Source organism: Nicotiana sylvestris, chromosome 1, assembly GCF_000393655.2.
Source record: "Nicotiana sylvestris chromosome 1, ASM39365v2, whole genome shotgun sequence".
Taxonomy (NCBI): domain Eukaryota; kingdom Viridiplantae; phylum Streptophyta; class Magnoliopsida; order Solanales; family Solanaceae; genus Nicotiana; species Nicotiana sylvestris.
Window position 1 is genome coordinate 107,004,254 of NC_091057.1, and position 72,089 is coordinate 107,076,342.

Consider the following 72,089-nt stretch of genomic DNA (forward strand, 5'->3'; position numbering starts at 1 on the left):
TCCTTTGTTTTTCTTGTGACTTTTCTTTTGTCTTTATTATCATTATTTTTCTCTTCTCTTTTTCTTTCATTTTCATTACTGATTCCAAAAGAGGGGTATGAAAGAATAAATAAGGCTCAAAAGGGGAAGCAAAGGTTGAAGTGTTTGGATGGAAGAACAAATTGCCTCCGTCATTTCATTCTCCGATACCATGCCAAATGCAAACAAACAACAATTACAATTAAAAGAAATCATACATAATATCTCTTAACTGCGTCAGAATTGATAGCCATGTCGACGCATTTCCCTTCGATATCTGTTAAACATAAAGCGCCATTGGACAACACTCTGGTTACAATGAATGGCCCTTGCCAATTCGGGGCGAACTTGCCCTTTGCCTCAGCCTGATGTGGGAGGATGCGTTTCAGCACTTGCTGGCCCACTTCAAACTTCCGGGGACGCACCTTTTTGTTGTATGCTCTTGCCATTCTCTTTTGATATAACTGGCCATGACACACAGCTGTCAATCTCTTTTCATCAATCAAGTTCAACTACTCCAAACGGGTTTTGACCCACTCGTCATCATCAATCTCAGCCTTAGCGACAATCCGAAGGGATGGAATTTCAACTTCTGCCGGTATCACTACTTCAGTTCCATATACCAACAAATAAGGAGTGTCACCTACTAAAGTACAAACAGTAGTGAGATAACCCAACAATGCCAATGGTAACTTCTCATGCCATTGTCTGGACCCTTCTACCATCTTCCTCAGTATCTTCTTTATGTTCTTATTGGCCGCCTAGACCGCTCCATTCGCCTTGGGATGATATGTTGTGGAATTATGGTGTGTAATCTTGAACGGTTGACATACTTCTTTCATCAAACCGTTGTTAAGATTAGCACCATTGTCCGTGATAATCACTTTTGGGATCCCAAATCTACAGATGATATGGGAATGAACAAAATCTACCACTGCCTTCTTGGTTACCGACTTGAAAGTTTTAGCTTCAACCCACTTAGTGAAATAATCGATGGTCACCAGAATGAACCTATGACCGTTGGTAGCTGCCGGCTCAATAGGTCCAATGACATCCATGCCCCAGGCAACAAATGGCCATGGCGTTGACATTGTATGCAATTCTGTCGGTGGAGAATGAATCAGATCTCTGTGTATCTGACACTGATGGCATTTACGCACGAAACTGATACAATCACGCTCCATAATGAGCCAATAGTACCCTGCTTGAATAATCTTCTTCGCCAATACATATACGCTCATATGTGGCCCACAAACACCAACATGTACCTCTGTCATAACTGTCGTGGCTTGACTAGCATCTATACATCTCAGCAATCCCAAATTTGGTGTTCTTTTGTACAACACTCCTCCACTGAGGAAATATCCATTTGCTAGTCGCCGAATGGCTCTCTTTTGATCTCTGGTGGCCTGCTCCGGGTATATCCTCATCCTGAGGTATTCCTTGACATCATAGAACCATGGTTCTCCATCCAGTTCTTCCTCTAACATGTTGCAATAAGCATGCTGATCACGAACCTGAATATGCAACGGGTCAACATGAATTTTGTCTGGGTGGTGCAACATTGATGCTAAGGTAGCCAAAGCAACGACAATCTCATTATGAACTCTTGGGATGTGTCTGAACTCCACTGATCGAAATTGCTTGCTCAGATCGTGCAAACATTGTCGATATGGTATGAGCTTCAAATCCCTTGTTTCCCATTCACCCTGAATCTGATGCACCAGGAGGTCCGAGTCTCCCAAGACCAAGACGTCCTGGACATCCATGTCTGCAGCTAGCCGTAGACCCAAAATTCATGCCTCATACTCAGCCATGTTGTTGGTACAATAGAAACGTAGCTGAGCCGTAACAGGATAATGATATCCTGTTTCATAAATAAGTATCGTTCCTATTCCAACTCCCTTCGCATTTGCGGCTCCATCGAAAAAAAAGCTTCCATCCTGGTTCCTTGGTCATTTCCAACTCATCTATATGCATCACTTCTTCCTCAGGAAAATACGTCCTCAAGGGCTCGTATTCTTCATCAACAGGATTCTCAGCCAAGTGATCACCCAATGTTTGGGCCTTTACGGTCGTCCTCGTCACATAGACGATGTCAAATTCTGTAAGTAATATCTGCCATTTCGCTAATCTCCCTGTGGGCATAGGCTTCTGGAAAATATACTTCAGTGGATCCAAGCGTGAAATGAGATAAGTAGTATATGATGACAGATAATGCTTCAATTTCTGGGCCACCCAAGTTAGGGCGCAACATGTCTTCTCGAGTTTAGTGTACTTAACCTCATAGCCTGTAAACTTCTTGCTGAGATAATAGATGGCTTGCTCCTTCCTTCCTGTAATGTCGTGTTGCCCCAGTACGCAGCCAAACGAATTCTCCAGGACCGTTAGATAAAGAATTAACGGTCTTCCCGGCTTAGGTGGAACCAACACAGGTGGATTTGATAAATATCCTTTGATTTGGTCAAATGCTTCCTGACATTCTGCCGTCCATTTTACCGCAGCATCTTTCTTCAATAGCCGAAAAATGGGTTCACAAGTTGCTGTGAGTTGAGCAATAAACCTGCTGATATAATTCAACCTTCCCAACAGACTCATTACTTCTGTCTTGTTCTTCGGCGGTGGCAAATCTTGGTTGGATTTGATCTTTGACGGGTCCAACTCAATGCCTCACCGACTGACGATGAATCCTAACAGCTTTCCAGATGGAACACCAAATGTATATTTGTCCGGGTTGAGCTTAATATCGTACCTTCGAAGTCTTTGGAAAAACTTCATTAGGTCTGCTACGTGGTCTTCCTGATGCTTGGATTTTATGATCACATCGTCCATGTATACCTCAATCTCTTTGTGTATCATGTCATGAAACACAATAGTCATTGCTCTCATGTACGTTGCCCCAACATTCTTCAAACCAAATGGTATTACCCGGTAGCAGTAAGTCCCCCACGGCGTAATGAAAGCCGTCTTTTCCGCATCTTCTTCATCCATCAGAATCTGGTGATACCCAACATAGCAATCCACAAAAGACCCGATCTCACGTCCGGCACAATTATCGATCAAGATATGGATGTTGGGTAATGTAAAGTTATCCTTTGGGCTTGCCCTGTTCAGATTGCGGTAATCGACACACACCCTGATCTTCCCATCTTTCTTCGGCACTGGCACCACTATTGCCAACCAATCAGGATATCGAGTGACCCGAATAACCTTTGCTTGAAGCTGCTTGGTTACTTCCTCTTTAATCTTCACACTCATGTCTATTTTGAACTTCCTCAATTTCTGCTTGACGGGAGGGCATACCGAGTTAATGGGCAATTTGTGAACTACTAAATCCGTGCTTAACCCCGGCATGTCATCATACGACCATGCAAAAACGTCTTTGAACTCAATAAGTGCTTTGATTAGTTCTTCCCTGATATTCGGTGCAATGTGGATGCTTATTTTAGTTTCCCTGATATCATTTGCATCCCCTAAATTGATGGCTTCTGTGTCATTTAAGTTGGGCTTGGATTTCTCTTCAAACTGGCTTAACTCTCTGTTTATCTCTTCGAAGGCTTCATCCTCATCGTATTCCAATTCATCATCATAATTGACCTCTTGTACAATTAGTTCGGAATCAGATTGATTTTTTAGACTAGGTTGAAGATCCGTTGTGCATGCCATGTCATTAGAACCAATATAAAGAGAACTGTTCCGAAAGAGAAAAGAAGAAAACAAAATTAAAACAAAATAAGAAGAGAAAAGCTTTCACTTTATTAAAATACGGGATAACAGAGTTTCACACTTTGCCAAATACAAAACAAAACTGGATTACAACCCTTGAATAATCCAAAAAGAACAAGAAAGAAAAATCAGAGCTCACTACCAAGACTCCCTCCGGGTAGGAAGGGGAGTAGCCATCCAATTGTTGATATTTGCCCTAGGCCCCACAAACTGTACATCAAACCTACTGGACCCTTCTCCAGCTTCTATCATGTTGACATCGGCGAACAGCCTTTCAAAGCCCTCTTTCAAATCTCCATCTGGCCCAATCAGTGGTCCGAGAACTTTCGGGATCGACAACTTTCTGATACCTGCTCTAACAAATGATCTAGATAGGCGCGGGATTGGCTTGGGAAGGATCCATACTCTTTTCTTCAACTTGCGGGCCCGTCTCACATCCGCCGCTGTAGGCTTGAACCCCAACCCAAAGGTATCCAGATTTTTGGGCAAAGAAACCGGCTGAACAATACCCTGAAGATCAGCCCCTAAACCTTTGCCTGGCACAAACCCGTTCTTCAACATCTCCGAGGCTACCATGACAGTTGCAGCTGCTATTTTGGGAAGTGGGATGCTTTCACCTTCGGGAACTTTGTCCACTAAAACCGTATCGAAAACCTGGTAAACCCACGGTCCCTTATCATCATCAGTCTCTATGAAGGGTACGATGGCATCACTTACGGCGCTTGTATTGTCTTCCCCATGTACTACGATCTCTTGCCTATCCCACTCGAATTTGGCCATCTGATGTAATGTAGAAGGCACTGCTTTGGCAGCGTGGATCCAGGGTCGCCCCAACAGAAGATTATATGACACTGCCACGTCTAACACTTGAAACTCCATGGTGAACTCGACTGGACCAATTGTTAATTCAAGTATGATGTCACCCACTGTGTCTGTACCACCACCATCAAACCCTCGAACATAGATGTTGTTCTTGTGAATCCTGTCACCATCGACCTTCAGTTTGTTCAATGTGGTCAAAGGACAGATATTGGCACTGGACCCATTATCAATCAGTACTCGAGTGACTACTGAGTCTTCGCACTTCACGGTCAAATAAAGGGCTCTATTATGTTCTGTACCCTCCACGGGCAACTCGTCGTCTGAAAAAATGACCTTGTTGACCTCAAAAATCTTGTTTGCTATTTTCTCCAGATGGTTCACAGACATCTTATCCGGAACATGGGCTTCGTTCAGAATTTTCATCAATACCCGGTGGTGCTCGTCTGAATGGATCAACAACGATAACAATGAGATCTGTGTTGGGGTCTTCCTCAACTGCTCCACAATGGAGTAATCTTGCACCTTCATTTTCTTTAAAAATTCTTCCGCCTCTTCCTCTATAACTGGATTCTTTGTCGCTACTGGATTGGCCCTTCTTAACACTGCGGGAGCAAAACACCTTCCCGAACGAGTTAACCCCTATGCCTCACATATTTCCTCCACAACTTCCTTCCCTTATGCATTACCATTACTTGATTGTAGCTCCATGGCACAACTTTCTCGCTGATTATCGGCAACTGCATTACTGGCCTGATAACAACTAATCCTATGCATGCCTCCTTCACGGCTACTGGCTTGCTTGATATCCCTTACACCGTTACTTTGATCGGCTCTGGATTCTTGGCAACATCAGACGAACTCTTTCCCATCACCACCACTGGCTTGCCTTCTACCCTTTCCAACTGTACTACCATTTTTCCACTGATCGACTTTTCTTTCGGACTGACACAGATCATCATTACCATTTGTGAGGGCTTCTTGAGCTTCCCTTCTTCGTGCACTAGTTCGATCATGTGGGCTTCATGGTGTGCCAACAATGGGTTCTAATTGATGTTGGTGCCTTTGGCTCCTGGACCTCGATCCTATTTGTGTCAATAAGAACTTGTACGGCAGTCTTCAACTTTCAACACTTCTCAGTATCATGCCCGGGAGCCCCCGAACAATATTCACAGCTTACCGAGTGGTCCAGATTTTTGGGAAGGGGATTTGGCAATTTGGGCTCCGCAGGACTCAATAGGCCTAACTGCCTTAATTTGTGGAACAGAGTAGTATAGGTTTCTCCCAGGGGAGTGAATGATCTCTGCCTCTGCACCCTTTCATTACTGAAAGTCTGATTCCCACGGAAACCTGGTCCCGAAGGATTCCTGTAGGCCCTTGGTGGTAGATATATGTTTTGTTGAGGTGGATATGTGTTTTGTGGAGGTGGATATGTGTTTTGTGGAGGTGGATATGTATTCTAGGGAGCCAACGCACGCCCTTGCGGGCGAGCCGGAGGCTGGGTGTAAGTTTGGGCGTGATGGACAGAGAAATGTGGCTCTTGTGGTGGGTAGTAGAGTTGTGGAGGGCCATATAGAATGTGTGGGTAATTTGAGTGATGGGGTCTAGGTTGGTAGTGAGGGTGGGACCTCTGGATCTGAACCAAGTACCTGCCTCGACTGTTGCGACATCTTCCCTTTTCTTCTTTCCGAGCGCACCTCATGTGCCGCTCTAGATGGCCTGAGTAGTTGCTTTAATCGCAGAATAGCTCAGGATTTTGTTGGACTTAAGTCCCTCTTCAATCATACCGCCCATTTTTACTACTTCGTTGAAAGATTTGCCAACTGACGTCACCAGGTGACCGAAGTAAGTTGGCTCCAGAGTCTGCAGAAAGTAGTCCACCATTTCCCCCTCTCTCATTAGAGGATCAACTCTTGCCGCCTGCTCTCTCCAGCGAAACCCAAATTCTCGGAAGCTTTCCCCGGGCTTCTTCTCAAGTTTCAACAATGTGAGACGGTCAGGGACGATCTCAAGGTTGTACTGGAAGTGGTCTGCAAAGGCTTGTGCCAGATCGTCCCAGGTGTACCACCTGCTAGGATCCTGTCTTGTGTACCATTCCAGTGCAGACCCGCTTAGACTTTGACCAAAATGAGCTATCAACAACTCGTCTTTTCCCCCGACCCCTCTCATCTTACTGCAAAAACCTCGCAGATGTGCCATTGGATCACCGTGCCCCTCGTATAGATCAAACTTTGGCATCTTGAACCCTGCCAGCAATTGAATGTCGGGGAATGGGAACAGATCTTTGTAGGCCACACTGACTTGGTTGCCTAACCCATGGATATTCCTGAAGGACTTCTCCAGGCTTTTAAACATTCGAAGCACTTTGTCTTGCTCTGGGCTCTTATCCGGCTTTTCAATCTCTACCAGGATCTCTAAGTGAGTATTATAAATATGAGGCTCGGGTGCTTTGAAGGTTGGTTTAGGGGGTAATATTGGTTATTGCGAGCTTGAAATAACGACTCGCTGGATAATCTTTGCAGCGTGGCTGGTGGGGGTGCCACGAAAACAAGAACATTTGGTGGATGAGGGTTCTGATTGGGTTGTGAAGCTTGGGGATCATAGGTATTTCTTCCCTGATAGTATTGGTGACTGGGGAAGCTTGTCGAAGGGCCAGGGGGAGGGTATTCTGGCGTGTGTCCTGGTGGGAGAGTGGGAGTAACGGGAGGGTCAGGCACTTTTGTACCCTAGCTAAGGCCAACTGCATTTCTTTCATCTCCTGTCTCATCTTATCCATTTCCTCTTTCAGCATTTGATTCTCCATCCTTTCATCCTCGACACTTTGGTCTGAACTAGTCATGTTTTTTAGTATGGGCCCTTTGGATCTTGTTTGGTAATGGTAATCTGCCAGAACGTTCTAACAAACTAACTGGTTCGAAATCTCTGGATTAACAACAAACTTGTTAGCGTTAGAGTTTAACACATATTGCAATTTTACGTTGGGGGATGCAATGTTCCTAGGAAGTTTAACCATTTCTAACATGTCTTTGCTTCGACCGCGTGCGTCATTCCGGCTTACTTTGTTTGTGCCTCGTTTAAGTGTTTCTGAAACTTTCTTTATCTCTCTTTTGATTTCTTTCTTTTCCTTCTTTTTATTCACTTGCCTTTTCTCTTTTTCTTTTTAGTGGTGGTCTAATCTTATGTGGGTTGCCTACATATCATGTCCCCGCAAGAATCAGACCGCGCGTAGTTCTGCCACAAGTGCAGAAAAATAAAGACACCATTTTTGGATTTTTCAACCTTTACTAGCAAAACGTTTTATTACAAGGCAAAACATTTTTGAAAGGAAATTGACAGACTTGATACAGACTACAGACTTTATGCCAAAAAAGGGAAATACAAACTCCGACGGACAACAGACTCTGAAGACAAGGAAACTACAGACTCAAACTATGAATGTTTCAGAGTTTTGAATTTTGGCGCCCGCGGGGCGTCGTTCGGCCTCGCCGCGGGCTTTGGTGCAAGGCCCCTTTGCAGTTCTTTCAAATCTTTCATGATCTGGTGGACATAAATCATTATTGAAGCAAAGAAGGTGGTACGAGACATATCCTCACAAGCTAGGCACTTTATGGTGATGTAGTGCCTGATATCGTCGATTCTTCCCTTGATTTTGTCCCTTTCCATAAGCAATCGCTCTGTTTGTTGATTCCGCGTCCCCAGCATTTGAGCGTTGTAAAGGAGTTGATCCTGAAACTCATTCATCTATTTCTCCATTTGGGCCATTAGATCATAGTAGCGCTTCCTATCTGTTCTGGCATCTCGGGCTTGTCTGAAGGTCTGCTCTTTGAGAGTGGATATTGTTTCTCTCAATATAGCGATGTTCTCTTCGTAGTCCCTCTCCATTTGTTGCATAAACCATACCTGCTCTTCTGCCTTCTTTATCCATTTTACCTGGATTCTTGCTAGACTAGCTTTAGATTTTTCCAGGTCTTCTTGATACTCGAGGACTTTCTTCTTTATACCATTTATGAGCCTTTCATCAGCCCGACTTCTCTTTGGGTTTCTGGTAGCTATTTTCATTTCCTGGATTTGAGCTTTGAGGACCCCGTTTTCCTGAGGTAGTTTTCTCTTTTCTCCCTCATCTGCAGCGATATGCAAATCTTTCTCAAATTTCAAATCTATAACTTGCTTCTCCAACTTGCCTATTGTAACCCTCTACTCGTGCTTTTTAGCCAACCAATCCCACTGTTCTTGCGAAGCCTTGACGAATTCCTGGAGATGGGGTCTTTTAGCCGGCCTTTTGTGCTCAAGTTCTCTCATGTACCAAGCACGGTATCCTAGCGCCACTTCACCTTTGGCTTAGTCCTGCACGCAAGTATCTGCTTTTAAATATTGGCATTCACTCCAGATCTGACGGACTCTTGCTTCAGGGAACTGTCCGTCAGGGCTAATCTCAATTACTTGAGCACTAAGATCTTTCTCCTGTGGTACTGTTTGGCATCTCCCGAGTTGTCTCAAAACCCGATATGGTGCGTAAGGCTGAATGCTCTTGAGCCCTATCAATAGAAAGTGGGTCCTAGCTGCCGACATATGGATGACCTCGTCAACGGGCAACCATACTAGTGTCCACTGTATTTGGCTGGCGGTGAGGGTCCGGAAGAATGATGTCCACGCCGTAACTCCCTCGGGTAGACTGACCCCCTTGATTCTTGTGTAGAACTCTTCTATGCAAGTTTTCTTCGAGGAATCATAACTCAAGAGCTGGGAACGGTGGAAGAGATGCTCAGTCATCCATATTTGTAGTAACAAGTTACACCCCTCGAAAAAGTTCCCTCTGGCTTTGCAGGCTGTGAGAACTCGGAAGATATCAGATACTATCATAGGCGCAAGAGTGCTTTCATCTTGAGTGAGCAAGGTACTGACGACCCCGGCTATTTTCAGATCAATGTTTCTGTCATTCCTTGGAAATACCAAAAGGCATAAAAAAGGTTATCATAAAAGCCACTCGTCTATGCTCGTCCCATTTCTGACGGTTACTTTTGCTGTATAACTTGTTACCCGGGTTGTTGAATCCTCCGACATAATCTTATATGTCGTATATAAAGCGCGGATTACAAAAACTTGCGGCCAAATCTGGGTTATGGACCATCCTGGGTATCTTTAGAGAATCTAAAAACCGATGCACAGTGACAACTCTTGGAGCAACCAGGTATTTTTGCCTCAACGGAACTTCAGCATTTCCGATGTACCCGGCTATTTCCTCCAAAGTTGGGGTGAGTTCAAAATCGGAGAAGTGGAAGACATTGTGTGTCGGGTCCCAACAGGTGACCAAAGCTCTTATGATATCCCCCCAAGGCTGGATTTCCAATAAACCCGTAAGACCTTTTAGATATTTCTTGACCTCATCTTGCCCTTCACCACCTAAATCATCCCAGCATAGCCGCAACTTGAAAGGGATTTTAGTCATTATTGAAAAAGATTCATTTTGCATCGTGCTCATCCTGCACATTTATTAAGGTGATTAAGCAAAAAATAAAATTTATTTGACTCAACCAATTGGCTATTTTTAATTTTTCACAGATTAAAAGAAAGATCTGGTTCCGAACACGGCTTTTCAGCACTTCGAGAACGAAGATTTTGAGGCTAGGTGAGTCAACCGGTCAAAAATCCAAAAAATGACTACAAGTGGTCGTTTATGCAAAGTCAGCCTTTCGGCGTCCCTTTTGGGAACATTCGGTTATTTTGACAAAAACGGCGTTACCCGACTTATTTATGACGAAAATTAAAATTTTGACATTTTTGTAACGGGGAGGTTGGACCCGATGAGGGTTGCCTACGTATCCCACACCCTGTGAGAATCAAACCAGCGTAATTCGGGTAGATAAAACAAACTTTTTTGGAAAACAAAACTCTTTCCAATCGCAAATAAAACCATTTTTCATAAACAAAACCCTTTTTTTTCATTTTCTCAAAAATTCGACAGAGTTTAGACGCTATTTGGACATTGATTTTTTCAAAACAGGCGATTAACTACCTTTACCTCTCTTTCCTCAAAGTATTCAAAAGCCGGTCAGCAAGCAAGTCCGAAGCAAACAAATGCACAGGTAGCAAGTTGGATGCATCAGGATGGTCTTTTGTCGTTTTGGTACACCTGTCCTAGACAGACCCAACCCCTGTGTTGAGCCTCCAAAGTCAAATGCACATGATGCAAACAAACGTTCCTACTAGGGATCCGGCATGAAGCTGAGTTATTCTAGGTTCGTAACCTGGGTATTTGTTCTAGACTGTGTACCCGAGCGGATAACTCGAGTCGAGGAGGGGGCTACGTACCGGGGACCCGCGAGATCGTCCAGCTTTGTAACTTGTCCGGCCTCTTTCTTATTTCAGGGTATGACACTAACAGAATAGGGAGTCTCAACCAGTAAGCACATCCCCGGAGGTGAGAAGAGAAGGGTTTCGTAGCAGTTTATATACAGTTAAGATAATATCAAAGCGATAAAAGCAACATTTTGCACATTTAGGCCAAAACATGTAATAAGATCAAATAATAAATGAAGCCAAATAATTACAATTATTCCAGGCTCGAATTCTTGGACCCTGAACCAGAGATTCTGGGTTTCCAATCCCCAGTAGAGTCGCTAGAGTTGTCACACCTCCTTTTTACCTACACCCGCAAAGGGGCGTAAATGGAGTTTTTCCAATTAAAGGACAATCGAAACGGAATTTATTATTTAATTCAGAGTCGTCACTTGGGAGATTTATGGTGTCCCAAGTCACCGGTTGAATCCCGAATTGAGAAAAAGATTAACTCTGTATTACAGTCCGCGAACTAGAAATCCGGACAAGGAATTCTATTAATCCGGGAGAAGGTATTAGGCATTCCCGAGTTCCGTGATTCTAGCATGGTCGCTCAACTGTCACATTCGACTTATTTATCTGACTTTACCAATTATGAGCTTATATGCAAGTTTTAACTCTTTGCCACTTTTATTATTATCATTATTATTTTAACAGAGAATTGCAACGTTGTGAAGACGTATCTCGAACCACGTCACATCAATGTACCCGTGTTTGTCGACATATTTCGACTCCGTTGGGATTTGGATTTGGGTCACATAAATGTGAACCCGAATTTGAGAAGGTAATGTTATTTAAAGTACGCACCTAAAGAGATTAACGCATGGTTATTTTGGGAAAAAGGCCGTGAAGTTTGCTAAGCGGCCGATCCCGAGTTCTAAGTAATTAATACATACATTTGTGAGGGCCCCACAATCTATGCATTTTACTAGGCGAGGCTCATCTCGTTTATTTTAAAAGGACAATCCTAAAGTGACTACATTTTTCTATTAAGTTCGTTTCTGAAATAAAAGAGAAGAAGTCCTAATTAGTGACATGTTTATAAGCTCGTGCCTCTTATTAGTTATTAGATTAAGACAAATGCAAATGGAAAATTGCAACCGAGCTTGCTCAGAGGGATGTTGTATCGTTCCTTGTTCTATTAGTTAATAATACTAAGTTGAGATTATGAATTAAATACGAGATTGACACACAGTAATATCAAAACAAACTAACTATTCTTTGATTAATTTAAACTAACATTATTAGATGAATGAGTTATTAGAAGAACCAAATGTAATACCAAGCCATTTTTGAACTCTTTTTACAACTGTCGAAAATACCTCAGTATTTGAAAATTGATCTTAGGCTAACATTATTCAAGTAACCATTTCGTTAGCTTTGAACCTATATGATGATACCTTCAATTCATTTGAATCCAAAAAAACTTGGAAAAATGGTAGCTCACATGGTCTAGATACAGTCCAGTTAGGTACATTTTACACGAACCAGTCTTATTACAGAAAACTAAACATTATACATATGCAACCCTATGACTCATTAATCAGTCAACTACATATTTAGACAGAGAAAGGAAAACTATTCGAGCACAAATCTAAACAGGATGAATTCAACAGGAACAAAGCCTGGTCAACACTTCATTTCGCTTCAAGCCAAGAGTGTACAAATGTGTACCTGGAAGTAACACAATGGGGAAGAAGAAGAGAGGAAGGTCAGCAGCAGCAGTAACAAACAGCAGTTGCAATAGCAGTGCAACAACAAATAACCAGCAGCTACAACAGCAATCGGCAACAGCCCAGTAATAGATAAAAAAACAGTAAAATAAATTCCAGCAGCAACCAATGAAACAATAACACCAGCGACTGAGGCAGCTTTGGAAAGACTAAACCAACCAATACAATAGTAACAACAACAAATGACCAGAAATCCCAATCAGCAGTAGTATTCAATAACTGATTGAACCCCAAACTCTTCAAGATCAAAATAGGACCAAACTGAACCCCAATGAAATAGTAAAAACACTCAAATACTGACCCTTGAAGTTTATCGTTTTAAAACTGAACCTCACCTCTTTCTCAATACTCACTGAAAGACTCTTTTCTTTTCTTTTTAGTTCTTCTAATTCTTTCTTTAAACTGATTTTAAGACCTCCCAAAAAAACCCCATAATCTGTCCTCAATGTTTTTATTTATACCACCAAAACAGACCCCCTTCACGGCCCTCTTGAAACACTTAAACTAATACCACCACCATCTTTGCCCATGATATTCTCTTACAGCACATTATCAAGTGTCTTGTGTCCAAAGGCATGGGCAGCTTATAATATTCAATTAATCCTCCATGCTTTTATGTTTCCCAAGCCACAACTATTAGACAAAGTATTAGTTTAATGGTCAATTAAGTACCCTTACGGTCAGACCACTAACACTAAACATTTCAAGCCTTTTAAAATCCCAAAATACCCCGGAAAACTCCTGTGATTTAATGTCCTACCTTAAACCCTTTAATCTATACTACATCTTTCAGCTATAACCAATTCAATTCGAATTCAAATGACCGTTCAAACTAGAATTTAAATCAGATCAAATGGCATCAACATAAGAATAATTATTCAGGACAAACTCCTATTGAACTGTCAAGGTTACGGATACATAGAAATGAACTAACACAATCCTAAATTGAATCCAAACAAGAACAAATGAATCATTGTAACTACACTGAATTCATATGCGACAAAAATGATAGACAACACAGATGAAACAACTTGAACCAAATAATAACACCAAACCATTACAAGAGTAATCATGGCTTTATACCAGGCCTTATTGAAACTAACTTTTACAATCAAACTAACGGACAAACACACTCAATCGATTCAGCATATGCCAACCAACCATACGAATTGGAACAATGGTGAAATACAAAACAGATAAACAACAACGAAAGATAAAAGAGGAGAAGAAAAGAAAATACCTCGAAATTAAGGCTAAACTTCGAACAGTTCTAGTTGAAACTTCGACTTGAGTTTTGAAGCCAAAATGGACCTTAATCGAGTGTTCTCGACTGAGAACACTTGACTAAGGTCGATTACAACCTCGAATTCTTTTGGCTCTCTAGGGCCTGTTCAGTCGAATTAAGATTCGACAAGTTCCGGTTAGATTTGAGGGAAACTAGGGGTGGTTTAGGGACGAGGGAGATCGGGTGGGCATCGGGTGTTAGTTTGGGATCGAGTGGAGGTGGCTAGGGTTTAGGACCGATCTTCGATTGAAGATTCGAAGACACCGGTGATGATTCGAAGAAAAGGGGTGTGGATTCGTGGAGGGGGTGGTTTGGCGGTTCAGGGGTGTTGTTTTGGCAGTCATCGGAGCCGGAGCCGCCGGGTTTACGGCGAAGGAGTGGAGGGGCGGCTAGGGTTTCGGAGGGGATTTGGTCTCTGAACTTGGAGACGATACAGAGAGGGGGTTTGGTACTAGAGATGGGTTTAGGGGCATTGGGGGGTTTGATATATTAAAAAGGGGTCAATCAATGTGAATCGTTGGATTAAGGGTGATGGAGGGTTCAGATCAACTTGGGGAAGGGAAATGGGGTCGTTTGGTTTAGTGCTGGGGTTGGATCGGTTAATGGGATGGACGGGTCGGGTTGTGAGGGGGATTTGTGACCGTGTGATTAACGAAGATCAATGGCTTTGGTGGAGATGATTTAAACGGCGTCGTTTGGTTGGTGCTGGAGACGGACTGAACCGTTCGATCTAATGAGATCGACGGTTCAGATTGTCACGACCAACACGTCGTCGTTTGGGGCGAGGTTGGGGTGGACTGGGTTTCAGGCGAGCATTGGGCTGGTAAGGGGTTATTTTGGGCCTGATTTCCCTTTTAATTGAAGTGGCCCAATCCGATTTTCTCTATATTTTTAATTTGTTTTTTTTTCTTTTCTTTTTATTTCCTAATTTTTTTTTTAAAAAAAAATCCTAGATTAAATTACAAAACTAAATAAACTTAAATATTAATTAACTCTTAATAATAATTATCACACAAAATTAAAGACCCATTAAAGTAAAATCACACAATTGGGACATCAAATGATAAAAAATGTGAAGTACATTATTTTTGTGATTTGATTTTGTAAAACAAACTTAATTACTCCTAATTATAGAATCGAATCCTAAATGCAAGTGCGAACATTTTTTGTATTTTTTGTTAATTTAACACATAAACATGCACGAACGAAATGCAAACAATATAAGAAAATAACCCAAAATTCACAACAATTGCAAACAAACAAAAATTATTTTATTTTGAATTTTTGGGAGTAGTTCTCGTATAGGGCAAAAATCACATGCTCACATATGCCACTTTGGTTTGGCTTAATGCCAAGTGGCAACCCTTAAAAGGATCATTATTCACTTAATACCATAATTATCCCCACAATTAATGAATTATCCATATAATTAGAAATTATCTCAAGTTACTTAAAATACTACTCACTTTTTAACACACATTATACACTTTACTATCATGGCCATGTGGTACCTTGTATGGTAATAGTCCATAAATACCGGGTATTTTAGCTCGGGCCGTATATTATCCCAAAATGTCAAACTTCGACGAAGTTCATTTTCTTTAATTTGCTTACCTTCTCACCTTCACGAATTTACTCATTACTTGTTTGAAATAGCATAAAATGCTTATAATCTTAAAATAATCTCATTCCCGAACTTCCATTAATTTATTTATGGCGTACTTTCAAGTACGAAATATGTGGTGTAACAAGAGTAGCATAAAAAATATTTTCCCAAAAAAATATTTTCTACTCTCTATCCAAACACTAGAAAATATTTTTCAAAAAACTTTTCCGCTCACAAACCAAGTAAGGGAAAATAATTAATAAAATCACTCATTTTCCATGAAAATATTTCTTCATACCAAACACACTCTTAATGATTAAGATCTGAATTATTAAGATTCAAACTTTAAAAACCAACACACTTAATGTCTGATATCTGAATGATTAAGATTCAGACCTCCATTAAGTGCAAATAAATGAGGCCTTAGAGAGCTTTAGCCCTTATAAGGTCGATAAATCAGTTGTACTAAAACTTCAAAATATATGCACATGAAAATCAAAATCATCCCTATGTTATTTACTCTCTCTATATGGTGTCGATTGGATATGAAGTTGACGCTTAATGACAATGGGGGTGTGCGATTCATCAAGTGCAATCAACAATGCCCATATTCCGTACCCATTTTGATTAGTCGTGCCATCAAAGTCAAATTTTCATTTCTTCCTCTTCTGTGATAGTTATTTTCTCGTTTGGGAAGCAATTCTTAAACTCATGTTCCTCCTTGATAGGGTGCAAGGTGTTCTGCTATCACCCTTCTTTTTGGTTACGTACGTGATGTCGAATTCAGACAGAAGAAAGCAAATAAAATAGTAATATTGAAGGCTTTTACACATAGATAAATATACGTAGTCTATCAAAATTGCTCTTATTATCAACTAGATTAAATAAGAGATGGAGGGAGTTCTACATATCCTTCATAGTTCTACTGCTCCTAGTAAAAAGGTAAACTTTTATACCAAGTGGCCCAAATAAGTCATGTCAGTAAAAGTAAAACAAAAGGCAATAAGATTAAATAGTTTAGAAAACAGAAGAGTAACATTTTAGAAATTCTATATATTTAAAATACTTAAACAAAAAAAGGGGTTTAAATCTTATATGCAGACTTTTAAATTACCCCATCCACACAGGGACAAACAATGGTTGAAATGTCAATCCTAAACATAATATCAGAAATGCAAATACTGACCTTATGTTTTTTACCAACTTGTTGGAATTTTCTGTTTCTCCTTTTACTAATTGAAAAAACATTTAAACTGCCATATGAAAACGACAAGAGATGCAAGTTGCCCGTACACAGAATTCTATGCAATTTCTGATCAAATAGTAACATGGATATTAATAGTAAAACATTAAAGAAACCGTACAAATATTTCATTCATGACCATTTGACCAATAATTGACATGTTCTAAAGTTGGCCATTTGGTAACATGATTTAGTAATTTCATTTAAGTAACCTTTTGACTGAATAGGGGATGAAACTTGAAAGGGTATTATCACTTTTAATCCGCGCCAAAAATTATTTATATTTGGTAGCCGAAAAAATATATAAAATTTGTATAATTTTATATATAACATACAGAATATATTTGTATTATTTATATATATATATATATTAATATAATTTTATATCATTTTTCAAATATTATTTTTACAACGGTTATATAGTAGTATAATTTTTCAAACTTTTTGAAAGGTCATTATAGTTGGAACTTTGGGTTAGGCCCAAACTAAATTAATTATAGTATAGGCCATACACAGCCTGTATGGGCAAAAATCATGGGGTAATGGAGTGGGCCCAAAGCCCTTAAAATTTCAACGTGTTGGTACTCATGATATTGTACAAAATCGTACTTTTCAATCTTTTTGATTTGATAAGAAAATCTTATTCTATATTTTTTTGTGCTCATGTTCAATCAAGTGGATCTCCTTTGGTTTCTACTTTTCATGTCACACTTAATATCATGGCATCACTTTTATTTAATGCGGTAAATGAGTTTAGAAAACACATTAGTATATATTGAAAGATCTAACTAATGTCTATGCCCACTACTAAATGTTATTGAAAGATCGAACAAAAAAAGAAAAATCCTTTTACAACAACTGTAAATGATTAATATATGTACCTCAGCAATTTCAATGTGCAGGTTTGATTAAGGAGAGAAAAAATTACAGATAGAGGTTGATCTATCAGTTCATGCTTTCTATACGTGTTCATTAGCAGCATTTTGTAGCTAACACTAAAATAGATGAGTGTAAAAAAATGAAAGACATGCATAAAATATTTTGTATTCACACATGAATTAAGTAACAAAAACTGATGAAGAAGGTCCTTCGTGAAATTTGAACCTTGCACATTTGGGTGCAAAGAAAATTTACAATAAAAAATTTGCAACTTTAATAGATTAACAAGGATCTATTTTTGGTATATGTTGAACTTTAGACAATATTTTACCTTTGCAATTCATAAGCGTCCTATGTTATATTCATTAGGATTTTGAAGGCCAGCCTGATGCAAGAAATCTTGTGTCACGCAGGATTCGAGGAAAGGCTGTGACCTAAAGGATGTGATGTAAACAACATATTCTAATGCAAGCATTAGAAGCTGCTTTCATGGTACGAATCTATAACATATAGATCACACAGATACAACTTTTCGTTGCTCCAAAATTCCCCTTCTTTCACTAGGATTTTGAATCTTGGATATATGCTAACAATAAGAATAGAGACATTTTGTCACTATGTATAATCACTGGCGTATTTAGAATAGAAGTTATGAGTTCATTTGAACTCATAATTTATGCATCCTATATAGCTACCAGAAAACTCATTAAATATATATAAATAATTGATTTTAAACTTGTTAAATTAGATGAATCTGAACTCATAATATTCAAATTCTAAATTTGCGTCTTTTAATATAATACAGCCCGGTGATGAAGAATTAAGAAGCTCACACGAAAGCTTCCAACAAATCTTTTGTACGTATTGTTTTAAGTAGTAGCAAGTTGCAAAACCAAAAAGATTATATGAAGTTAATGTCTGAAGCTACTGCACGTGTGACTTGTACCAGTCTTAGTCACAAACCCTGAGAATAGTATGTATTTTTTATTTGATTGGTATAGCTGGGGACACAATTCTCAAAGAAACAAAGACCCCTTCTTTAAATGTGGGCTTCAGCAGTGGACCTTTAAAAGACCTAACACATTTGATTACTTCCCTTCCCCTACTGTCGGTGACTCTCCTTCATCTTCACCCTCTTTTGGATTTATTCATATGGTAAATCTACTCTGGCTACATTTATTTTTATGCTAATATGTTTTCCTTACTATAGTAGTTTTTGAATTTAATAGACCCTGGGAGCAATGGTAAATACCTATAAGCCACGGGTTCGAGTTGTGGAAGTAGTGACAGAGTCACATGCACTAAAGGGATGTTAAATGATACCCCTTCGTTGGAAAATTACACTGTATAACTCGATAATTTTTTTAAAATATGTATATCTACAATATAGTGACACCCTTCACTTTTTGGTGAATTTCTTTCTTTATATTTAGATTGTCTTCATCACATTTTTTGGTGCAATCATTTCTCGAACCCTGTGTGAACGCATGATACCTTGTGCACCGAACTGTCTTTAATAGTATTTGAACTAACATACGAACACCTAAACTTATATTACTATCGGTACGGGATGGCGATATTCGTCAATCGTTAGGCAAATAAGAAAAAATCACCAAACTTTCTTTGTCCACGGTTAGGATTTACAACCTGATCTCACATGGTTTTCACCTACTTTGTAATTAATCTTTGGACAATAAGTATTATTTGAAAGATTATAAATTGGATAAATCATGCGAGGTAAGGTAAATACATTAGAGTTGTATTGTGATTATATGAATATATTCATGAATATTTACCGTTTATCATAAGTTCAATTCGTCATTGATCCTAAATATGGATTGACAACTCACAAGGTCAATAACCTTATTCAGTCACAGTAAAGGTACACATTAGGGTGTAGACTAACAGTTGACTAGTAGCATTGTGAGATTCAAGAACAGCTTGCAGTGATAGTTCTAGACGGCAAAATAAAAGGGAGCATATAATATAAAAAATAATATGCATATGATAATATAATATGTGATCTAACAATAATTTAAAGCAGAAAACTAGCTGGTGTGTCTGGACTTTGCCTTTACAATAAGAAGGCAAATATCTTGTAATTTGATATTCTCACTCCTTTCCTTCCCACCTTCCAAGTGCCCCAAAAGTTTCACTTTATAAAATTCTCTTTATTATATATGCCATCTATAACGTCAATTCACTATAGCAATCAAAAAATTTCGGAACAAACAAACTATTATAGAGAGGTTTGATGGTATAACACATCCAAATTCCCCCTTACTAAGCACCAAACTTTCTAATTTCCCTCCCTTATATAAATAAACTCATTTCCCTTCCCAAAACCATTCATTCATTTCCCAAGAAAAAAGAGTAGAAAACCAAAACCCTCCCTTTCAAATTCCTCAGCTCTAGCTCTTTTTTTTCCTTTGAATAAACTCATAATCAAGAAATGGCCTTGGCTGTAACAAACTCAAATATATCTCCAAGAAAACTAAGGGATGATCTATACTTTTACTCATATCAACAAGACTCAAATATCCCATTAGTGATCTCAGTTCTTGCTTCTTTAATTGAGAGAAATTTGGCTAGGAATCAAAGGATAGCAAAAAACTGTACATGGGCATTATCCAAGAATGTAAGAACAAGAGTATTTGACTGCCATGAAACACCAGATATGACAATACAATCATATTTGGAGAGAATTTTTAGATATACAAGAGCTGGACCTTCAGTTTATGTGGTTGCTTATGTATATATTGATAGATTCTGTCAACTCTATCCTGAGTTCAGAATTAGTCCAAGAAATGTACATAGGCTACTCATTACCACTATTATGGTTGCTTCCAAATATGTTGAAGACATGTAAGTTTCTTTTCTTTAATTTTCTTTCCTTTTTCTTTGTTTTCTTTGTCATCCTACTTCACTTCAGTTTATTTTTTGTTTTTTGCTTCAATTTCTTTGTAACAACATCTTTTGTTCCGATATTTTTTTACTGCTATAGTGAAATGCTGTTATAGAAAACATATATTATGACATAACATAAAAATTAGTTCTAAGAAATATTTGACTTTTATAGTGAATTGTTATTATACGGGGACGCTGTTATAGAGAGATCTGACTGTAATGTATATATTTTGAATTATTTTTCTGCAGGAATTATAGGAATTCATATTTTGCAAGAGTAGGAGGATTGACAACAAATGAAATGAACAAATTGGAGATGGAGTTTTTATTCATGATGGGGTTCAAGTTTCATGTGAATGTAAGTGTTTTTGAGAGCTATTGCTGCCATTTGGAAAGGGAAGTGAGCATAGGAGGAGGTTATGAAATTGAGAGGACTTTAAGGTGTGCTGAGGAAATCAAATCAAAACAAAGAGAAGAAAGAAGATGTAGCCAAATTACTAGAGTTTTGCTGTAATTCAATTTCATAATGGGAGTTTTTCAATTACAAATTGTAAATACTATGTAAAGGAGTTTTCAATGTTTTTGCTGTGTAACAAAGCATAGTAGAAGTTCTCAAATGTAACAAGTTTTGCTTAGGCTTTCTGCAGTGAAAATATTTGATTTTGAAATCACTTTAAAGTTGATTATTATAATCTCTTCTTGGTTTAAATCAATACACGTTAATCATTCTTGGTCAGTAAGTCAAAGAGGTAACTTCATAACTTTTACTGAAACGAAGACCGAGGTCAGGAGCGGATCCAGCCCTTTGATATGGTTTTTTTTTTAACCCACTAATTTGGATGAGAAACATTAATTTATGCATAAAAATTCTTAAACCCAACTCCGACCAAGGTGAAAGTATATTTATATACAAAGTGTAGATGTCATTGAGCGGAGAGTAGAAATGACACCAGTAGCCACTGTAAAGTAGGAGTGGCGATGGATCGGTTCGGCCGGTTATTTTATAAAATTTATATCATACCAATTTTTCGATTATTCTATTATGTATAATTAAAATTGGATTTTTCGAAACCATCTCAATCACGTCGGTTTCTTTTCGGTATCGTTACGGTTTGATAAATTTTCGATAATTTTTCTAATGTTATGTAAAAGTCAGTAGTAGAAGTAGAATACAATAACATACATACTTTTTTAGGACTTAGCAAAACTCTCTAGATATTGAAAGATGGCTAGAGTATAGATCAATAACTATTCTACATCAGCATAAAAATCTAAGCAAATACAAAAACAATATAAATCACACGAGTTAAAAAATATTAACTAAGTTGGGATTCAAGAATAAATTCTATAGAAGATTAAATATTCAAGAAGATAAATCAAAATCATACGAAAGGAAACATGTTCAATACATTATATATTGTTATTCATAGTAGTTACAATACTGTGTCTTGCTAGTGAACATGCTAGAAATAATTTAGTTTCAACAGGAGTATCAAAATAGGTTTGGAGGATTTTAAGTTTAATTACGTGTTGGCTTGTAACTGTTTCATAATTCAAAGGCCTAAAAAAAATTTAATGCTTTTATTATTTTTAAACTTAATATATAAATATATTATTCACATTGTAAATTTATTCGGTATGGTTCGGTATTTTTTCGATTTATTTTCATAAAATAAAAAACCTACCCTAATTATCGGTACGGTTATAGATTCATATAAAAACCTACGGTTTTATTAAAAGAAACCTAAAATTCGATTCGGTACGATACCGTTCGGTCTGTTTAAGTCGGTTTTTAAATATCCATTGACGCCCCTACTGTAAAGGGCTGCTATTTAGGAATTAGCTAGTGTGTCCTGAATTTTAGTTTTTCAGTTCAATTTTTCGGGACAAAAGTGTTCTGAATTGTCTGAAGTTAAGATTTTTAGTTCAAAATTTGAGGATAAAATAAGTACTGGCTAATATCTAAATAACATCACTAAAAATGCCTATATGTGCACTTGCCCCTCATTGAGACGTAAAGAAAAAACAGTGGTCCACGGATCGGGTTGTGCACACCTCAATACCTATTACTTTCAACTAATAAAACTGTACATATATCGAATAATTTTGTCCACCAAACCTTAAAGTATTGAATAAATGAGAAGAATTCACCTGCCCATTTTGCCTCGGCTAGAATTCATGCTACAACTCTAAACGGGTAACATAGGTAAGTTCTTCCTTAGAAATACACCTAACTATAGATGGGATAAATTGCTTAAGTTAAAATGTTACATGCTCTGTTATGGGACTTAATTCGTCAATATAGGTTCAATATATGTAAGATATAATAGTAATTATCTAGATTTTCACGAAATACCAGAGAAAAGAATAAATTTCTTAACTTTTTATTGGCAACAAATATGTAAATTAAGTGAAATGAACAAGATCTTGAAGTCTAAAATAATGAGTCAAGAAGGATTTAGTTCTAGATAGCTATAGTTTACAAAAAAAAAGGTTTAGGGTAAAGTCCGTAACCTAATTAGCACTAATATTAGCTCATGATTGCAATTCCTTTGCTTTTTTATTTGTAACAAATTTTCTTTAATCAAATCCCATAATGGTGTGTACGAACAAATATAATTTAAATAATTGAGAAACATTAGAACATAATAAAATACTAAAAGACCCAAAGTAGAGCAGCATCTAATTATGGAAGATCTGATTCACATCATAATGTCATGCCAACAGAAAACAAATTGTGAGAGTCAATGGGGGAGAAGAGGTAGAATTAGGACAATGCAATTATTGCTTCATATATTTATTTTAAGTAAAGAAAAGCTCTGGTTTTAGTAAAGGTTCAGCTAATCAAGAACAATATATTTCAGAAATTGATTTGTTTAATTTCCTAATCAAGATACAATGTTTCTTGCTCCTTACAAGGTTTTCTCTTTCTTGTATGATTAGCCGTAGCCTTAGACTCAGCAGTGATGTTTTTTTTTTAGTAGTATTGTCGTTTTACTTCGTGTTTTAGAGAGTATAATAGGCTCGTATTCGTCATATTATGTAAAGGCAAAATAGGAAAGAAAAATGAGTGATAATCATTCTGCCCCTTCAACTTTGTGTAAAAAATAGAACTCCTCCTTCTATATATATGCTATATAGAGAATTTGAGATTCTTCACTCCTATCTCAAAGTAAGACGATTGACCGGCGGTCTTTGTATATATTTACTATGATGGAAAATGTTTTCGGATTTTTGAAAAGATTCTTTTTAACAAAAGAGATGAAATAACTTTCCTCACTTATTTTTTGGGTGATTGACACAAAAGGATAAAGGGGCTGATCTTAGCAGAATATCCCTAAAATTAGCGGTATTTAAAAGATGACTCCGCAATTGCACATAACTCTTTAGGGGTTTTGCTATCGAATTAAGTGGGCGTTTGGACATACGAATTATAAAATTTCAAAAAATGGTGAAATCTTTTTTCAAGTGAAAATGATATTTGAAATTTAGAGTTGTGTTTGGAAATGAATATAATTTTGGGTTGTTTTTGAAGTTTTGTTAGTGATTTGAGTGAAAATTTTGAAAAACAGCTTTTTGGAGTTTTTCAATTTTTTGAAAATTTCCAAAATGCATCTTCAAGTGAACATTGAAAATTTTATGAACAAACGTTGATTTCGGAAAAAAAGTTGATTTTTTTTTTTGGAGAAAAATAATTCTTATGTCCAAATGGGCTCTAAATTGTTCATCAAAATTTACCGGATTAGCATACTTTTTCGAGTTGTTTTGACAAAGTGCTGTTGCAACTTCAATTTCGATCAAACCACCCCAAATCTATTCCAAATTATCTCAAATTTGAAACAAAGCAACGAGTTACAATTTCGACCTCGCTCGAATTAACATCTTCATGGACATCGGCCATCGCCAAATGAAAGGAAAGTTCGACCTCGCTCGAATTTACAACGGGTTACAATTTCGACCTCGCTCGAATTAACACCCTCATGGCCATCGGCCATCGCCAAATGAAAGGAAAGTTCGACCTCGCTCGAATTTATAACGGGTCACAATTTCGACCTTGCTCGAATCAACACCCTTACGGTCGTCAACTATCGCCGAGGGGAAGTAAAATTTTGCCTACCCAAATCAACCAATCAAATCTTGACCTCGTCGAACTCATAACAGGTCATAGTTCAATCTCGCGCGAGCTCGCCCCCTGCCATCGCTAAACTCGCCATGAAAAATTAACTTCGCCCAAATTGGCAAGTCTAAATTCGACCTCGTTCAAATATATAAGTCAAGATTAACTTTGCCCAAATTGGCAAGTCTAAATTCGACCTCGTTCGAATATACAAGTCAAAACTGGCTTCGCCCAAGTTGGCAAGTCTAATTTCGACTTAGCTTGAATATACAAGTCAAGACTGACTTCTCCTAAGATGGCAAGTCTAATTTCGACCTCGTTCGAATATATAAATCAAGGTTGATTTCGCCCACATTGGCAAATCAGAAGTCAACCTCGCCCGAACTTGCAGATCCAAAGTGACTTCATTCGAACTCACATAACGGAATCCGACTTCACTCGGATCAAGCAAACTAGATCCGCCCTTATTCAAATGCCCGATTAAAAGATCAGGGATCCATCACGAAGAAATTCGAAAATCTTCTCCCTAAGAGAGGAAAAACAAAAGAAAAATGAGAGAGAAGGAGAAGGAAAGTCAAGAGATACATAAACGCAGGCGAAGCAACTAATTTATTCAAATGTACGTGCACAACAGGCGCGCCTTAGAAAAGGCTGAAACAGGCCCTCAAGAAAAAGGTAAAATTAAACAACAATAAAAAAAACTAAGTACAAAGCTGCAACAAAGTTTCACTCGGCGTCATCTCCACCGCCGTTCTCTCTAGTGTCCTCATCATCAGAAAGTCCATCCTCAACTTCAACTCCCTCACCAGTCTCCGGTGTCGCAGGGTCGTAACCGCAGAAAATACGAGCCTCACATGCTTTGCCCGAGCATCTTCAAAGGCGGCCTAAAGAACACTTCTCGCCTCCCACAAACCCTTGTATATGTATCGTTGGGCCTCGGCATGAACCCATAGCTCATACAAGTGGTGGGGGACAGCGGCAAAGGCAGATTCGGCCTGAGCCAACAACTGCGCCTTCTCGACCTCAAGAGTTGCGACCCGTTCTTCCAGGTTTGAAGCTTCCTGGTCAATTTCACCAATACGCTCCTCGAGCCGCGCCTCCCTCAGTGTGGCTGTCGCCCTCTCAGATTCTTGCTCAGACTTAAGAACACAGATATTGTCCTCTAGCACCGCCGCCCTCGCCAAAACCGACACTCAAGCATCCTCGGCTCTCTCCATCTCAGCCACTTTATTTTCTAGCTCGGCCACCTTCTCCGTCTATTTTGCACTCAGAGCGTTGACCCTAGTGGCACTTTGCTCAAACTCAGCTTGTAAAGACGGCACCTTCGCCTGAAGGTCCTCGCACTCTGTGATAACCCCTTTTGCCCATATCAAGTTCTTCGTCCTTGGCATGAAGTAGCTCCTCATGCTCACTGCATCTGCGGATAAAACGCATCAGTTCCTCATCTTTTTTCTCTAACTCCTTCCTGATTGACTGGGTACTAGCACCCGCTTTGAGCTGCTCGTGCATCTCACGACATCTGTTGCGATACTGCCGATACTTCTCGGCCATTTTCAAAAATATTTCGCCCCGCGTCTCAGCCCTACGAGCACTCTCGACCTCCATCATGTAAGTCTAAAAAAGGAGGGGAAGAAAGAGTCAATATAGAGACAAAGGTCACAAAATGAAGAAAACAAAAAGGAACTCACCCTTAAGGCCATCGCTGCCACACCGCGTGACAACCCAAAATCGCTGACCTCCTGAAGAGATTCGCTCTCACCAGCAGAGCATAGAAGATCGAACTGTGGTACCAAATCGATCGTGTCTTGCAACAAGTTGAGATCTGACGGAATTTCGAGTATTCGGGAAGGGCCTTCCGCCCTTACCACAGTTTGGGTAAAACCCTCCTCGAACATCCTCATGTCCTCAGGGTCAATTTCGGATTCGGATTCATAATACTCAACCATGACGTCCTTTACCCTCTCATTGGCCGAAGAAGGGGTGCGGTTCGACCGAGATGATGATGGCCTGCTCGAAACAACAGCAGCCTCAGAACTCCATCCCTCCGTCACAATAACCTCTTGAACGCTTGCAACAGGCGTCGCCTCTGTGTGTAGGCTGGCACCACCGCCGGTCTCGGGTGCCGTCGAAGCAAGGTCGCCCCTCGAGGGTGTTTCGGCTAATGAAGCCCCTTCTAACACTACCCTTCGCCTCTTTAATGTGCCTCTCCACTACCAACGCGGGAATATTCACTCATTGAACGGACTGCGAGAACTGGGGTCTCCGGTTAAGGAGTAACCTCTAGGCGTACGGCTTCACCAACGGGCGCGGTCCGACAAGCGGCCAAACTTTCTACACCCTCGCCTGCAGTAGCTCTTGGTACGGGCCGGACAGAGAGCGCTGGTTGATGGAACGCGAGCGGGGAAGCCCTCGTACTTCTCACTCCTTTCCAACCTATCAGTAAAGAGGAATTTGATCACATAACAAAAAAACTGCAAAGTAGAGAACAAAGCGAAACCACGACGATCCAACTCACCAGTAAGCGGCTTGCGCCCAAACTTCTCATGGAAAGATGCCCACTTATGAATCCCCGTTGTGTGGGGGAGAATTGCGCTCACCCACTCGCTGATATCAGAAATTAGCGGAGAGGTAGTCTCTCGGCTACAAAAATAAAAGCAAATCCTCAGTGAAGTCGTTAAAGGGAGACGACCGACGACTATCTTAGGGAAAATTGCACAAAGTAAACGGAAAGGAAAACTTACGAGCGAAATTCCACGTCTTAGGAAACCTCGCCGGATTCGATACGACATGTTCTGTTTGGACATAGAGTAGTATTTCCAAAAGCGGCAGTTGGTCTTATCATCCATCTTCACCACCAAACTCTTGGTTCCTCGATGACACATATGAATAAACGTACCCCAAAGAAAATGAGTGGCGAAGAGGTGGAGCATGTGTCCTAGAGAAATTCCTCGGCCGGCCAACTCTGCATACTTGATGAGCATGCGGAAAAGCTTATACACATACAGAGAGAGTTGAGCCGGGCACACCTGGTAAAAATGGCAGAAATCAACTACCAAGGAAGGAAGGGGGAGCGTGTACCCAATGATAAAGGGATATGCGTAAAACGCGTAGTAGCCCGGGCGATGTAATGCACTATATCCTTATCCGCCGGTACCATTTCAATATGATTGGGGATCCTCCATTTGGCTTTGAACGCCGTAGTCGCCGCAACATCCATCGTGGAAGGAACAGGCTTCAGTTCATCTCCGGCAGGGCTGTTAAAATCGGTCCTCGCCTTCCCCGTGCGGGGAACCACCTCATCTACTATCGGAAACCCCTTATCTTCCACCAGTTCCACTCCCTCTTCGAGTAGGGGGTACGTTGTTCTCCGTCTCGGAGCACCTACAACTTTATTAGAGTGGGAAGAAATAATGGCCATTTGTTTTCTTCGATCCAAAGAAGCGAAGATGATGAATGAAAAATGGTCACTATAAATCCTAACAGAAGTAGAGATATGAGAGATTAAGGAAAAAGGAGGAGACTTGTGAAATTCTCTCTTAAGCAATTGAAAAACGTAACATTCAAATAAGGAGCTCCCCCTTACTTATAGGGATATAAATGCCCTAAGCAGGAAAACCAAGAGCCTCCAGTTGAAAAACAAAAAGGGCACGGAAAACAACACAATACCTAGAAAACGTGTGCCATGATGATGCATGGGGAATATTGATGACAGCCTGAACTGACGTGACGGTCCATTCTTGAACTAACGTAACGGTCCGATGCGATTCTCGAAGCGTCACGTCGCTACCTCGCCATGAGGTTCTTTCCCCTCGCATAAAACATTCAGATTTCTCCTAGTTTTTTAATCAATAGGGTCCGCCCATCGAGCTCGCCAATAGGCGACCCCAACGGGCGGAGGGACTAACTGTATGGGTCAAAATCTTATCACACGTGGATTAGCGCTACCATGAATGGTAAGAGGTCAACTAAGTCGTGGTCGTTCCCACAAGATGTAATAACAATGAATACCTCGGCCACTGCCGAGATCGAGCCATCAAATAGCCTGTATGGTGAAGTAAATATCGTGGTATTTCAGGGAGGCAACATGAAGTACAATCAAGGGATAAAGACATTCTGGTTAAGAACTGATGGACAAAAAGGTATACTGATAATATATATAGGAGGAAAGAAAGCAAGAAAAGGGGGGCTTCCTCTCCGAAAAAAGGAGAAGAACAGAAGACCAAGGAAAGGCTTAGATAACAAATACAAGTCTCTGTAATCGTGATTATTGAATCAAGGATGATAGATCTCGTTAGTGGTAGTGGCATTCCATCTTTTCCGTTTTTATCATCACACCACGAGATGAAATATCAAGAATGTAAGCCTATCATCTATATTTGACATCTTATATGATACCGGAAAATTTATAAGTTTGATTATATATGATTCTCTTACCTGATGTGCTTAGATCTAGAATTAATTATTCTTGGCTAGAATTTATCCTCTATTTTATTCCTTAATTAATTTAACAAAAAGCTTGATTCTCTTTTGGTCAAACAGTCACGCCGTTCTAAATTCTGCTATTCTTTCTTCTAATAGCCCATTTAAAGTAGTTGTCAAAGGTCAGAATGTGTTTTATGGTGACGAAAAATATGTCTTGGAAAGTGTTGTCCAAAAAATATGTATGTGAAGAAGCTTTTTCTTTACATTTGGTGTCTACGAAAAAATCACCATGTTAATATCCTCTCATTTGTAATTGTCAGTCATTCAAAAAAGCTATGAATAGACAAGACCTTTGTTTGCATCAAGAAGATCCTTGTAGGATTCTTTTTATTTATATTTCCCCTTATTTTAACTTTAAGTTTTGCATGGGTGATATCAGTTATCTATTCGGTTGTTGAAAGGCTACATCTCTTGATAAAGACCTATCCTGTTCAACTTACATTCACTTTAACTACTAGTATAACAAAATCACGGACAAGTAGGATGGAAGTTTGGAAGAAACGGTAAAATCGTTTCCACTAAATTGGAGTAATTTAATTGGATTCAATTTATATAAATGAAAAGTATAAAAATCATACACTATCAGTATATCTCATATATTAAAATAATTTTTTTAATGGGAAAGTCATATCATTTCCTCTCCGCCACTAAACTTTATCTCTTTGGAACAGAGGGAGGGACAGCATTGTTGACGATTCGGACGAACCCATTAATTTTTATTTATACTATGTTTTTGTATAAAAAATAAATATATATAAATATTTAATTGCGAACTCAGTTACAAAACGAGCTATGATTCGATAATTAATTTGACCTTGCCTATATATGTAGCTGGATTAGATACCTAATAATCAGCAAATTTTAAGAACTACCAATATATGGATAAGTGTTACAAATGAGATGAGATTATGGGAATATACTAATTTTAAAAGACTTATTAAATATGCTAAATTTCATCTTCACAAATGATTGGAACAGAGTTAGGCGATTGTTGTTTGATACAAAATACAATATTGTATCCACCTCCCGACCACTTTGCTCATGTTTTATGTACACTCAAACAGTTTCAACTTTCTACTTTATTCCCAAAACCAACTCAGCTTGTCGCCCTTCTTTCACCTAATTGTTATAAATACTGTTCTCTTTTGGTAGTTAGCATGTAAAATATGCTCTTTAATTCTGTAGTATAAACATTTAAGCTTAACTAAGGTTGGGAGCAATTTCTGAGTAGCTTCAAGATTTTGTCTTTTCTGAATTAATAAGAGAGTTAAAGGAGATATCGAAGTCTACTTATGTTTTCTCCATTTGTCGTTATCCTTGTTGAAAGAAGACTGAGAAAACATTGATAATCATCTGTCTTTTGATGTACTGGAGTTGGCTTAATTTATTAATCCTATATATTCCATACATTGGATCATCTCATGAAATGCCTACAAAATCTTCTTTCGGTTTATCTTTGTCTTGTTTTTTTCTGCGAAATTTCTCCTAGTTTTTGGACTTGGACTTGGTTTGAACTTCTAAATTGTTCTCTTCTGGACATCTTCACATAGGTTGTTTGTTAAGTACAGAGATTTGGAGAAGAATGACAAAACTAAAGTAAAGTTCATGACCTGAGAGAAGCTTCGAGAGAAGAAGATATCTTGTATTGAGTAAAAATGAAAAATCTGTGTCTTTACAATAGGGAGAGTCACTTATAAATAGTGGGCCTTGACCCGGTGACCCAATTACAAAACAAATATAACATGGGTCAATTCTAATTACAATAATGACCCAAATACAAAATCAGCCTTTATCTGGTACTCTAACAGCCTCCCTCAAGTTGGAGGGTGAAAAAAACCCCAACTTGCGAAGATGAAGGTGATGAGCAGGTCTAGGAAGGGCCTTGGTAAGAATATCAGCAACTTGAGCACCGCTGACCCAAGCTAATTAGCCCATCACCAATCTTGCCTCTGACGAAATGACAGTCCAGCTCTATATGTTTAGTCCTCTCATGAAAGACTGGATTGCGGGCAATGTGCAAAGCAGCCTGGTTGTCACAACACAGAGGAATTGGAGAAGAAAAAGGAAGACCAAAATCAGATAGCAATCTTGAAAGCCAAGTAACCTCACCAGCAGCTTTACTCACAACCCTGTATTCAGCTTCAGCAGTAGAAAGATAGACCACAAGCTGCTTCTTGGATTTCCAGCTCACCAAACAATCACCAAGAAACACACAAAAACCAGTGACAGACCTTCTACTATCAACACAAGAAGCCCAATCACTATCACAATATACCTTTAAAGAAAGATTAGGAGAGTTACTGAAGAACAGACCAAAGTGAGAAGTCCTTTTCAAATACCTTAAAAGATGCAAAGCAGCCTGCATATGAGGGACACAAGGAGTTTACAAGAATTGGCTAAGATGTTGAACTGCAAAACTGATATCAGGCCTTGTGTGTGTTAAGAAATTTAACTTGCCCACCAAGCATCTATACTCTTCAGGCTTGGGAAAGGGATCACCAACAGAAGCCTTTAATTTCTCATTGATATCAAGGGGACAAACAACAGAAGAAGAAGCAGAAGAAGCAAATAACTCTAATAAGTCATGAATAAACTTCTTCTGATGGAGAAGTACCCCAGAATCACAATAGAGAACCCCAATTCCCAAAAAATAATTAAGAGGATCAAGGTCCTTAATCCTGAATTTTTCATGCAGAAAACCCCTTAAGGAAGAAATCTCTGACAAATCAGTCCCAGTAAGAATGATATCATCCACATACACAGCTAAAATGACCAAGAAAGAGCCAGAACCCCTAGTAAATAAGGAGTAGTCATTTAAAGAGTGAGAATATCCTCTAGAACAAAGGACCTGAGATAGTTTAGCATACCATTGTCTGGAAGCCTGTCACAAACCATAGAGGGACTTGAGTAGCTTGCAAACTAAAGGAGGAGAAGAAGAAGAGGAGGAAGGAACAGATAGACCGGAAGGCACCTTCATGAAAACTTCTCATCAAGATCCCCATGTAAAAATACATTATTAACATTAAGTTGAAATAAAGGCCAATGTTGTTTGACAGCCACAACAATCAAAGACTTCACAGTAGACATTTTAATAACAGGAGAAAAAGTTTCACGAAAATCAACTCCTTCAACTTAAGTATCACCCCTAACTACTAACCTGGCCTTATACCTCTCTAGACTCCGATCAACTTTATATTTTACTTTGTATACCCATTTTCAGCCTATAAGCTTCTTACCAGGAGGTAACTCAATAATATCCCAAGTTCTATTAGCCTCCAAAGCCTCAAACTGCTTTCTCATAGCATCCTGCCACTCAGGGACAACAGCAGGCTGAGAGTAAGTGTAAGACTCAGGAATGTGGAGCTGTGAAGTGGTGGCATTGAAATAAACAGACTCAGAACTAGAATAAACAGGGACAGAAACAGAAGGAGGAAGGGTAGGACACATAAAATCCTAAAGATAAGCAAGAACAGTATGAGGTCTACCAGATCTCTTGAGTGGAGGGGGAGAAGAGGGAAGAACATAAGGGGAATAGGAGCTAGGAGAAGGTGAGGAAATGAGATTAGGGGAACTTGTGAAAGAAGAAGGAGGAGTAGAGGATGGAGAATAAGAAACAGGGATAGAATGAGATAAAGGAGAGGTTGAATCATCAGAGAAATGGCCAGGAATGAGAGGAGAGGGCAATATATGGGATGAGATAGTATAGGATTTGGAAAAAAGGAAAATGTTTTCATGGAAAGTCACATCTCTAGAGATAAAACAAGATTTAGTAGACAAATTGTAAAGTTTATAACCCTTTTTGGCAAAAGGGTATCCAAGGAAAACACATGGGACAAACCTAGGATGAAATTTATCTCTATGGGATTTGGGCACAGTTGAGTAGCAAAGACACCTAAAAGATCTAAGGTGAGTGTATACAGGAGCCTTGCCAAAAAGTAACTCATAGGGACTCTTGTGCTTAAGGAGAGGACAAGGGAATCTATTTATCAGATAAGTGGCAGTACGGAGACAATCACCCCAGAATTTGATAGGAAGATGAGATTGAAACAAAAGAGCCCTGGCAGTCTCTAACAAATGCCTATGTTTTCTTTCAACTACACCATTTTATTGTGGGGTGTGAGGACAAGAGGTTTGATGAATGATCCCTTTGTCAGAAAAGAAAAGAGAACTATAGGAAGAGGATCCTAGTTCTAAAGCATTATCACTTCTTACAGTCTGAACTCTAGTTTGAAACAGTGTTTCAACCATAGAAATAAAGGCTTTTAACAAATCAAAAGCATTGCTCTTTTCCCCCATCAAATGTGTCTAGGTAGCCCTAGTATAATCATCTACTATTGTAAGAAAGTACTTGGGACCAGAGTGAGTAGGAGTGGAGTAAGGACCCCAAGTATCTATGTGAATAAGTTAAAAAGAATGAGTAGATTGAATAGAATTATCAGGAAAAGGAAGCCTAGTTTGTCTTGCTAAGGGGCAAATGGGACATGTGAAAGACTGCTTGGAAGACAATCCATTATCAAGACCAGAAATAAGTTTCATTTTCGAAAAGTGAATGTGTCCAAGTCTATAATGCCAAACAACATCAGAATTATTCACTTTATTTGAATCAACCATGGTACTTACAGATGAATTGTCAACAACATCATTATTAGACACTACAGGTAAAGAGGAAACAACAGAAGAACAAGAATTGACATTAACAGACACAACATGAGAAGTCATATGCTGAAACAGCTTGTAAAGTCTATTGTCCAGTCTACCAAACACCACTGGCTTCCTCACTGAAGGGCCCTGGAAAGTGCAAGCAGACTTGATAAACTGTACAACATCATCACAATGAGACAAAAGCTTCTGGACAGATATGAGATTATGTTTGAAACTAGGGATATAAAAAATATTATGAAGAATTAAATCAGGGAATAACGCTAAAGAACCAACATTGGTAACATTTACTTTGTACCCATTTGGGAGAGAGACAAGATAGGGAACGGGAAGAGTAATTATGTCAAAAAGCAAACTCCTAATGGAAGTCATATGATCAGTAGCTCCAGAGTCTATTATCCAAACAATGCCATTAACACTAGACAACATGCAAACTCCATAAGAAACACCCTCATAAGGCATGAGCTTACCAACAAAGTTGGCAGAAGCCAAGAGAGGTGGAGAATGTGGGGAAGCAGGGATTTGGGATTGTTGTAACAAGATCATCAGTTGGGAGTATTGATCCTTGGTAAGGCCAGGTATCACAGATGCCTCCTCATGCTCAACTGGACCATCAAAACCACCAGGCACAGAGGAACTACCAGAGGATTCAAGCTCAACATGTGCAGCAGTTCTGCGAGGAGGAGGCTCTTTGTTGAACTTGAAATTGGGAGGGTATCCATGTAACTTATAACATTTGTTTATAGAATGTCCAGACTTCTTGCAGTTTTGCATATAAGAGAAGTCCTGGGAGACTCAAAAGAAACCTTAGAGGGGAATGATGGCTTAGAAATCCCAACAGTGAAAGAAGCAGACTGTGTGGAGAATTGAGAGGTAGAAGACACCTACCTCTGTTTCTTATCAGATAATAAGATGATGTACATATTTCCAACAGATAGAAGTGGTTTCATCATTAGAATGTTGTTGTGAGTTTGCATGTAGGTAGCATTTAGGCCCATAAGGAACTGATAAACCTTCTGCTCTTCATCCTCAACAGCTTTACTCCCACAAGTACAAACTCTGACCTTATAAAATGCTATCTCATCCCAAAGTTGTTTGATTTTGTTGAAATAAGAAGCTATGTCTAAAGACCCTTGAGATATATGTGCTAACTCTTTCTTTAGCTCAAAGACTCTGGCCCCATCAACCTTACCATATCTCTCCTCTAATTCACGCAAAATATCCTTAGCATACTCAGAATACTCTACGCTATGAGATATTTCTTTTGACATAGAATTAATCAACCATGACACCACAAGATCATTACATCTTTGCCACTAGCATGCTAAAGGAGAGCCAGGAGGTGGCTTTGTAGAGGTACCATTGATAAAATCAAGTTTATTGTGAATGGAGAGAGCAACTAAGATATTCCTCCTCCAGTTGCCCTAGCAGGTTCCATCAAACGGATATGAAACCAAAAAGGTTACCAGTACATCTGATGGGTGCACATACAGTGGATGACACGGATGTGTAAAATCATCCTCATGAAACACAGTACGAGGTGTAGTAGAGGAAGAAGAAGGTGTACCAGTAGGATTATCGTTGGTCATTGATAGGAAAATATCACAACAAACAAAAAAACAATCAACAAACTTATGAAATATGAAGAAGAACCTGATTTACCCCCCTCTTTTGAAACAGAAAAGAGAACAACCTTTGTGAATAGAATTTTTGGTGGCGCAGCAAGATACTGACGAGGAAACCCTAGATCGAGAAACGAAAAAGACGAATAGATCACCCGGCATCCATAGTAACTTGAAAGCTAGCAGAAACAAGCAATAATATGATGAAATTATCCGACGAAACTCCAACCAAAACCCTAAACCAGTGTAAAAACAATCAGACCCAAAACTCGATAAAAATTGAAAAGGTTAACATCGATAGGAAGCGAGTGAGACGATCTACCAGAATCTACGCTCTGATACCATGTTAAGTACAAAGATTTGGAGAAGAAATGACAAAACTAAAGTAAAGTTCATGAGCTGAGAAAAGCTTCGAGAGAAGCAGATATCTTGTATTGAGTAAAAATAAAAAATCTGTGTCTTTACAATAGAGAGAGTCACTTATAAATAGTGGGTCTTGACCCGGTGACCCAATTACAAAACAAATATAACATGGGCCAATTCTAAATACAATAATGGTCCAAATAGAAAATTAGCCTTTATCTAGTACTCTAACATTGTTGGATTCAAAGATTGCTTGCTCCATCATGAACTAATTATGGAAGGATTATATGCATATTGTGATGCCAAAAATAAAGGATTAATAAAATTATATATTGATATTGCTAATATACGTATTCTTATTCAATATTAATGTATCTCGTATATAATACATAAATTTCACTACAAATTATGCAGGTATTAGTTAAAGGAACTTCAGAATCTGGATATAGTATTGATAATGTAAAATCGTATTATATTAATGCAAACATTTTATCAGAAACCACATATTATATTAGTAATTATGATCTTATGCTAGAATTAGTTTCTCTTTAACAGTAATGATAAGAGCATTGACCTCTTCACTGTATCTTTTCTTTCTGGGAGAAATTAAAAAATAGTCAGCTTTACAAGTGGTCATTCAAAAATAGCCACAATTTCAAAAGTAATCGAAATTTAGCCACTTTTATGTAAAGATAAATCTGAACGAAAATACTATTCAAAATCCGGAAAATACTCCGGTATAATATATTGAAATTCCAGTATAATATACTAGAGTTCCAATATAATCTACCTGTCACGCCCCAACCTTGGGAGGCGTGGCTGGCACCCGATGCCGCTCTGGCCCGAGCGAACCACTCTGTAACTCATTCATTCCTTTTGTAACTATCATGATCCAACATGGCCACAACTTGTAAAATACAATTGTAAGTGGGCAAATGTTATATCAATAAACCTTCGTTCATAAAACATGAATATATATGGGCCGTCAAAGCCTCTGACATACTGTACATAATAAACATGTGTCTACAAAGCCTCTAAAATTATTTGACATAAAATGGGACAGGGTACCCGCCTACCCATAAGTCGGTAGTAAAACTCTGACACGATGACTCATAGACTCGACTGCACTCCGAATAAGGTGAAGTCTTACCGATCCTTCGTTGAATGCCAATCTCGCCTACTATGAGGCCTCGTCAAATTGATTGTCTATACATGTAGGCATGAATGCAGCGTCCCCAACAAAAGGACGTCAGTACGAATAACGTACTGAGTATGTAAATAAATATATAAAGAGCATAGAAGAAACATGGAGTAAATGACTTAACCTGTAAGTTTGGATAACTCTGTACATCATGAAATACTTATAGTATCATGCATATGCGTATGAATGTCATGTCATGTATAGGTACATATTTTATAACATCATCAGGCCTCTGAGGTCTTCCCATCATATCATCTCGGCCACTATGGGTAAAATCATCAACGTATACCAGCTGATCAGGTGGTGGTGCGTATATAACGTCGTAACCTTTTTCCATATCTCATATACATATATACATACATATATACGCGTATATAACACTGTAACCTTGTCCCATATCCCATATACATATATACATACATATATACGCGTATATAACGCCGTCTGGTCATGGGTCAATGTACATGTATAAATGCATGAAATACATATGAAATACGTTAATAAAATATCTTGGTACGTCATAAGACCATTATGCCTTTGATTTATATCATGAAATAGACTTTATCAACTTACATATTTTTTGAGAGCCATGAACAGACGATAGAATAATAAGACTTATGGGAAAACAAGAATATACGCATCTCTAGCATTTTTACGAATAGAGTAATTTATGAAAGTTGTGTATTTGCTCGTTTCATTTGTGTCGTATAGGTCATGCCAAAAAGAAAGAAGGGATAACCTTAACATACCTGTACCAATTTTTTTGACAATCCCTTTTAGACAAAGCTCATCCTAAATATCTTTCTTCAATATTATCTCGGTCTTTGATACTCCTACCACACTTTCGTGACTATGGTAGCTAAATTCACTTCCTATGCTTTCTCCTACGGATACTCTTGCTCAGAAGAGAAACAACACCCATAACCATTTAGGTTGAAGTCAAAGACACCGAGCACTATAACCAAAAATGTTCTTGCAAAAAGTTGTTGTTCCTCGGAAATATGCAACAACAAAAAGGATAACCAAGATATATAAGCAGATGTGGTGTGAAGACAGCCTTTAAATAATGGAATGTATTGTTCGATATTTGACAAAAGAAGCAGAATTGAGCAAAATGCAAAGAATATAAAAAGCAAACACTTACAAGTTGTTACCTACACAACTTTCATTCACCTAAGTGCTTTTAGCCTTCATTGTTGCCACCTTGCAAAGTGACTTAAGAGTCACTTACACCACTAGAATTCGGCCGAAAAGCGATCAAATTTGATCTGTTAAGAAAAGCGACCAAAGTTGGTCGCCAAACTACCGAAAATAATAAAAAAAAATATTTGAAATAATTTAGCGATCATAGTTGGTCGCTATTTGGACACAGATTTAGTCAAACTGTTGACTGGACTGGTCAGACTTGCTTGGTCAAAGATACACTGAGTTTAGCGACCAATATCGGTCGCAAAAGTGGGACCCACACAATTTTTTTTAATAATTTTATTATTATTTTATAAAACTTATAAAATATAAATATATATAATTTAAAACTTGCGACCAAAGTTGGTCGCTAACTGAAGGATAAGAAGATAGCGACCAACTTTGGTCGCTAAAGTGGGACCCAGTTATAATATTTTAATAAATATATATTTATGTAAAAAATTTATAAAATATAAATAAATATAATTCAAAATTTAGCGACCAAAGTTGGTCGCCAATGTGGGACCCAGTTCTAACGTTTAACAATTTTTATTATTAATTTAAATATTATATAAAATATAAATAAATCTGATTAAATTTTAGTGACCAAATTTGGTCTCTAATTTAAATTCATGTACATTTAGTGACCAACTTTGGTCGCTAAATTAAATTCATTTAAAGTTAGCGACCAAAGTTGGTCTCTATATGGTCAAATTTAAAAATCACTTTTGTGTTTACTATGTAAATAATATAAATGTAAGTCGTTAATAATTTTGTAATACAAGGGATGAATAGTACTACGAAGCGGGCGTGTGTGTCTATATATACAATATATGTACTTACGCTATACTATGCACTAAGTATAAGTGTAAGAGGTAATACCGTATCGAATATAGCTTATATATATATATAATATGTACTTACGCTATACTATACACTAAGTATAAGTGTATGAGGTAATACCGTATCGAATACAGCGGTTTTTGTAATATATATACTTACGCTATACTATGCACTAACTATAAGTGTATTAGGTAATACTGTAACGAATACAACTTATATATATATAATATATATACTTACGCTATACTATGCACTAAGTATAAGTGTATGAGGTAATACCGTATCGAATACAGCTTATATATATATATATATATATATATATAATATGTACTTACGCTATACTATGCACTAACTATAAGTGTATTAGGTAATACCGTATCGAATACAGCTTATATATATATATATATAATATATATGTACTTACACTATAATATGCATGCACTAAGTATAAGTGTATGAGGTAATACCGTATCGAATACAGCTTATATATATAATATATGTACTTACGCTATACTATGCACTAAGTATAAGTGTATGAGGTAATACCGTATCGAATATAGCTTATATATATATAATATATGTACTTACGCTATACTATGCACTAACTATAAGTGTATGAGGTAATACCGTATCGAATACAGCTTATATATATACAATATATATACTTACGCTATATTATACACTAAGTATAAGTGTACTAGGTAATACCGTATCGAATACAGCTTATATATATATATAATATATGTACTTACGCTATACTATGCACTAAGTATAAGTGTATGAGGTAATACCGTATCGAATACAGCTTATATATATACAATATATATACTTACGCTATATTATGCACTAAGTATAAGCGTATGAGGTAATACCGTATCGAATACAACTTATATATATATATATATATATATAATATGTACTTACGCTATACTATGCACTAAGTATAAGTGTATGAGGTAATACCGTATCGAATATAGCTTATATATATATATATATATACGCTATACTATGCACTAACTATAAGTGTATTAGGTAATAGCGTATCGAATACAGCTTATATATATATATATATATATATATATATATTGAAATAGCGACCAACTTTGGTCGCTATTTTGGTCAAACGGTCAGAATATAGCGACCAAAGTTGGTTGCTATGTCTAAAAATTCAAAACTGTTTTACCCACGTTGGTCGCTATTTTGATTACATAACTCTCAAAGCCGGGATCCCCTCCCATTCTTTCTAAAAAATTCCCAAAATCCCTCTTTTCTCTCTCACCCTCAAACCCCACCCCCTTCCAACTCCCACCACCAGGCCCCACCCACGCCACCAACGACCACCGCTCAGCTGCCGCCGTCGCCGTCGCCTCTGCCGCTGTTGCGTCTCTCCTTCTCCACCTCCTAAAAATTCAAGGTTAGAATTACAAACCTAGGATTTCAATTAGTGTTTCAATTGTTTATTGTTTCAACCTAGAATTAGTGCTTCAATTGATTATTTAACATTGTATTTTATAGAAACCTAGGGTTTAGATTGTATTTATCATTATTTAACATTTTATAGAAATCTAGGGTTTAGGGTATGGGTTGAATATTTAGGCTAGGCTTTATTGAGTATTTCTCCTTCAATATTTTAGTAAGCAATAGATACTAATTTAACGTCAAAGACTTGATTCATAGGTAGATATATATTAGGGTATAAATTGAACTTTTAGTTTAATCTTGATTAGTTTATAGGTAGATATTTAATATAGACACATGATAGTATATTTGGATTTTCTCTTAAAGTTCAAGACAATGTTAATGTTTAAGGCCTTAAGCGAATCGTTGCGTGGCTCTTGTTTGAGTACAACGAGTCGCCCACTTTTAGGATATAAATTGAACTTTTAGTTTAAGTTTAAACTCGTAGGATATGAATATAACTTTTAGGATATAAATTGAAGCTTTTATGTATGAGTTGAACCGTTAGGATATGACTTGAACTTTTGTGGATATAAATTGAACCTTTTAGGATATGAGTTAAATTTTTAGGATATGAATTGAACCTTTTAGGTATGAGTTGAAACTTTTAGGATATAAATTGAACTTTTAGTTTAAGTTTAAACTCGTAGGATATGAATATAACTTTTAGGATATAAATTGAAGCTTTTATGTATGAGTTGAACCTTTAGGATATGACTTGAACTTTTGTGGATATGAATTGAAGCTTTTATGTATGAGTTGAACCTTTAGGATATAAATTGAACTTAAACTCGTAGGATATGAATATAACTTTTAGGATATAAATTGAAGCTTTTATGTATGAGTTGAACCGTTAGGATATGACTTGAACTTTTATGGATATAAATTGAACCTTTTAGGATATGAGTTGAATTTTTAGGATATGAATTGAACCTTTTAGGTATGAGTTGAAACTTTTAGGATATAAATTGAACTTTTAGTTTAAGTTTAAACTCGTAGGATATGAATATAACTTTTAGGATATAAATTGAAGCTTTTATGTATGAGTTGAACCTTTAGGATATAAATTGAACTTAAACTCGTAGGATATGAATATAACTTTTAGGATATAAATTGAAGCTTTTATGTATGAGTTGAACCGTTAGGATATGACTTGAACTTTTGTGGATATAAATTGAACCTTTTAGGATATGAGTTGAATTTTTAGGATATGAATTGAACCTTTTAGGTATGAGTTGAAGCTTTTAGGATATAAATTGAACTTTTAGTTTAAGTTTAAACTCGTAGGATATGAATATAACTTTTAGGATATAAATTGAAGCTTTTATGTATGAGTTGAACCTTTAGGATATGACTTGAACTTTTGTGGATATGAATTGAAGCTTTTATGTATGAGTTGAACCTTTAGGATATAAATTGAACCTTTTAGGTATGAGTTGAACCTTTAGGATATGAATTGAAATTTTGGTTTATGTTTTGGAATTTTAGATTGCGGGAGGATTTTGTAGAAGAGGTTGATGACGTTATTAGACATGCAATGGAACTTTCCTTCTCGACCAAGAAAAACGTTTTAGGATATGAGTTGAATTTTTAGGATATGAATTGAAACTTTTAGGATATGAGTTGAATTTTTAGGATATAAATAGAAATTTTAGGATATGACTTGAACTTTTGTGGATATGAATTGAACCTTTAGGATATAAATTGAACTTTTAGTTTATGTTTAAACTCGTAGGATAAGAATTGATGAACTTTTAGTTTTTAGGTTTTGTTCTTGTGAATTGAACTTGTACGATATAAATTAAAGCTTTTATGTATGACTTGAACTTTTTAGAATATGAATTGAAACTTTTAGGATATGAGTTGAACTTTTGGGAAATAAATTGAACCTTTAGGATATGTATTGAACCTTTAGGATATGACTTGAAGTTTTAGTTTATGTTTAAACTCGTAAGATATGAATATAACTTTTAGTTTTTAGGTTTTGTTCTTGTGAATTGAACTTGTAGGATATAAATTGAAGCTTTTATGTATGACTTGAACTTTTTAGGATATGAATTGAAACTTTTAGGATATGAGTTGAACTTTTAGGAAATAAATTGAACCTTTAGCATATGTATTGAACCTTTAGGATATGACTTGAACTTTTAGTTTATGTTTAAACTCGTAGGATATGAATATAACTTTTAGTTTTTAGGTTTTGTTCTTGTGAATTGAATTTTTAGGATATGAATTGAAACTTTTAGGATATGAGTTGAACTTTTAGGATATAAATAGAAATTTTAGGATATGACTTGAACTTTTGTGGATATGAATTGAACCTTTAGGATATAAATTGAACTTTTAGTTTATGTTTAAACTCGTAGGATAAGAATTGATGAACTTTTAGTTTTTAGGTTTTGTTCTTGTGAATTGAACTTGTACGATATAAATTGAAGCTTTTATGTATGACTTGAACTTTTTACGATATGAGTTGAAACTTTTAGGATATGAGTTGAACTTTTAGGAAATAAATTGAACCTTTGGGATATGTATTGAACCTTTAGGATATGACTTGAAGTTTTAGTTTATGTTTAAACTCGTAAGATATGAATATAACTTTTAGTTTTTAGGTTTTGTTCTTGTGAATTGAACTTGTAGGATATAAATTGAAGCTTTTATGTATGACTTGAACTTTTTAGGATATGAATTGAAACTTTTAGGATATGAGTTGAACTTTTAGGAAATAAATTGAACCTTTAGCATATGTATTGAACCTTTAGGATATGACTTGAACTTTTAGTTTATGTTTAAACTCGTAGGATATGAATATAACTTTTAGTTTTTAGGTTTTGTTCTTGTGAATTGAACTTGTAGGATATAAATTGAAACTTTTAGGATATGAGTTGAATTTTTAGGATATAAATAGAAATTTTAGGATATGACTTGAACTTTTGTGGATATGACTTGAACTTTTATGGATATGAATTGAAGGTTTAGGATATGAATTGAACTTTTAGTTTATGTTTTGGAATTTTAGATTGCCAGAGGATTATTAGAAGAGGTTGATGACGTTATTAGACAAGCAATAGAACTTCCACCAAGAATAACTAAGACACAGTACCTGGCAAAGTGTGCCTTTAATTGTTCTTCTCATTAGCGACAATGATGATGAGAAGGCAATGGCATGTGTTTCAAATAGTGATGGTGTAGGTAAGAATTTAGTATTTTCTAAGTAGATAAAAGAAGAGCTTATAGAGTAATTCTGTACTTCATTTTTCATGAGGAAAATAAGTTTAATTGAGAGTGACAAGGTTTATGAAGACGGAATGTGTTCCGTTGGTCATGGCAGTTCCCATAGAATGGGGATCATAAGCCTCTATGATGACAGAGATTATAGGAAGTTTTGTTCTAAACTTTCTTCCAAGTCTGATCCGTACAAGCTTAATGTGATATTAGTGATATTTCTTCGGATTCAGACAATGATTTGACCGACAAAAGTATGGAAATGCTCTTAAAAAGAATTAAAGGTAAAATCTTTTCAGCATCCTTCTCTACCAAGAAAAACATTTTACCTTTAATTCTTTTTAAGAGCATTTCCATACTTTTGTCGGTCAAATCATTGTCTGAATCCGAAGAAATATCACCAATATCATATTAAGCTTGTACGGATCAGACTTGGAAGAAAGTTTAGAACAAAACTTCCTATAATCTTTGTCATCATAGAGTCTTATGATCCCCGCTTTATGGGAACTGTCATGACCAACGGAAAACATTCCGTCTTCATCAACGTTGTCACTATCAATCAAACTTCTTTTTCTCTTGGAAAGTGAAGTAGAAAATTCCTCTATAACCTCTTTTATCTACTTAGGAAATGTTAAATCCTACCTATACCATCACTATTTTGAAACACATGTCGTTGCCTTCTCATTATCATTGTAGCTATAGAGATCAACAATTGATCAAAGACACACCCTGTCAGGTACTGTATCCAAGTTATTCTCTGTATCCAAGTTCATCCCGAGTAATAGTACCACGAGGATAATCACCAAAGCCACCAGACAGCTTTATGATGCCAATGAAGCAAGATGAGCTATTCAATGAAACTCGTATTGTAAAGAAGAAGAAAGAGACTGATTCAGAAAGGAGGGTCGAACCTCGACTATATACATGTAAGTTTTTTACTTTTCATTAAGTATTTTGATTTACTTTTATATAAATATTGAAATACTAATTCAATATATATAATTTTTCATATAGGTTCGCTTCACATGCAGCTGACGTGGGAGAATTCATACGCAGTCAACCACCTAATGAATCGGGCGACGCAATCCAACTTTCGGACGAGGATGCTGAAAGAACACTCCTTGAGTACTTTATATACTTTGAACTAGACAAAAAAATTTAGTTCTATTGTGTTAGTTCTTTTTAGTTCGAATGGGCTTGTAATAAGCGTTAACTTAGTTTTGTTAGCTTAATGTGTTAGTTCTATTGATTGTTGCTTTTAATTGTTGTTGTTGTTGTTGCTGGCATAAAATGCCTGTTTAGGATGTTTGGTAAGCTGGCAGGTGGTGTAGCTGCCAAAACAGGCAGTTTCTGCCAAAAATATACCAAGAAAAGCGACCAACTTTGGTCTCTATTTGGTCGCATTTCACTATAAAAAAATAATTTTCTGGGCAATAGCGACCAACCTTGGTCGCTACCTGCCCAGATTTCTATTAAAAAAAATACAATTTCTGGAAATATAGCGAGCAATGTTGGTCGCTTATCTTTAAAAAAAAATTAAATTCTTGAATTTAGCGACCAACTTTGGTCTTTATTGTCCAGATTTTAAAATATAATATTTGGATTAGAGACCAAAGTTGGTCGCTTTCTAATGATTAATGATAAATTAAAAATAACGTATTTCATATGTAGAGACCAACTTTGGTCGCCAAATTTATATTATTAAATTAATATAGCGACCAAAGTTGGTCACTAAAGTCAAAATCAGAATATTTGGTCCTTTTACCTTAGAGACCAAAGTTGGTCGCTAATTAGCGACCAACTTTGGTCCCTAAAGTAAAGGGACCAGCAATATTGCGACCAGGCATGTTTGGTCGCTTTTTGGTCGCTTTTAGGCCTATAAGCGACCAACTTTAGTCGCTTTTTGTGGTCGCTTTTTACCGGATTTCTAGTAGTGTTAATAACTCTTATATGGCTTTCACGTTGGGGGATATTTTCCATTCAATAATTATTCACTTAATTAATTTGTTAATCCTTCGTTAGGCGATAATTATCCGATTATCCACATAATTAAGAATTATCTCAACTTATTTAAAATACTACTCCTTTTTTACACACTTTATGTACCCTACTATCATGGTTATGTGATATCATATGTTTACTGTAAAAATGGTAATAACAATTAAATTTGATTTTATGGTTCTAAAAATACGTGATTTATTTTTATACTAGTTATTTGGGCAATAGATGTTAAGTGAGGTACTTGGAATCAAGATAAGAGCTTAAAAACAAGATGTTAAACAGACCGAATAGCGATCAATTGGGGCCTCGAGCTTGCTTATTCGGGGCCTCGGGGCCGAGTCCGATGTCCGTCGAGGGTAGTCGATGGACGACTAACAGTTATAATAAAATCAATAATGGCTCTTTATGGCCAATAATAAGCAATAAATAAAGAACAATAAATAGAACACAATGAATGTAATCAATAAATGGAAGCAATGGGATCAAAAGAATGTGTTAGAGAGTAGAGAGAGAATGTTCCTGTGTATTTAGTATTGAGCAACAAATGTTTACAAAATGACAAGGATCCCCTTTATATATGAGAGGGAATTCCAACATAGTACAGATGCATTGATTAAAAAGATATGGGGCTGGTACAACCATTTAATATCTTGATTCGTTTTTTGGACTAGTCCATTAGGCCTTGTCAGCTATATGTACGTACCTTGGGAACTTCACCTTGATCCACCGAGACCGCCAATTTAAATTGCCTCGAGGCCGGTCCTTATTTACGCTACCTCGAAATTGATCACCTAGAGAACTCTTGGAGTCGATTACTGAAAATCCTCGAGATGCCTTGATGATCGTAAAATCAAACCGTCGATTTCTACCGTATACAGATAGTCCCCGCATTTCCTAGAGCAAAGTGATAGGAAATGATTTTGAACTCCTACTCCTTAAGCATCACCATCATGATGTCAACCCATCAGAGCATTAAATTCCATAAGAGCACAAGGGTCACCGTCAAACACGACTATCGAGAAGTCCATGAACCGCTATTGGTTCGTCCTTTCCGCTGCCCATATGGCTTCTATAAATGCATCAGTCGTTTGATAATTCACACTTTTACAACATCTTCAAATTTTCAAAGCCAAATCCATACCCTTTCACATTCTTTCTTCTTCCGTTCTTGATTCTCTACCTACTTTCTCAGAAAAGCCTTTCCACCACCATGGCTAGAATTTCCAAGACAGTTCCTCAAAAAGACGAGGCTACCTCTTCATCTGGAACATCCAAAGGAAAGCCCAAAGTGATACCCTCCGTTGAACAGTGTACCCTTACCGATTTCAACACGACGAAGGATTTTTCCATCGACAGACCCTCATATACACTGGGCCGATGCGAGCACGTGTCCCGGTATTTTAGCGTCATGACTGATATAGGAAAAGTGAAGGAAGACTGACAATGGAGAGAGGCAGTGCTGGTTGAGATCCCTCGTTCTAACGAGAGCATAACGGACCACAAGGCTGGCTTCCTTTATGTATATACATACCCATTTACTTTGGGTCCGGTCGATTCTTCGAACCCTTTTTCCCCGGTGATAGATCCGGTCATTCTTGACTTCCGCGACAAGTACCAAGTGACACTCGGCCAAATCTATCCATCTTTCTGGAGAATAGTCTACATGCTCCGCCACTTCTCCAACAAGGTCGAGGGTGCGACCTTTACCCTCGACCATTTGATTAGATTGTATATACCTCGACTTTATTGAGGTTTGATTAAGCTTCACCCTCGGTCCAAGAAGATTTTTTCTCGAGCATTGATAAGGACACGGATCGAGGGTGGATGAGCAGGTTTGTACGAGGGTGGATGAGCATGTCCTGGCCGAAAGGATGCCATTCCCGGAGGAGTGGAACATGCAGCGTAAGTACTTTTCCATCAAACATGCTTTATTGTCTTCTTACTTCTCTTCCAAAAAATGACCCCTCCTTGGTTTTTGCAGCTAACATTTGGTATCCTGAATCAGTTCAGGATTTGCTGAGATGGATTAGGTGATTGGATGCTTCGTTCCCATTTTTCGGGCGGTCCTGGCCCGACCTGGCTAAAATGTGGTGGGTGGCCAAGAATCATGGTAAAACCCTTCTTGCCACTTATATCATATTTTTATATTTCTTCCCCGTATCCTCCATGCTGATAAATTTTGGCCACTATGTTTGTGCAGGCCTTGGCGACAGAGTGCAGATGAGACTGACTCCTGGCAGTGAGGTGGAGACTTCGAAGCCTGATAAGGTCAAGAAGAGGAAGAAAAAGGCGGCTGCTAATTCTCCTGCGGCAAAGAAACCTAAATCACACATGCCTCGAGCTGCTGCCATGACCTCGGCTCCAGCTTTCGGAGCAAGTCCCAGTACCGGGGATGAAGATGATGATGGGGATGAGTACCATTTGGTACAAAGGACGAGGTCAGGCACGAATGCCCCCAGGTGCCCGTGCCGATGGCCGCCGAGTTGGGAACAATTGATTCAACTCGAGCTCAAGCTTCAGAGGATCTCGAGGAGGGCATGGATATGTTCCATGAGCCTCTGGCCGGACGTGATGCAGCCCCTTCCGAGGAGACTGTTGCTGCTGGTTCAAAGGGGACTGGGCCCGTAGCTTCTCGGGGACAAAGCTTGCCCCTTAGCGATATCGACGCCCTGGGCGGCCTTAATTTGGGTCCTCAGTTCTTGGATGGGGAACTCAGGGACACTCAGGACCCAAAGGCTACCAATGTGGAGGGTCCTCTCGAGGGGACAGATGGGCTTGACAACTTCCTTGATGACGTTTATGATGTTAGTGAAGACATTGATCTCGATGCTCCCAATGCTATCGAGGCAGCGGAGAAGTTCTAGCGGCAGGTGATAGATGTTCATGTATACCTTTCTAGTCTCAAGCATTTTTCCTTATTTTTCTGACTCTTCTATTTCGTTGTAGTCTAAGGAGATGTATGATCACGCCTTCTCTAGACTCCAAGATGAGCTTTCATGCGGTGGAAAGAAGCTCGGGAAGCTCACATCAGGACTGCAGGAGTCGAAGGCCTCCTTTGCCCGAAAGGAGAAGGAGTTAAGCGAGCTTCAAGCGAATTTGGAGGGAGTGCTCCAAGAAAAGGCTGACCTTGCTGAGCAGGTAGCTTGCTATTCGTAAATCCGTTCGTCGTTCTCATAATTCGACGTTTACTGACTTATCTTTTACATTTTTAGATCAGGAAGAAGAATGTGGAGATCCTCGAGCTGAGCAGGCAAAACGAGGTAGTGAACTTGGAATTGGCATCGACCCAGGGTCTTCTCCAAAATGCTCGAGAAGAGATTGCTGCGCTATCTGCGACCAAGTTCGAGGTCGAAGAAAAAGTCGGTACTTATCCGAGAGACGCCGCCATTGCGAATCAAATAGACCAAGGTATATCGGTGGAGGCTGAGCAAAAGATGATTCGGACTGTCGCTCACGCTAGTGCAAAGGCGAGGAGTCAAGCCTTGGAGGAAGCCAATGCTAAAGGTGTCGATCTCTCAGCTGAGATCAAGGAGGCCCGAGAGTCGGATTGAGAGTTGGCGCTCTTAATCGCTTTGGACGAAGGTCCCGAAGATGGTTCAGAGGGCAGTGATGATGGAGAGTAGTCCTACATCGCCTTTTCCTCTCTTTTTTCTTTTTGTGTATGTATTCCCAGGGAAATAGGTCTTGCAAAGACGCCCCTTGTAAATATATTTTGTGGTAATGCAAGAAAATTTTCTACTTTAAGTCTTTGAATTCTTTATATTCCAGCGTTTATGTGGAGTTAGCCTTCGAATTTTGATGTTTACTCTTTGGAGTTCATACTTGGAGTAATCGGGATCCTCGATATCGGGCACCGTCTTGAGATTAGGTTGATAACTTCTTTGTAGCCGATGCATGTAATAGTAGAAATCCTCGGGGTCTCAATATTTCCCGAGCACCGCGTTACAACATTATTCATGCGACACAGTACTGGAGCCCCCGGGGTGGTCCCACCAATACATTTCCAAGAAGCGATGTTGTCATGGTCAGACCTAATTGGTCTTCTAGATAGGCGAACAGTTGCCGCTTGCCTCTATATATGCATTCACTCATTTCCTAACTGGAGATTCTACTATTCTTGGTAATCATCCCTCTCATAGAGCTTTTGTTCTTTGTGTTAGCTCTTTCATCATTTCAACTCATATCTTTTGCCCAAATATTCATCCTCCTCTTTCTATTTTACCATAGCCATGGCTGCTACATCAAAACCCGCTCATCAAGGGGAGGAGAGTTATACCTCTGTTCCGCATGCGGTCGGTGGTACACTACCGGTATCCAGTGAGCTAACCTCGAGGTGTTTTGTCTCGAGGAAAGACTTTATGTTGGATAGACCTCCCAACGTTCAAGGGCATCGGGAGCATGCATCGAGGTTCATCTCCTCAATAGGGGAGGAACACCTCAAGAAGATTAGGAAAGATTGCGGATGGGGAGAAGGGGTGGTACTGCAGGTACCTTCCCCAAAGGAGAGCATCATGACCCATGTCGAGGGGCTTTTGAGCATGTATATGTATCCCTTTACATTGGGTCCCCCCGATAGGGTCGTGCTTGAATTCTGTAGGAGGTATCAGGTTACCCTAGTGCATGCTCACCCATCCCTTTGGAAGATAGTGCTGATGATAAGGTAGTTTACAGATAAGGTCGGGTTCAAATTCACCCTTAGCCATCTCATTAGGTTATATCGGCCTCTGCATTACTGTGGCTTGATTACTCTGCAACGTCGATCCACCCGGTCCCCTATCGTTAACGATGAAGAGGATGAGGACCAAGGGTGGATGAGCCGGTTTGTTCGAGCACGAACAGTCGATATTATCCCTGGAGAGTTTTTGCCATTTCCCGAGAAATGGAATTTCACACGTAAGTGGTATACTTGTATTTTTATCGCTTTTTCCATAGTGGAGGCAGGCTCCGTATAGGCATCTTTTACTTTCATTCTTTTTACCAATTCCTTGGTTGTCGAACGAGGTCCCTGATCTGGCTGAATGGTCTTGTAAGTTGGCAGCTTGCTTGACCTATGATAAGCGCAAATGGGGAGACCTGTCCAAGAGGAGATGGGAGGCAAAACATCATGGTAGGTGTTTGGTGGCTTGTTTCCTTAGAAAGGTACTTTCTTTTTAGCGCACTAACTCTACCGCAGCAGGTGTTGAAGGTTTTTCCGAGATGAGGCCGTGCCCCCTGGGGGAGGAGGATAGATTGCCAACCTCGGGGTCGAGGATCAATAATAAACGGAAAGAGTCTCCAAGGTGTGAGGATGCTCACAGCGGAGCGAGTCCTTCTATGAGGTTCAAAAGAGACGAGTCGGCAGATTTTCCGGCTTCGGACACCTCTATTTTTGAAAGAACATTTCCCGTTCCCATCGAAGGTATTTCGAGGGACAAAGGTCATGCGACACCTTCCTCTTCTCCTACCGAAGGCGCTTCACGGGAAACTAAGCCATCAGACGTAGGCTCGAACTTTGGTGAGGCCCAGCGGCTTAGCTTTATGGTAAGCTTTGGTAGCCGGTATAAGCTTCTTTTGGCTTCGCGCCCTCCCTTTCGTATTGAGTTTTGTTTTGCAGGCCTTTGACAAGCTTAAGTTCGAGCTTCTTCGCCATGAGTCCAGGTTGCGGAAAGCTTTGGATGGGGAGAAATCCCTTAGGCTCCTTTGTACGAAAAAGGAAGATGAGCTGGTATACCTGCAGCGCAAGGTGGATCAAAGTCAGAACTATGAAAGCCATCTCGAAAAATAGGTAACCTGCATTTCGTGTCGGTATGCTCCCCTTTCCGCTTTTGAAGATTAATATTTTGATATTTTAGTTGGAAAGCAAAACGGAGGAGCTGGAATGGCTTTGGGGCGAAGTTGGCTGGGTCAAGCGCGAGTTTAACGAGCTAAAGGCTCAGGCAAATGTCCAAGTTGCGACTAAGGAGGATGCTTTGGCTAAGGCTTCTGCCCTCGAGGTGCAATTCCGTAACGCTCGTGCAAAAGATTCTATCCGAGCGAATATGATTACAAGGCTCGAGTCTGAGCTTTTGAAGGCGAAGGCCGAGGTTGTAGATGCCCGGGCCGAGGCTGTGATGCCACACTAAGGCTGACCAGAAATTGGTGGTCTATTTGAAGGGTGCTACCGATGCTAGAGTTGAGCCGAGAAGGGCTCTTGACCGTGAGAGCAGAAATAAAGACTACGTGAGGTGTAAATCTCGAAGAGAAACCCTCGAGGAAATTCATGCCAGAAGCTTCCACCTCTCGGAAGCGATCAAGCAGGCGAAGGCAGAAGAATATGATGCTAAATTCCTTTTGTCCAATGCCAAGGATAGCAAGGATGAGGCCGACGGGCCGTAGTCCCCAAGGGGGACGTAGATTTCCTTTTCTGTTCCTGTACATAGTACTCTCAAAGTACATTATAAATGGAGCTTCTATTTTCTCGCATATATGTATAAAATAAAACCTCGTGGTTTCGTTTCTCCTGCACTTCTTTTTGCCTTGATTTTAGCCAGATGAACTGGTCTTTGAGTGAAAAGGAATCCTTAGATTCGTGGTATGGCCTTGGGGCTCATTAGGCTGGCCCATACGCTCTTACACGCTTGGTCGATACGACCTTTTAGTATAAGCCGGCGTTCGAGCTCTTATGCTTGTGCTCTTAGGAATGTTTGGTCAACTGTTTTGGGTTCAGTCTCCAAGTCGGGTATCTACTCGAGCTCATTCGATCCTCAAGTTTTTGAATTTCAAGCTTGCCCTTAGGCTCTCATGCGTTGGGTCGATACGACCTTTTATGTGGGCTGGCGACAGTGGCTCTTATGCTTTGGGTTGATGCGACCTTTTATTTGAGCTGGCGTCAATGGCTCTAACGCTTCGGGTCGATCCAACATCAAATATAGGCTTTATTTTCCCTCGATAAGGATTTTTTGAAATAATGTTTGCCTGACTCTTCGACGGTTCGATAAAAACCTCGATTGTGAGTCGTTATATGGCGATGATCGAGCACCTCGAGAGGTTTGGCTCGGTGGCTGAGTATTTCGAAGCCTGTATTTAGAAGCTGACATGGTCGAAGGTCTTTTTCCTATATTGAGGGTAGCTTTCTTAACCGGTTCTTTTCGAAGTATATTCGAAGTAATTGAAGGCCTGTGATTTTATAGCGACTGTCGGGTTTCCCCGAGCAGCATAAGTTTGGCTGGTATAGCCTTGTGACCGTAGTCATTTGTGTTTGGCCGGAGTCTTTCAGTCCCGAGTGAAGTAGTTTCGGCATTTATATCTAGGGTATGCCTTTTTAGGGGTGTTACAAGTTCAATATATAGCCTTAACTTTGAGATCGAGTTTATGCCTTTAGTAAGGTCTTACAAGTTTTACATGCCTTTGAGGTCTTACAATTTTGGATACTTGGTACAAGTATGAATCATGCCTTGCTTGAGGTCCTACAGATATTGTTGTTGCCTTATATAGGTCTTACGAGACCGAGGCTGCCCGCATGTGGTCTTATGGCCTCGGGCTTTGATAAGTCGATGGAGATGGCGATTGTCGGTAGTCCCCGAGTCATCGAGAATTTCTCGGCTCGGGATCCATTACTTGTAAACTTGGTATTGCCTCATTGAGGGCTTACGATTTCAGAGTTTCCGATCCGGAGGTCATGTGGCCTTGAGTTTTCGATGCCAGTCCCCGAGTGTTCGGGACATTTTTGGCTCTGGAGATGTTTTGTGATCTTGTTGTTGCCTCATTGAGGGCTTATGAGTTTGAAGCTCCAATCCGGGGGTCGTATTGTTTCGAGTTGTTGATGCTAGTCCCCGAGTATTCGGGTTGTGTTTTGGTTCTAGGGCCGTTTTGTGCAAAAAATATCGAGCTTCCCTAAAATGCAAAATCTTTTTGGGAAGTATTCTTTGATTACTTGGTACAAATATACATATCTTTGTTGTTAAGGGCTCAGTTGCTCTATACGGACACGGTTCGTTCGACCGTTTAGCCTGGTATATTATTTTCCTATCGAGACCCCATTTGGCATATCTTGCCTTCTCCGAGTAGGTGACCTTCCGGGGGGACGCCCCCTCAGTATTCGAAGTTGATTGCAAAAGAAGCCTTGAATACTTGTTGAGTATTCCTTAGGTAGCATATGGATGTTGCCTCGTTAAAAACCTTGCCGGTAAAACCCTTTTCGGGATAAAAACTCGGTCGAAGGAAAAGAGTGCAATGTGTGCTTTAAAACCTTAAAGTCTTCGAGCTGGATTAGTGCTTCGACTATCTCAGTCGGACACCTGCATAAAGGTTAGTATGAGGTGTAAATTGAAAGGAAGATGGTTATACCTTAGTGACAATGGCGCTTTGAGCCTCGGTAGGCCCTCAGTATTTGCTCGAAGGATGCGGTACGACCCTTTGTTTGTTCATTCGGATACAGCCGAGAATATGCCTTGTGGTCACTATTTCATTGTTTTTTATCCTTCAGCCCCTTTGACGATGGAGATATTGGTGTTTTGGGTTGTGCCAGCCACATTGACTGGTATGGCGGTTTCCCCTTTCGTTGTTTTGTTCGCCGTGTTAAGCCCGTTGAGGACTTTGAAAGGTGGGCATAATTTGGTCAAGCAGTTCGATCTGCTCTGTCACCTTCGATCTAATAATATTGGCCGAGCTACCTGGATCCACAAGTACATGTTTAATTTGAAATGTGTTCACAAGAAAATAAGTTACCGGTGTGCCATTATGGGGCTAAGATAGAGCCTCGAGTTCGCTTTTCCCATCGAGGGATGTTTTTATTCTCCTAGCCGTGGATTCCTGCAGGGCACCAACATCTCAAAAGATCAAATGGATGACATGTTGCGGCTCATCTGCTTCGCTCTTTTTGGTTGCCTCTCTTTCTCGTCTGTCGCTAAGGGATTCCCGGAGGTGACCTTTGCTGAGTAATCGGGCCACTTCTTCCTGGAGTTGTCGGAAATTTTCGGTCCTGTTCCCATGTGTATTATGAAATTCACATACTAAATTATGGTTCCTTTGTGAAGGGTCTGATTGTACAGGCCTTGGCCACCTGGTGTCTCTGATTTTACTGATGGCGAACACGATGTCTGATACGTCGACGTTGAAGTTATATTCCGACAAGCGAGGTGCCTCCGTCGGCCCTGTGTACCTGTCGAATCCATCTCTACTGACAAGTCCCCGAGGATTCTGGCCTCGGTCCATTCTTCAATCGTGTCGGGGTATGTTGAGCCCCGGGGCGTTTCTTCTATCTTTAGTGTATGGTTGGTATCTTTCCTTGTTTGGCTTTGGATCTTTTGCCGGAAGTCTACAAGGATATACTGAGCCCGAAGGGGCTCCTAGTTGGTCGTGTTAAACCCTGATCTTTGACTGGTATTGGTTGTGGACGTCCGACCAGGTCACGACGGGATACTCGACTAGGTTCTGCTTTAGTTGCTTCGAAGCCACCGAGCTTTGCTCGTTCAATTCTTGAGTGCAGGCCTACACTGCCCAGTCGTCAAAGACCGATGGTAGTTCCATTCATTCCATTTGAAAGCGAGATACGAACTTCGCAACATCTCGTTCTCCCTTTGCTTGATTTTGAAGACGTCAGATTTCCTTGTGGCCACCTTGATGGCCCCGACATGTCCCTTTATGAAAGAATCTGCCAGCATGGCAAAAAAATATATAGAGTTAGGAGCTAGGTTGTGATACCATATCATGGCCCCTTTCGAGAGTGTTTCCCCAAATTTTTCAGTAGGACAGATTCGATCTCATCATCCCTCAGGTCGTTGCCTTTCACCGCACAGGTGTAAGTAGTGACGTGCTCGTTGGGGTCCGAGTTTCCGTTATACTTCGGAAGGTCGGGCATTCTGAACTTCTTTGGAATGGGTTTTAGAGCAGCTTCCTGTGGGAACGGCTTTTGTACAAACTTCTTCGAATATTCACCCTTCAGGACTGGGGGTGCACCCGAGATTTGGTCGACCCTAGAGTTGTAGGTATCTACATTCTTATCGTTGGCTTCTATCTTCTTATCGCCCGACTTGATCCTCTTTGTGAGGTCCTCGAGCATCTTTACGATGGCGGGGTCGGTTGCCGACCCGTTGTTGCTTGATCTCTCTGGTATCTACTCGATTGGGGGGGGGGTAGTCCCCGGTGCTACCGTGCTGAGAGTCTTCTGGTGACTTTGCAGCTGAGCAATCGCCAGCGATTGTGCCTGTAACATTTAAAAAATAACGTGAAGGCTAACTTCCTGTTCTTCCCTAGTTGGGGTTCTATGGACTTCTTGGTGTGCGCTCCTGTTGGTGTGGGAGCTTATATCGACGTGTTGGGTATCGCGTGAGACCGCGTTCATGGGAATTGGTTCTGGTGAATTCTCAGGGTTTCGTAGTGGTACACCAACACCCGGGATGTCCACGCCATTCTTTCCATGTTCCTCAAGATTGTTGTTTAGACATTTTGACCTGAAATCGAAGATCTTGGACAAGAAAAAGTGTTAAAGATAACTTGTGTTATGTAGTAAAACCAGCAAGGAAATAATCACTATTATTTTTAGCCCCACGGTGGGCGCCAAATTATTTACCGTGAAAATGGTAATAACAATTAAATTTGATTTTGTGGTTCTAAAAATACGTGATCTATTTTTATGCTAGTTGTTTGGGCAATAGATGTTAAGTGAGGTACTTGGAATCAAGATAAAAGCTTAAAAAAAGATGTTAACCAGATCGAATAACTGTCAATCGGGGCCTCGAGCTTGCTTATTCGGGGCCGAGTCCGATGTCCACTGAGGGTAGTCGATGGACGACTAACAATTATAATAAAATTAATGATGGCTCTTTATGGACAATAATAAGCAATAAATGAAGAACAATAAATAGAACACATTGAATGTAAGCAATAAATGGAAGCAATAAGATCAAGAGAATGTGTTAGAGAGTAGAGAGAATATTCTTGTGTATTTAGTATTGAGCAATAGATGTTTACAAAATGACAAAGATCCCCTTTGTATATGAGGGAAAATCCCAACATGGTATAGATGCATTGATTACAAAGATATGGGACTGGTACATCCATTTAATGTCTTGATTCGTTTTTTGGACTAGTCCACTAGGCCTTGTCAGCTATATGTATGCGCCTTGGGAACTTCACCTTGATCCACCGAGATCGCTAATTTAAATTGACTCGAGGCCGGTCATTATTTACGCTACCTCGAAATTGATCACCAAGAACCATCGGAGTCTACCACTGAAAATCCTCGAGATGCCTTGATGATCGTAAAATTGAAGCGTCAATTTCTACCGTATACACCATATAAAATCAATACATATATTAATATTTAAAATATCTATGTTGAAATACATATATTTTCTTAACTTTTGATTATCCTAATCTCATATAAAGATTATAAATTTTCGTACGTTCAATTCTTAAAATGGTAAAAAGATAACATCCTTTTCTTATAAAAAGAAAAATACTTGTGTCCACATGTGATGATCCAAAAGGTCATCTTTTGTTTTAGAAGTTAAATCTGTATTTCGAGGCCTTAAAAACCTCCTTTTATCTCTCCTCAAATTGCATGCGCAGTCCGAGCGTATATCCGGAAAGCCCTTATGTGAAAATTTGAGAAAAATACTAAATTTTGCCTTTAAAATTGAATTAAGTTGACTTCGGTCAATATTTTGGGTAAACAGACCTGGACCCGTGGTTTGACAGTCCCGGAGTGTTCGTAGAAAAATATGGGTCTTGGGCATATGCCCGGAATTGAATTCCGAGATCCCTAACCCAAGAAATGAATTTTTGAAGAAAATTGTTTAGCTAGAAATATAATGTTTTTTAGAAATTTAACGATGCTTGATTTTGATGGTATCGAGCCCGTATTTTTTATTTCGGAGCCTGGTATATGTTCAATATGGTATTTAAGTTATGTTAGTAAAATTTGGTAAGAAACGAAGTTTATATGACGTGATTCGAACCCTTGGTTGTGAAAATAGAAACTTTAAGAGTTCTTGAGATTTTCATTGATTTTGATGCTAAATTCGTAGTTCTAGGTGTTATTTTGGCGATTTGATCGCACGATCAAGTACGTATGATATTTTTAGACTTGTGTGCATATTTGGTTTGGTTCCCGGAGGGCTCGGGTGAGTTTTGGATAGGCTTCGGGGTGTTTTAGACTTAGAAATTTCTGTTGTTTTTGCTGTTGCAGGTGCACAAGTGCTTTGTGTTTCGCGATCGCGAAGTGTAAATCAGGCTGAGGGGAAATTGCTTCTTCGCGTCCGTGGAGGATTGGACGCGAACGCGACCACTAGATCGCGAATGCGAAGGCTTGGGGGGAGTTGCCATAAGCGAACACGTAGATGGAATCATGAACGTGAAGGCCTAAAGCCGCTGGGTGTCGCAATTGCGACAGGCCTCTCGCGAACGCGATGAAGGTCTGTCCAGCGAATTTAAAAACAGAACCAGCACGGGATTAGACAAAAATTTCATATCTTCTTCCATAGAATCCAACCTTGGGCGATTTTTGAAGAGGGATTTCAACACCAAATCATAGGCTTGTGTTCTTAAACTCATTTCCTTCGTTTTTCATCAACACCCATTAAATTTCTAGGCCTAAATCTTGTTCTTTAAGGGTAGAAATTAGGAATTTTGGGGAAATTGGGGGTTTTGCAAATTTGGGTATTTAGACCTCGATTTGGGGTCGGATTTCGAAACTAATTACATATTCGGGCTTGTGGGTGAATGGGTTTTGGTCTGAACCTCGAGTTTTGATCAAGCGGGCCTGAGGTCGATTTTTGACTTTTTGGGGAAAATGTTGGGAAACCTATAATTAAGCATTTGAATTGAGTTCTTTAGCATTTATTGATGATATTACGTTAATTATGACTAGATCAAGTGAATTGGAGGTGAAATATAGAAGGAAAGCAATATTTGAGGTTTGATTTTGGCCGTGGAATCGAGGTAAGTATTTGGTCTAACCTTAGCTTGAGGGAATAGGAATTGTGGTCTTATTTGCTACGTGTTAGTGTTGAGTACGGCGTATAGGTGTGGTGACGAGTATCTATACGTCGGTGTCGAGCATGCAAGTGAGTCTTATACTGTTGTCGTTGTGATTCTTATTATGTACTATTCATGCTTAAATTGTTGAGTATCCATGTTAAACAAGACTTATGACATTTTCTTGGTAATTGACCGTTGTTGAGTATTGAATCAAGTTGAGATTTATTTTGTGAAGTAACTGTTGAAATGAGATTGGTTATAGCTGATTCCCTTGTCGGGATGTGATTGTTTCTATTGTTGATTTTCTTGCCGGGATGTTATTGTTTCTATTGTTTGGGTGAGGAAAGAGTAATAAAGCAGGAAGGGTGATGCTATGCACATTTACATTTATATTGATGCATATGGCGAGGAAAGAGTGATAAAGCACGAAGGGTGATGACGTGCACATTTACATTTATATTGATGCATATGGTGATGAAGAGAGATAAAGCACAAAGGGTGATACCGTGCATATTTCTATTATTCATATGGTGAGGAAGAGTGATAAAGTACGAAGGGTGATACCGTGCACATTTCTATTATTGAGTGCATGGTGAGGATTGAGAGTAAAAGCACGAAGGATGATGCCGTGCATTTTTTGTTTGCTGTGATTATTTGTTGTTATCGGTTCAAGTGCATTAATTGTTTAATTTCCATTATTACTTTGATTTCTTATTCTAATACCCCCATAGCATGTTGCCCTTCCCGTTTATTTCTTTTTAGCTTTTATTATTGTTATTCTGTTAGTATATTGTTTAACTGCACAAGTTTATGTTGGTTGTCGTGTCCTAGCCTCGTCACTACTTCGCTAAGGTTAGGCTCGACACTTACCAGTACATGGGGTCAATTGTACTGATAGTGCACTTTGTACTTTCTGTGCAGATCTCGGTACCAGACCTTGTGAGGAGAGCTGGGTGGCTGCCTTCACTCCATTGGAAACCCAAGGTAGTCTTGAAGGCGTCCGCAGGCCCTGGCGTCCCCTTCTATCCTATTTTTTTCTTTTTTATCTACTTCCAAGACAGATGTCTATTTCTTTGTTCAGACAATTGTTTGTAGTATTCGTAGACCGTCTGTGAGTGGTGACACCAGTTCTAGATGGCGTTTTATTACGGTTTCGGTATTTGTATTAAGATAATCAGTTAAATTATGTTCTTCTGCATTTATTCCGCTAATTTACTTTTGTTAACACGTAAATTGCTGAAAGATAAAATAAAAAGGTACATTAATTTGTAACATTGTCTTGCCTAGCGAGTATAATGTTAGGCGTTATCACGATCTCGATGATTTGAAGTTCGGGTCGCGACTAGTTAGTATCAAAGCTCTAGGTTGCGTAGGTCTTACAATTCACGGACAAGCTTAGTAGAGTCTGAGGGATTGGTATGGAGATGTCTGCGCTTATACCCAGAGGCTACAGAGTTAGGAACAGTTTCACTTCTATTCATCTCTGTCGTGCGGTTTGATTTCTCAATGCTAATTGAACTTCTACTCTCTTCTTTTGCGGATGGCGAGAACACGTACTGCTTCATCAGCTGATCCGCAGCCCGAGTCCCCAGTAGCAGCTCTTACGTGGGGCAGAGGACGAGGCTGAGGCCGTGCTAGAGGCTGAGGCAAGGGCAGAGCTCAGCCCAGAGCAGCAACAACAGCGGCAGAGCCTCAGGTAGAGTTTGATGATGAGGTTCCGGCCCAAACCATTACAGTGGGCCCAGTTTAGGTCCAGAGGGGTTCATCGCTACTTCGGTACTCCAGGATGCTCTGGTCCATCTAGTGGGCCTTATGGAGAGTGTCACTCAGGCAGACATACTTTCTGTAGCACCAGCCATCTCTCAGGCTGGGGGAGGAGCACAGACTCCCGCTACTCGCACTCCGAAGTAGATGGTCCCCCAGTTTCACACTCCAGCAGCTCAGCCAGTTGGGGTTGTTCCACCGGGTGTTATAGCTCAGACCAGTGATGGATCTACTATCTCTTCAGATGCCTTGTGGAGATTAGTCAGGTTCACCAAGCTCTTTACTACTACCTATGGTACATCTTCAGAAAATCCTAAGCACTATTTGGACAACTGTCATGAGATTCTAGGGAACATGGGGATAGTGGAGACCAATAGAGTCGACTTTGCTGCTTTTCGTCTTTCGGGTTCCGCCAAGAATGGTGGAGATATTATTGTTTGACCAGACCAGCTCAGTCACCAGCTCTCACTTGGGACCAGTTCTCATAGCTATTTCTCGAGAAGTTCCTTCCCATCACTCAAAGCGAGGAGTACCGCAGGTGGTTCGAGCGTCTTCAGTAGGGTTTTATGACTATCACCCAGTATGAGACAAGGTTTATCGATTTGGCACATTATGATCTTCTGATACTCCCCACCGAGAGAGAGAGGGTGAGGAGGTTTATTGAGGGACCTTCTTAGCCTAATAGATTGCAGATGGCTAAGAAGACAGGGAGTGAAATTTCTTTTCAAGATGCGGCCAATGTGGACAGGCGGGTTGAGATAGTTCTAGCTCAGGGTCTGACAAGAGGCCTCGTCATTCTGGAAGATTAAGTGGTACCTCGTTTGGAGGCAGGGATTCTTTTGGTAGAGGACATCCTCCTAGGCCGTTTCATTTAGTACTTCAGGCTTCTCACGGTGCTCCAGGTGGCCATGGTTCTCGTATGCAGTATTCTGATAAGCTACCCTATAGTGCACTGCCATCTCCTATCAGTGCACCTTCGCTTCAAAGTTTTCAGGGTGGTTACTCAAGTCATCAGGGTCAGTATCAGGGTCAGCAGTCTTAGCAGCCGAAGTCTTGTTATAGTTGTGGCGATACGAGGCACATTGCCAAATTTTGCCCTTGAGCCTCAAGCAGTTCTCAGCATCAGGGTTCTTGTGCCATGGTTCCGGCACCAGGTGTTCCACCGCCCGCTCAGCTAGCTAGAGGTAGGGGTCGAGGTGTTAGAGGTGGAGGTCAAGCCGCTAGAGGTGGAGGCTAGCCAACAGGATGTCGTCCCAAGGATATAGTTCAGAGTGGTGGGCCCCAGCCTTGATATTATGCTTTCCCAACCAGGCCTGAGGCTTAGTCCTCCGACGCAGTTATCACATGTACGGTTTCAGTTTGTAGTAAAGATACTTATGTTCTATTTGATCCAGGGTCTTTATACTCCTATGTGTCATCTTATTATGTTGCGTATTTGGTTGTGCCTGGTGATTATTTGAGTGCTCCTATATATGTGTCTATACCGGTGGGTGATTTTATTATGGTAGATCGTATCTATCATTTGTGTGTGGTTATCATTGGGGCTCTTGAGACCCGTGTAGATCTCCTACTCCTCGATATGGTGGATTTCGATGTCATTTTGGGGATGGATTACCTATCACCCTATCATGCCATATTGGATTGTCATGCCAAGACCGTGACCTTAGCATTGTCGGGGTTGCCTCGATTGGAGTGGAGAGGGACTCCTGGTCATTCTAGCAGCAGTGTTATCTCTTATATGAAGGCTCAATATATGGTTGATAATGGGTGTTTGGCTTATTTGGCGTATGTTCGTGATTCTAGTGTTGAGGTTCCTTCTATGGATTTTGTGCCAGTTGTTCGTGAGTTTCTAAAGGTATTTCCTGCAGACCTGCAGGGGATGCCACTCGACATGGATATCGACTTTTGCATTGATTTGGCTCCGGGCACTCAGCCCATTTCTATTCTACCATATCGTATGGCACTGCCAGAGTTGAAGGAATTGTTGCAAGGCTTACTTGATAAAGGCTTTATTAGACCTAGTGTCTCGCCTTAGGGTGCGCCGATGTTATTTGTTAAGAAAAAGGATGGGTCGATGAGGATGTGCATAGACTATCGGCAGTTGAACAAAGTCACCATCAAGAACAAGTATCCATTGCCGAGGATTGATGATTTATTTGATCAGCTTCAGGGTGCCAAAGTGTTTTTGAAGATTGATTTGAGATCTGGCTACCATCAGTTGAGGATTATGGCATCCGATGTCCTTAAGACAGCTTTTCGCACTCGGTATGGGCATTATGAGTTTCTAGTGATGTCATTTGGGTTGACGAATGCCCCAGAAACTTTTATGGATTTGATGAACTGGGTGTTCAAGCCTTATTTGGATTCCTTTTTGATTGTTTTTATTGATCATAGTTTGATATACTCCCGCAGCCGAGAGGAGCACGAGATGTATCTTCGAGTTGTTCTCAAGACTCTAGGAGATAGTTAGTTGTATGCTGAGTTTTTGAAATATGAGTTTTGGTTGAGTTCTAGTAGCATTTTGGGGTCATGTCGTATCAACAGAGGGTATTCAAGTGGATCCTAAGAATATTGAGGTAGTTAAGGACTGGCCTAGACCCATATCATCTACAGAGATCCGGAGTTTCTTGGGTTGGCGGGTTATTACCGTCGGTTTGTGGAGGGGTTTTCATCTATAGCCGCACCGATGACCAGGTTGACCCAGAAGGGTGCCCAGTTCAGGTGGTCGGACAAGTGCGAGGCGAGCTTTCAGAAGCTTAAGACAGCTTTGACTACAGCACCGGTGTTGGTATTGGCCACAAGTTCAGGGCCATATACAGTATATTGTGATACACCTCGTATTGGACTTGGTGCGGTGTTGATGCAGAATGGCAAGGTTATTGCATACGCTTCGCGGCAGTTGAACATCCACGAGAAGAATTATCCAGTTCATGATTTGGAGCTAGCAACCTTTGTTCACACGCTGAAGATTTGGAGGCATTATTTATATGGCGTGTCATGTGAGGTGTTTACGGATCACAAGAGTTTGCAATACTTGTTCAAGCAGAAAGAGTTAATTTGAGGCAGAGAAGGTGGTTGGAGCTATTGAAAGACTATGATATTACCATTTTGTATCATCCTGGGAAGGCCAATGTGGTGGCCTATGCTTTGAGTAGGAAGTCAGCCAGTATGGGTAGCCTTGCATATATTCTAGTCGGTGAGAGACCGCTTGCTTTGGATGTTCAGGCTTTAGCCAATCAGTTTGCAAGGTTGGATGTTTCTGAGCCCATCCGTGTTTTAGCTTACACAGTCGCTCGTTTTTCATTATTTGAGTGTATCATAGATCAGCAGTATGATGATCCTCATTTGGTTGTCCTTAGAGACACAGTGCGACATGGAGGTGCCAAGCATGTTACAGTTAAAGATGACGAATATTTGAGGATGCAAGGTCGAGTTTGTATGCCTAATGTGGATGAACTTCATGAGTTGATTCTAGAGGAGGCCCATAGTTCCCGGTATTCTATTCATCTGGGTGCCGCTAAGATGTATCAGAACTTGCGGCAGCATTATTGGTGGAGGATGATGAAGAAGGATATTGTTGAGTATGTAGCTTGTTGTTTGAATTGTCAGCAAGTAAGGTACGAGCATCAGAGACCTTTTGGTTTGCTTCAGAAGATTGAAATTCCTGAGTGAAAGTGGGAGCGTATCACTCTGGACTTCGTTGTTGGACTCCTACAGACTTAGAGGAAGTTCGACACAGTATGGGTTATTATGGATATGCTGACTAAGTCAACTCTTTTCATTCCCGTGGGAGTTTTCTATTCTTCTGAGTGGTTGGCAGAGATCTATATCCGTGAGATCGTTCGTCTTCATGGTGTGCCAGTGTCTATCCTTTCTGAATGAGGTACGTAGTTTACCTCGCATTTCTGGAGGGCAGTGCAGCGTGAGTTGGGTATGCGGGTCGAGTTGAGCGTAACATTTCATCCTCCAACAGACGGACAATCCGAGCGTACTATTCAGATTCTGGAGAATATGCTCCGAGCATGTGTTATTGACTTTGGAGGTTCTTGGGATCAGTTCTTGCCATTAGCGGAGTTTGCCTACAACAACAGTTATCAGTCGAGCATCCAGATGGCTCCCTATGAGGCATTATATGGTAGGCAGTGTCGATGGTTGAGTGATTTGAGCCGGGAGAGGCTTGGTTGTTGGGTACATATTTAGTTCAGGATGCCTTGGAGAAGGTTAAAATCATTCAGGATAGGCTTCGTACAACTCAGTCCAGGCAGAAGAGTTATGTCGAACGTAAGGTTCGTGATGTGGCATTCATGGTCGGAGAGCGAGTGTTGCTTTGGGTGTCACCCATGAAGGGCGTGATGAGATTTGGGAAGTAGGGAAAGCTAAGCCCAAGGTTCATCGGTCCTTTTGAGATCCTTGATCGAGTGGGAGAGGTGGCGTACAGACTTGCGTTGCCACCGGTTTATCAGTTGTGTATCCAGTGTTTCATGTGTACATGCTTCACAAGTATCACAACGATCCATCCCACGTGTTGGACTTCAGCACTGTCCAGTTAGACAAGGACTTGACCTGTAAGGAGGAGCCGTTAGCTATTCTAGACCGGTTGGTTCGTTAGTTGAGATCAAAGAGTTACCCTTTAGTTCGTGTTCAGTAGAGATGTCAGCTTGTCGAGGCAGCTACCTAGGAGTCCGAGTCTGATATACGGAGCCCATATTCCTATTTTTTCACCGACTTAGGTACTTTTCTATGTCCGTTCGAGGATGAACGATTGTTTTAGAGGTGAAGAATGTGATGACCCAAAAGGTCATCTCTTGTTTTAGAAGTCAAATCTGTATTCCAAGGTCTTAAAAACCTCCTTTTATCTCTCCTCAATTTGCGTGCACTGTCCGGGCATATATCCGGAAAGCCCGTATGTGAAAATTTAAGAAAAATGCTAAACGTTGCCTTTAAAATTGAATTAAGTTGGCTTCGGTCAATATTTTAGGTAAATGGACCCGACCCGTGGTTTGACGGTCCTGGAGGGTTCGTAGAAAAATATGGGTCTTGGGCATATGCCTGGAATTGAATTCCGAGATCCCTAACCCAAGAAATGAATTTTTGAAGAAAATTGTTTAGCTAGAAATATAATGTTTTTTAGAAATTTAACATCGAGCCCGTATTTTTTATTTCGGAGCCCGGTACATGTTCAATATGGTATTTAAGTTATGTTAGTAAAATTTGGTAAGAAACGGAGTTTATATGACGTGATTCGGACCCTCGATTGTGAAAATAGAAAATTTAAGAGTTTTTGAGATTTTCATTGATTTTGATGCTAAATTCGTAGTTCTAGGTGTTATTTTAGTGATTTGATCGTACAAGCAAGTCCGTATGATATTTTTAGACTTGTGTGCATGTTTGGTTTGGAGCCCCGAGGGCTCGGATGAGTTTCAGATAGGCTTCGGGGTGTTTTAGACTTAGAGAATTCTGCTTTTTTTGCTGATGCAGGTGCACATGTGCTTTGTGCTTCACGATCGCGAAGCCTCTCTCGCAATCGCGAAGTGTAAATCGGGCTGAGGGGAAATTACTTCTTCGCGAACGCGGAGGATTGGATGCGAACGTGAAGCACTGGGGGTGGTAGCTTCGCGAACGCGATCAGCCTCACGTGAACGCGATGGTCAAGGAACATGAGGGAGAGGAGTCTCGTCCTTCTACACGAGCGCGACCACTGGGTCGCGAACGTGAAGGCTTAGGGGGAGTTGACTTGCGCGAACGCGTAGATGGACTCGGGAACGCAAAGGCCTTTCGTCGTTGTGTATCGCGATCGCGATAGGCCTCTCGCGAACGCAATAAAGGTTTGTCCTGCGAATTTAAAAACAGAACCAACATAGGATTAGACCAAAATTTCACATTTTCTTCCATAGAATTCAACCTTGGGATATTTTTGAAGAGGGATTTCAACATCAATCATAGGTTTGTATTCTTAAACTTATTTCCTTCGTTTTTCATCGACACCCATTAGATTTCTAGGCTTAAATCTTGTTCTTTAAGGGTAGAAGTTAAGGACTTTGGGAAAATTAGAGATTTTGCCAATTTGGCAATTTAGACCTCGATTTAGGGCCGGATTCCAAAACTAATTACAAATTCGGACTCACGGGTGAATGGGTTTTGGTCCGAACCTCGAGTTTTGACCAAGCGAGCCTGGGGTCGAATTTTGACTTTCTGGGAAAAAAATTGGGAAACCTATAATTAAGCATTTGAATTGAGTTCTTTAGTATTTATTAATTATATTACGTTAATTATGACTAGATACAAGTGAATTGGAGGTGAAATCTAGAAGGAAAGCGATATTTGAGGTTTGATTTTGGCCGTGGAATCGAGGTAAGTGTTTGGTCTAACCTTAGCTTGAGGGAATAGGAGTTGTGGTCTTATTTGCTACGTGTTAGTGTTGAGTACGACGTATAGGTGTGGTGACGGGTATCTATACGTCGGGGTCGAGCATGCAAGTGAGTCTTATACTTTTGTCGTTGTGATTCTTATTATGTACTATTCATGCTTAAATTGCTGAGTATCCATGTGGAACAAGACTTATGATATTTTCTTGGTAATTGACCATTGTTGAGTATTGAATCAAGTTGAGATTTATTTTGTGAAGTAACTGTTGAAATGAGATTGGTTATAGCTGATTCCCTTGCCGGGATGTGATTGTTTCTATTGTTGATTTTCTTGCCGGGATGTTATTGTTTCTATTGTTTGGGTGAGGAAAGAGTGATAAAGCAGGAAGGGTGATGCTATGCACTTTTACATTTATATTGATGCATATGGCGAGAAAAGAGTGATAAAGCACGAAGGGTGATGACGTGCACATTTACATTTATATTGATGCATATGGTGAGGAAGAGAGATAAATCACGAAGGGTGATGCCGTGCATATTTCTATTATTCATATGGTGAGGAAGAGTAATAAAGCACGAAGGGTAATACCATGCACATTTCTATTATTGACTGCATGGTGAGGATTGAGAGTAAAAGCACGAAGGTTGATGCCATGCATTTTCTATTTGTTGTGATTATTTGCTATTATCGGTTGAAGTGCATTAATTGTTTAATTTTCGTTATTACTGTGATTTCTTATTCTAATACCCACATAACATGTTGCCCCTTCCCGTTAATTTCTGTTTAGCTTCTATTATTTTTATTTTGTTAGTATATTGTTTAATTGCACAGGTTTATATTGGTTGTCGTGTTCTAGCCTCGTCACTACTTCGCTGATGTTAGGCTCGACACTTACCAGTACATGGGGTCGGTTGTACTGATAGTGCACTCTGCACTTTCTTTACAGATCTCGGTGACGAATTTTGTGAGTAGAGTTGGGTGGTTGCCTTCAGTCCATTGGAGACCCAAAGTAGTCCTGAAGGCGTTCGCAGACCCTGGTGTCCCCTTCTATCCTGTTTCTTTTATGTTTTATCTACTTCCGAAACAGATTTATATTTCTTTGTTCAGATCATTGTTTGTAGTATTCGTAGACCGTCCGTGAGTAGTGACACTAGTTCTGGGTGAAGTTTTATTATGGTTTCGGTATTTGTATTAAGATAATCAGTTAAATTCTGTTCTTTCGCATTTATTCCGCTGATTTATTTTTGTTAACACGTAAATTGCTAAAAGATAAAAGAAAAAGGTAAATTAATGTGTAACGTTAGCTTGCCTAGTGAGTACAATGTTAAGCGCCATCATGGTCCCGACGGTGGGAAGTTCGGGTCGTGACACCACATTAAGAAATTACTATTTTGGAAAAATGATATTGTATCCACAAAAGTACTAGATTATTATAGCTTGAATAGTTTAACAACTCCACTAATGACGTAATACGGGACCTATACTTATACTCTTATGGATATAACTTGCTTGTAATAAACATTTTTAGTAAGAAAAGTCAACATAAATGATACCAACCAATTTTTTTAGTAAATAAACCAGATGAATTTGAAGTCATAGGTTTGTTACTTTATTTTTTTGTAATCATAGCATATAGCTTATTTCTTTACAAAAAATATTCTACTCAAAATGCCATATCATATATATATATATTTACGGGGTGTAACAATATCGGTTCATCATACTATGTTGGAAGTTCATACACAAGTATTCCAATCTCCAATATATTGTTCTGAAACTTTTTGCGTGTTGTAGTTCCAGCATAAAATGCTGGAAGTTCATACACATGTGCATCGATCTCCAGTATATTATGCTGGAACTTTTCATATTGCGGCAAAATAATGGCTATTTTTCAATAACTTTACAAACGCTGACGATTATTGAATGACCAATCCGAAAATTGGCTAGCCCGTGCTATTTTTACTTTCTTTCTGGTTCCCTCCACAAGGATATACATAATGGGCCTCCTAGACTCAAAAAGGGGGGGGGGTATTTACACAAATTACCACCTGGTTTAATTATTTATTTTTCCTAACTGGTATATATAGATTATATTAGGGGTGTCAATGATTCGGTTCAGCTGGTTATTTTATAAAATTTGTACCATACCAATTTTTCGATTATTCTATTATGTAAAACCAAAATTAGACTTTTCCAAACCGTCCCAATCATGTCGATTTCACTTCGGTATCGATAAGGTTTGGTTAATTTTCGGTATCTTTTTAAATATCATGTAAAATTCACCAGTAGAAGTAGAATGCAATAACATATATTCTTTTATAGGACTTAACAAACTCTCTAGATATTTTTACTGTTTAAAGAGTGATGAATTAAAAAACATGAAAGATGGCTAGAGTATAGATACACACAACTATTCAGCAACAACATAAAAGAAACCAAACAAAAGCAAAAAACATATAAATCACACGGGTGGAAAGATATTAACGGAGCTGGGACTCAAGAATAAAGTTTCTATTAAATATTCAAAAAGATAAATCTAAATTATATGAAAGGAAACATATTCGATACATTGTAGTTTGCTACTCATAATCGCTAGAATACTTTGTGTTTTGCTAATAAAGATACTTGAAATGACTTAGTTTAAGTATAAGTAGCATAATAGATTTTAGGAATTAGTATTTTGAGTTTAATTACTTATTGGCTTGTAACAATTTTCATAATTCCAAGGCCCAATGAAAAATTTAATGCTTTATTAGTTTTAAACTTACTACATAAATATATTTTCCACATGTAAAATTTATTCGGTACGATTCGATATTTTTTGATTTATTTTTATAAAATAAAAAACCTACCCTAATTATCGGTATGGTTATAGATTTATATAAAAACCTACGATTTCTTTAAAAGAAACCTAAAAATCGGTTCGGTGCGGTACGGTTTGGTCGGTTTAATCGATTTTCAAATATCCATTGACACCCCTAAATTATATATTAAATATACACAATTATACACATATTAAAGATGGACTATACATATATTATATATCTGCTGGTTATTTTCAATTTAAATAGTTGAGCAAGCGGCTATTTAGGTTAATTCTTCAAAAAGAGGCAAGTGCACATATAGCAATTCTCCGAGATGCTATTTAGAGATTAGTCAATGCTTATTTTATCCTGAAATTTTAAAACTAAAAATATTAACTTCAGGACAATTCAAAATATTTTTGTCCTAAAAGTTTGAATTAAAAATTAAAATTTAAGATGCACTGGCTAATTCCTTAATATCAGCCCATTAAAGTAGCTACCTAGTGCCATTTCTACCTCAAAAATGCAGTTTATCCCAATTCCCAAGTGTTTAATACAATCGGCCCAAAAGACAATTATCGAGCAATGATGGGTTCTGGTGTCACGTCCCTCCTTTCATTGGCCCAAACACGTTTCGGTTTCAGTAAAATTTGACAAGAGGGGTTGCTCTGATGGTAAGCAATTCCCACTTCCAACCGAGAGGTTGTGAGTTCGAGCCTCCCCAAGAGCAAGGTGGGAAGTTCTTGGAGGGAAGGATGCCGGGGGTCTATTTGGAAACAGTCTCTCTACCCTAGGGTAGGGGTAAGGTCTGCGTACACACTACCCTCCCCAGACCCCACTAAATGGGATTATACTGGGTTGTTGTTGTTGTTGTTGTTGTTGTTGTTGTTGTTGTTGTTGTTGTTGTTGTTGTTGTTGTTGACATAGTTACCTACATAAATAAAACTATTTATCCTTATTTACTCATTTATTTTCCTACCCATCAAACTAATTATATTTCCTACCCATAGTAGTTTTTGTGGAGAATTTTTTCTTTTTTCTATAATTCTTTCTATGTTTCTTTTCTTTTTTTCTTTCTTTTCTCCTTTTCTTTTTCTCTTATTTTTTATATTTTTCCTTTTCTAATTTCATTTAATTTTTTTCTTCATAATTTAATTTCATTTACTGTTTTCACTATTTTTTATTATTCTTTTTTATACAATAAGAAAAAATAACTAATATAGTAAATATTTGTTCACCTTTTTTTAATATAGCTAGTACAATATACCTTTTGTTTTTGTTTTTTTCTCATTTTTTTAAATTCAATTATGAAACTAAAATAATATCAGTTGTCACTTGATCTTATTCACTGAATATCACACTGACTGCTGCTGAACACCATAAATTACATAATCAAATTCTAAGAATCAACACGTGACTGTCATGCAAATATTGATCTCCTTCCCTACAAATATCAGTACACACTCTGCCATTAACAATAATACAATCAGTTACAGAGTAAGAAAACATAATCTACGACAACCAAATCTCTATATATACTAGTTAGAATAAAAATGATAATAAAATATTAAAAACTTCAATAAAAGTATAAGTAGCAAAAAAGACTTCTAGTACCATGTGATACCAATATGGTATACATGTATACCAACAGATCGTATGATTGCTCTAGAATATTGTTATAACTATCTGCGACTATACTACTGTACCAAAACATTAAAGGACGCAATAAAAGTATGAGAAAATTACATGCTCGTATTGCAAGCTAAATATTTGCAAAACAACTTGCTCATTCTGTATACTAACAGGGTATATAGTTGTAAGAGATCGTTCCAACAATTGCCTATAACTATAAAAACTATTACATAATACACATAATTTATGTCCATCGGCACACAAAAATTCCAGCACTACAAATCATGTGCATATAAATAATTTCATAATAGAATTCACTTAAAATGCAGCTAAAACAACCAAAACAATGTTCAAACTACCATATGATACCAATATGGCATATAACTATACCAACATGATATACAGTTTTACTAGTTAATTTCCGGCAACTATATGACTATACTACTATTACATAACACACATGCATAAAGAGAAAAATAAAAAAATCGTGTACCACATATTAATATAATAAAGTATTTCAAGATATTGTACTATATTACTATTATTAAGAGAAAATAAAATATTGTACCAATTAAATGCAGCTAATACAACCAAAAAATAATTTAGCTGGCATATGATACCCATATAGTATATAGCTATACTAATAGGGTATATAGTTGGAATGAATTGTATACCAAAATGGTATATTTGTATTCTAGATGGATATACAATACAAATTTGTCTGCTTCTCTGGTTCAACTATATTTCAATCCAAATTTCTAAAATCTATGACAAATTTCCACCAAATTGACTAAAACTTTAGCTACAACGTAGCTCCAATCAACTTTCCAAACAAACCCATACAGGGTCAGATCAAAACAATTAAAAACTCAAATA

The 72,089-nt window shown here is 39.0% G+C and overlaps 3 protein-coding genes across 3 annotated transcripts; 1 reads left to right on the plus strand and 2 right to left on the minus strand.

Annotated features, from left to right (window-relative positions):
* The first annotated feature begins 20,013 nt into the window (after window positions 1-20,013).
* On the plus strand, window positions 20,014-21,244 carry LOC104231404 (cyclin-U2-2-like). The gene is made up of 2 exons (XM_009784426.2): window positions 20,014-20,510; window positions 20,802-21,244. Exons 1-2 carry the CDS (start codon window positions 20,098-20,100, stop codon window positions 21,064-21,066), a joined length of 678 nt encoding a protein of 225 aa, XP_009782728.1. The 5' UTR covers window positions 20,014-20,097; the 3' UTR covers window positions 21,067-21,244.
* Window positions 21,245-31,045: 9,801 nt separating this feature from the next.
* On the minus strand, window positions 31,046-32,238 carry LOC138872910 (uncharacterized mitochondrial protein AtMg00810-like). Its single transcript, XM_070151330.1, has 4 exons — window positions 32,164-32,238; window positions 32,000-32,070; window positions 31,613-31,943; window positions 31,046-31,510 (listed from the first exon to the last, which is right to left on the minus strand). Exons 1-4 carry the CDS (start codon window positions 32,236-32,238, stop codon window positions 31,046-31,048), a joined length of 942 nt encoding a protein of 313 aa, XP_070007431.1.
* A 2,456-nt stretch (window positions 32,239-34,694) lies between these two features.
* Window positions 34,695-35,399, minus strand: LOC138872916 (uncharacterized). Its single transcript, XM_070151338.1, has 2 exons — window positions 35,277-35,399; window positions 34,695-35,126 (listed from the first exon to the last, which is right to left on the minus strand). Exons 1-2 carry the CDS (start codon window positions 35,397-35,399, stop codon window positions 34,695-34,697), a joined length of 555 nt encoding a protein of 184 aa, XP_070007439.1.
* Window positions 35,400-72,089: the final 36,690 nt, after the last annotated feature.

Coding starts and splice junctions, on each gene's coding strand:
- LOC104231404 (XM_009784426.2), top strand. CDS start 20,098: ATGGCCTTGGCTGTAACAAACTCAAATATATCTCCAAGAAAACTAAGG. Junction 20,511..20,801: donor TCCAAATATGTTGAAGACAT/GTAAGTTTCTTT, acceptor ATTTTTCTGCAG/GAATTATAGGAATTCATATT.
- LOC138872910 (XM_070151330.1), bottom strand. CDS start 32,238: ATGTCTACTGTGAAGTCTTTGATTGTTGTGGCTGTCAAACAACATTGG. Junction 32,071..32,163: donor TTCAACTTAATGTTAATAAT/GTATTTTTACAT, acceptor CTCCTCCTTTAG/TTTGCAAGCTACTCAAGTCC. Junction 31,511..31,612: donor CTGAAGAGTATAGATGCTTG/GTGGGCAAGTTA, acceptor CCTCATATGCAG/GCTGCTTTGCATCTTTTAAG.
- LOC138872916 (XM_070151338.1), bottom strand. CDS start 35,399: ATGACCAACGATAATCCTACTGGTACACCTTCTTCTTCCTCTACTACA. Junction 35,127..35,276: donor TGCACCCATCAGATGTACTG/GTAACCTTTTTG, acceptor TTAGCATGCTAG/TGGCAAAGATGTAATGATCT.